The 60,948-nt window shown below is 38.8% G+C and overlaps 1 pseudogene; it reads right to left on the bottom strand.

The window, feature by feature from the left end:
* Positions 1–3,086: 3,086 nt before the first annotated feature.
* LOC114285524 (putative sugar phosphate/phosphate translocator At3g14410) lies at positions 3,087–42,515 on the bottom strand (annotated as a pseudogene).
* Between the last annotated feature and the right edge of the window lie 18,433 nt (positions 42,516–60,948).

The raw sequence follows: 60,948 nt of genomic DNA, 5'->3' as shown, positions 1-60,948 counted from the left end.
ATGCAAGCATCATACCCAATTGATGAGCAACTAACCAAAACATAATAAAACAACTACAAATAAACATAGAAAGGAACAAAACCAATATACACCCCCTAAGCTGCCATCCCTTGAACTAGCATACATTCCATTCATATTGTGAGTTTCCAAACCAAAAGTCTCGTGCTTATACTATGTGTTTCTACAAGTCACTTTTGTCCTTAATAAGGAGTTCAAACCAATTCCTAGGCATTTTTCATGATTATTACACTGTTTTCCATATTTTAAAGCTAAAGAGTTCAATAAATGCAAGTTTGATACTCACCCAAAAAAAAAAAAAATGCAAGTTTGAGCTAAATTTTCAAATCGGGAGTCTAGTGCTTGTTCTGTGAGTTTGTATAAGTCACTTTGGTCCTTACTAAGGTGTTTGAACTGATCATTGGGTATTTCTATGGCTAATTCAAAATTTTCCCTCTGGATGCCAATTTTCAACCTCAAGTGTTCAAAAAATGTACCCAAAAAAAAAAAAAAAAAGGTGTTCAAAAAATGCAGATTTGAGCTTAATTTTAAATAGGGAATCCTATGATTGTTCCATGAGTTTCTACAAGTTAGTTTAATCCTTACTAAGTTGTTAGTATTGATTCTTGGGCATTTTCCGTGACTATTTCATGATTTTTCCCTCTAAATGCTTATTTTGAAGCATAAATACTAAAAAATATATTTTGTTCTTACTTCTATGCTTACTTTTGGTTGGCATGAAGTCAACTACAACAACAAAAGACAATCAAAACAACAAACACTAACAGAACCTTGCTTCCCCTATTTCAAAGTCGAGCTAAAAGCAACAAACAATACTTAAGACTTAAACTAACAACATCAAACCTACCATATAAGCACCACAAATCAGCACCCAAACACAACAATCAAACCAGACCCAATACAGTAGCAATCATGCCACAAAGTGTTTAATGCTACATGGATTTTTTGGTACTGTTGCTGGTAACATCAAGCATTTGGTTTTGTTTATTCCCAACTAGGTTGCGTCCATACTAAAGGCTGATATGGACTGCACAAGAATAAGGTTAGAGTGCCATCTGTTAGGCCATTTGTTAGAGGTGGCTGCTTATGTGTTGTGTCTTTATACACAGTTCTAACTTGGATTCTATTAATTTCCTTTTAGTTTCTTCATTTCTTATTTCTCTTAATTTTTTTTCTTATTTTAATTAACCGTATACATAAGCGATTATGAGATTTTATTAGCAAAAATCAAGATTAATATTGAACTTGATGTTAGCATAATCTCAATGTCATTGCCCTTAAAGCAGTACTAAAACTAATTTTATTTTAATTTTTTGGTTATTTTCTTCACAAAGTGGATAATATATTGATTCCAAATAATAAAGCTGTAATAGTGGAAAACAAAAGGACTAAAAGTGAAGTCAAAGATATAAGATTTGCAAATATGAAAATTTGACCACCATCTACAATTTAAACTACCAGTAAGCAAATATAATGCTAAAGACATAACTGACAGATTTTAATGGGTTCTAGCAATTGATGGGGCTTGCTTTGGGGGTTGTATTTAAGTGGTGTGAGCCTTGTCGTAATCTAGATTTGTGTCCTATTTTCAAACCTAAAGTGTTATGTTTTACATTGTTATAGAAATTGTTGGGTATGTATGCAAACAACCTTCCTTGTGGAGGGATTCAAATATATGGTGGACACTGCAGCTGATTTAAAAAAGAAGATAAGAAGTCCAAGAAAATAAACATGATAGTTTTAAGCCAAGTAACTACAAGGAAAATTGTGTACATAAAACACAATAACATACGTGAAAAGAGAGAAGATTCTAAAGCATACACTACTACAAAAACAGTTAAAGATCACACTTTTTTTATGTGATGTAAGTTATTTAGGATGCTTTGATCTCTAATGAGGTCTTTCATATACCTCATTGCATAAAACCCACATTCCACGTTTGTGGGTTGTTGCGGGGACTACATGAAAGCATTTTCATTATTATTAGAAACTACATATAAAGTGTTATGATCAAGCTGAACAACCATTAGCATAAATATAAGAGTGATAAAATTAGAGAAAAGCATCTTTTAACGACACTCAAAACTAAAATATATACAAACTAAAACAAGAAAAGCATCCACTTTCTATAACATATGTATAACCAGCCGCTTGCATCAAAATGAAGAACATTGTGAACCTAAAAGGAAATGAACAATCAATAATTTTCAATTCAAACAATGTCAATGATTTAATTTAACAAATGAGACCAGAAGAGTGTAACAATCAACATAAAGAAGCAAAGAACATACAAAATGAGCCTTATCAAATCAAAATTCTGCATACCCGATGGCTTCTCAGGGTCAAAGAATGTGTACCACAAATCTTACTTCAAACTCCTTATACTTTGAGGGCAAAGTCAGATTGAACAATTTTTACAACTAAACTTGCATCCCTCGGACTAAACTGTGAGACCACTTTCTATTTATCTACCTTCAGTAATTGAGGATGAAGTTAATGGCGTAGATTCAGCTTGTTGAGACTCATCAGAGGAGCCTCGAGAAGCTTCCTTTTTCAACTTGTGGTGCTACACCTGTAATGGCTGCATAAAAAAACATATTTCTTCACTAGGTCAATAGGTATCTAAGAAACACAGATGTAAAAACAAGATGCAGATGCAACATAATACGGACATACTAAAACTATAATTTTCAAAAAATGGAGACAAAAAAATTGAAAATATAACAGAGAACACCCTAAAGTATATTTTAAGAAGGCATAAGGATTCACAAACAAATTGGAAAGTATTAGTCTTTATGGTTTGATAAATTAAAAAGCCTGATGGAGTAATTAGTTGGTATAAAAAACTTCTTTTCATTTGACTCTATTTTTTCCCAAACTTGAACCAAGGCCACAAATGTGCCTCACACATGCTAGCATGTCTGTTTTTTAAAAAATAAAAATAAAAAAAGGGCTTAATTGGACACATGTCAGACATAGACATGCTGACCTAGGAGGCATGTCCATGCTTCCTAGATAGGTAATCTCTATTTCATGAAATCACATGTCTAATCAAAAACAAAGTTAAATCACATATCTTCTTGTCCTGCACAAATAGTATTAAAGACAGCAGAAACATTATTGCAGTACATTAAAATTGAAATTTCTTTTCTGAGTGATCAACAGGGTACTCATCCAGATCCTAAGCACAGTCACTATTTGAAATGCAGATGAAATAAACAATAGTATTTTTTTTTATCAAAGAATGGGAAAAAAAATAATACATTAAAAAGCAGAAGAAAAAGAGAAAACCAAATGCAAGACACAATATGCTAAGCATTGCCCCAGTGGAAATATGAAAAAAAGGCATATCTCAATGGTTAGATAAGCAACAGTACCCACATCAAGAAAATGTGAATTCCATAACATTGAAAATGCAAATTTTTTATAAAGCTCTGAGAAAAATAAATTTTTATGGATAATACAAAGGATAACCACCTATACAATGCCCTTTTTAAAGTATAACAGACTGCAGTTTTTTGTTCTACTTTCTTGGAATTGATTTCCAATGTGAACAATCTATAATACTAGAATATAAACAGTACAACATTGAGAATATACAAAGGATATACTGAATATATAAATAAATATCATAATACTAATGTCAAATTTTGAGACAATAGACTACAGTGAAAACCCAAGACAAAAGTACTTGTTATCGAAAAATTACCAATGCCATAACCAAACAGATTTATCATTGTCAGCATTGTATCGACAAACAGAAGGGTTGATAGTAACCACCCAATCCTTGACAACTCCAGTAACACGAATTGCCAAAGCACTTGTATGCGAGATCACAAGAAAAACTGATAGATTGAGAGCAAAAGTACAGAGAGAGTTGAGTGTCAGGATAACAGGTTGAAAGCTCCATGTCCCTTAGGCATCCATCTTTGGCTTCTCTAGAAAAATCCACAGATGAACAAGCAAAGAGCACTATATAAGAACTATGATTCCGTTCACATGGTAAAAAGGTTCTGTATACAAACATCAAATGGTGAAAGAAATAATGATAACAATTGAACTTTGGCAGATGAAAATACATGCCTGTAGGGACTAACGTAGTATATGACAGAAATAGAGTTTAGTTTGAGACCCTTCCTTTTAACAAAAATCTCCATGAATATAAGCCTCAAAGCTTCCCCGACAACACCTCCCATTTGGTAAATCACACCAATCCAGTTAATATCAATCTCCTCATATGAAACCACTAGAACACCAAAACTTATCACTGACATTATTAAAAGCATTCTACAGCTCATCATTTCAAGTCCAGTTGCAACTCCAAGAATGAAAATAGCTACTGGCACTGCAGATCTCAGTCAGAAATCAAACGTACTATCACTAACAGAGGTAACAACAATAGTTATATGAATACTCGAGTCAACAATCATTCCTAAGGAGAATGATTAATTAAAAAAGAGGGATAATCAATACTTACTAATTGCTTTCAACATTTGAGCAAAGGCAACAGATATATAGAGATAAGCAGTGTTTCCCAACAAAATTATATTTATTTTATTGTACATTGAAGGAGGAGGGGTTGTTGAAGAAAATATTAAATATTAAATTCAATTTTTTTAATAAAATAATAACATATTTAAAACTAACTAGCCAATGAATAAAATAATAAAACAAGGGTAAGATTTATTTAAAATAATAAAATATTAAATTCAATTTTTTTAATAAAATAATAACATATTTAGAACTAACATAGATAAGATTTATTTAATTTTAAATTTGATTTTTTTTCCTTTAGAAATAATTGTAACTGGTATAATTAATCATAGTCTATGTACAATTCATAAATTTGGCAAACAACCATCCATTAATTTCAAATAACTCGTCAAATAAATAGGCTTTTCGAGTTTTTGAGGTAAAAACAATCATCTATTAGTTTAAATAATTCACCACATCAACCATTCACTTGTTTTGAATCTTTATCAAATTTTGTCGAGTCCTTTTAAATTTAGGTGGAGTTTTTTGTGGACTAGTATAATAGCTAAAAATATTTTGGAGCCTTTTTTTTTATAATCAATTTTCGGCACCGGCGACCCTATATTCTTCATATATAGAATAGCAATTTTGGGCATTTAAAACCCTAGAAATCATTGTCATCTTATATCCTTTTCAATTTACTACATTCTTTTTAATTTTTGTATGATATACAACAAGTTAATCTATTTCCTAAACAGAGGGCCATTAATCCATCTTCATGGGTGATCTCATGCTTAAGGATAAGATTGCACCAAGTCAGTTCCATACAAATTCTTATCAAATCTAGAACTAGACAAACCTGAATCAATACTAGAATTCCAACCCAAAACTGAGTGGAGGAACAATGTATTAATATAAATAAAACCAAACCAAAATTCCTTGGGTGGGATACAGAGCAAAGAGGGACCACCTACCGAAGCAGAATGAAGTAGTGAGGTGTAGCACAATGACCGCAACGGCAAACGGCAGAAACCGTGAGAGAGGAAGAACTTCCAATCGTGAGAGAACGAGTGAAAATCATGGAGAGAGATGAGGGGTTTTTACCTACCAGCAAAAACAAGAGAGGGGAATTTGGGAGGGATTATAAAAAAGGTCCCTGTTTGGTTTGAGTTTTGTTTTCTAATTTTTTTTCTTATTTCATTTTTAAATGTTTAAGAATTATTCATATCCTTTCTAAAATTATGAAACAAAATTTTACATATTATTTTTATTTTTTTATTATATGTGACAAAATTTTATAATTTGTCACGAATTATTCTTATTTAGTGATGAAATTTATTTTCTTCACTACTTTTCGTCACCATAGGTTTCTCAGAAAGCTAATTAACTTGTGTTTTGTCTTGAGAGAGAGAGAGAGTGAGAGAGAGGGGAGAGGAAAACTAATTAAAAAAAAAGGGGGGATGAAAAGTAGTCTATTTTTTTTCATTACCACCTAACATGTCAAAATTTTTCCTCCAAAATTAGTGACAAAATAATTTCCTCACTAAAAAGCCTCAAAATATTAAAAATTATTAGTGACAAAAATATATTTCTCACCAAATGGTCTTAAAAAATTTAAAATCAAGTTTCACAAAAAATATATATATACAATTATTGGTAACGAAAATATATTTCTCACTAATAATTTTATAATTGGTGACAAAAAATTTTCTCACTGAAAGTCGCAAAAATTTGGCGCCGCAAAAAAAAAAAAAAATTAGCAAGAAAATCTTCGGTGACGAAACTTAATTTTTCCTCACCTAAAAAGAAGTATTTGTTGACAAAAATAAATTGTCACCTATTATTTTTATTTTTTATTTTATGTGACAAAATTTTATAATTCGTCACGGATTATTCTTATTTAGTGACGAAATTTATTTTCTTCACTACTTTTCGTCACCATAGGTTACTTAGAGAGCTAATTAACTTATGTTTTGTTTTGAAAGAGAGAGGGGGGGGGGAGAGGAAAACTGATAAACAAAAATAAATAGGGGAAAATAGTTAGTAGTCTAATTTTTTCTATTACCGTCCAATATGTCAAAATTTTTCCTCCAAAATTAGTGAAAAAATAATTTCCTAACTAAAAAGTCTCAAAATATTAAAAATTATTAGTGACAAAAATATATTTCTCACCAAATGGTCTTAAAATATTTAAAATCAAGTTTCTCAAAAAAAATATATACAAAATTATTGGTGACGAAAATATATTCCTCATTAATAATTTTATAATTGGTGACAAATTTTTTTCTCACTAAAAGTCTCAAAATTTTGGCGCCACCAAAAAAAAAAATAGTGGAAAACCTTTGGTGACAAAACTTAATTTTTCCTCACCTAAAAAGAAAATTTTGTTGACAAAAATAAATTTCGTCACCTATTATTTTTATTTTTTTATTATATGTGACAAAATTTTATAATTCGTCACAAATTATTTTTATTTAGTGACGAAATTTATTTTCTTCACTACTTTTCGTCACCATAGGTTACTTTTGTTGTAGTGAATGTTTCTACGATATTTTGAGGCTCACATTTCATTTAAAACATTGCACTTTTTGGTAAATCGAGTAAGGACAAAGTGGAGATACATGGAAGGGAGGTGAACTCTTTGGAAAATATTTAAAAACACCTTATTTATAGGTTTGGAGTTGAAATAAATAGGAGGGGATACAAGAAAACAAGTTGGGGAAGAGGTTGAGTAACAAACTGTTAAGAAAGAATGAACAGCTTTCACTAAATTAGGCATATCGCTTTGTACACTTAGAATTTAGATGTGAGGCTGCCACCATTAGAAAGTAGACTTCCGAATCTTCAATTTAGACTCAAGAATCACCTAAAATTGAGTCTGGATGAGGGAGATATGCCCATTTGAAGTCGAGCCTGAAATCTAGGCTTTTGGACTCGGCCGTGTCCATTTAGAACCGGCCGTGCCCCATTTAGACTCGACCGTGTCTCAATGAAATCTTTTTAGACTTTCTTTTTAGGGTCCGGCGTGTGTTTTTGGGGCTCGGCCGGGTCTCAATAGCGAGAAACAGGACAGTTGGGGGAAATTCGCCAGCTGTTGTTTTTTGAAGATATTTTTGACCAAATTGGCTCAAATTCAATAAATAGACCCTCTGCATTTAGATTTTGAGATTAGCAAATTTTCCAAAAGCTTTGAAGAGCTAAAAAGACCTCCTTCCATCTTCTTTCCTCCTTTGACCTTCAAACCTTCTTTAGCTATACATACGCCATTAAAGTTTGTTCTTGGAGCTTTTTGTTGAGATTTCAAACTAAATTTCAGAACTTTGAGGGTGTTTTGAATCAAGTTTGTTAACTAAGAAGCATCCTCTCTTTCAAGAGGTATAAGCTTGTCACCTTTTCCCTTGCTTTGATTCCAATCTTTTTCTTGCGTTTCCCTATTGTTTTGGATCCATTCTAAGTGTTGGAATTTGGGGTTGAATAGCTACCAAAGGTAGAAAGGTTTAACACCCTTTCTTGCACCTTATTTCATAGCTCATACCTTTTGTTCTTGCACTCTTTTCTTTGTTTTATACACTGATTTTCAGAGTTTAAAAAGGCTGAAAAATGTGGTTTAGAAGTCCTAAAAGTGGAGGGATTAGCCATCCCTCCTTGGTCTTGCTTACTAGTGTTGTATCTCTTTGTTCTTACCTATCTTTTGTGCTCTTTAAACATCATTTTGGCTATTTTTTTTTGCTTGGTAGGGGCTATTTTAGGACTATTTTAATCCATCTAATTAGCTTATGCTTTGAATGCTTAGCTTGTTGTGTTATAAGTCCTCATGACTTCGGTTGTTTAAGCCTTAGACACCGAGTCATTCGAGTTGATAGCTGTTTATTATTACTTAGTTTTCATGCAAGAGTCTCATTTTAATAATCAATCTCGCATAATCATTTCTGTGTTCTCCCCCATTTCTTCTTTTCTTTTGTTTGAGAACTATTTGTTATTCAAGGTATGAGAAAGAGACCTATGCTCAATGGCTTAATCTTTACGAAGGTTCATCGTCAAGGCATAACCTCTCTTTCATGCTAAGGGTCACTTCTTGTTTAATATTTCTTCTCATTTAGTTGACTTAAATATCACTTTGGACAAAATGATTAAGTAATGGACAGGTAAGTCAAAAGGGATTAATAAAATTGGCTTAAAATTAATGAAATTAACCTAAAGAAAATGTTTAGAATTGGTTGGATTCGGCCGGACATTATGCCGAGTCCATCGTTTCGAGAATTGTCACTTATCAGTCCATGATATTTTGACCAAACTTGAGGCATGTCTATCTCCCTCTTTGAGTGTCCATGATGAGAGGGAGGGGTGGTCGTCTCCATTGCATTTATTAATTGTTTTGTCCAAATTGTGTTCGAAATCGTCAAGCCATCAACTTGTGCCTATTGACGGTTTCAGACTCAAATTCACTTTTCTCTTGAGTTTCATGATAGAGGCGAGCAGAAGGGACAAAAATGGTTTAAAGTTGCTCTGTCTATATTGTTTTCACCCCAAAGCACAAAAACAGATTTTTGTAAGGAACTAGGGCACGACCGGCCGCATTTGAACCCAGTCGGGCCTTATTAGGGGCCGGCTGGGCTCCAACGTTTGGTAAACAGAATGCTTTTTGCAAAAACAGAGGGCAATGGCTGAGGGTGAAATACAGCAGTCTGGGCAGACAGAGCAGTCTCTAAACACTATCTTCATTAACGCGGATACGATCTTCGTGCATTTTTATTGTTATTTATCTTTAAAAATAATTGTTGTAATTATGCATGTTGTTGTTGTAATATTATTGGTGTAATAAGTTAGATATCTAGTTAGTTATTCATTTGAATTTGTAATAATTAGTTTAATTTGGATACTTAGACATTCATTCGAACCCTCTTGAATGAAGGTAAATATGTAATAAGTGTGTATGTCTTCCAACCTCAACTTCTTTCTCCCTTTTATTTACCCGCTCATGATGGTAGAATAAAGCATCATGTTTAATTAGCATTCTCATGTTCATATACACTTGTTTCATGAAACATTCGGGTTCGGCTCATCATACTAACCGATGTCAATCTCAATTTCATTGCTTGAAAACGTGATTTATCACATGTCTTCAATTGGATCATATACCACGCTCATAGCTGAGCCTATAAAATTGCATGAATGTGTGCGTTGCATTAGTCATATTGCATTATTTAGGAACATGCATGTTTTCTAATTATTTTACTTTGTTTGGCTTGCCTTGGAGTACTAGGTGAGCGTTTTGTGTTTTAGCATATCGCATTGTATGTCTATGTTACCATATCAAGCATGCTTTCCATGAGACTAAGTGCTTAAGTGATATATTTTTTTGAATGCCGGTGGATGAAGGCTAATTGCTTGAAATGGAATAAATTGATTTATGTACATACAAACTCACCTTTTTAAGTCACGCGTATTCAAAACACTTTTTTTTTTTTTTTTTTTTTTTCAAACAAACATGAAATCAAATGTTCCAACTTTTGCAATTTAGTTTATACTTGTGTGCAACACCTAGTAATGTTAGCCTAAATAATCGGAATAAAAGCATATAATGTAAATAAAAATCACATCATGATTAGTAGAGACCGATCTTTGATCGGGTGAGTAGGGTGCTCAATTCATGACCTTTCCCTCTCATACCTAAGTTCTCGAGCCAAGATACTTTGGTGATGACGGATAAGTGGCCTTTGGCATGAGTCTCGGGTTTCCTAAATTTCTCAAAAATATATAGGTGGCGACTCTGAAATCTGGCAAAGCAGTCCATTTTTGGCATTTGATTCAAACATCGATTTTCCAAAAGAATTGCCGGATTTGGACTCTTTTTGCGTTTTCACTGTTTCACATTGCACTTGTGAAATCAGATTCAGAACCACGGGAGTCCAAACTATAGGGCTAGTCGTATCGGAAAGGAGCACAAAAAGCAAGCTACACCTATTCTGCCGGTCCTGGTTCTTGGGAGAGCGATTTTTTTGCTAGACCTTGGGCTTTTCTGCCCCAGTTGTTCCTATGACGCTCCCATCATCCATAAGGATAGCTGATAACCTCCCAGTTGAGGTGATTATATAGTATATGGTGGGGCTGGACGCCAACTACTTCCGAGGGGACGGAGATTACACAACCTTCATCCAAACTCATCTTATGCCGCCCCTGACTAGAGTTTGCACGGGTGATGCAGCAGATGCTCCTTTGACTTGTAAGGTTGCTCAAGAGGCTGAGGTCGGTATTAGAGGGGCCCCTCCCGTTGTGTGGGCTGTCGGCTGGCCTACGATTCTTACTGTGCTTACATGTTGGCGGTTGACCGGGACAACCTATCAGATTCCGATAAAGCCACCAGAGGCAGGGCAGAGATATGTCAGAGCCCTAGGCGCACCTCAGGTATGAACCATGCTTTACAACTTGCATCCCGTACTTTCCCCCTTTTAGATACTGATTATTCAAATTCACTTGCAGGAGTCCACGAAGTACACAGAGGGCCTCTTCTAGTTGGTCGATTCTCTGGTCGGCATGGTACAGAGGAGGGAGACACTACATGGTCTCCACAGTATTTAGGTATATTTCCCTTTCTTTCATGCATCACATTGTTTTCCCTACTACATTGACATGCTATACTCCCACTGGGGGACTGACACGCATTCACACCACTCCACACTGCATTGACACGCTACATTGACACACTATACTCATACTGTATCTGCTTTCTATATCATACTCATACTGCATACTTCATTCTGCAACAATACACTATATTTGATATGTTATGCTTGTTTTTCAGATTCCACCTGCACCGAGGGCACCAGCGGTAGCGGCAGCACCGGTGGTACCTCCTTTAGCGGCAGGAAAGAGAGGTAGATAGGCCCCAGCACACGGTTGAGATGAGCACCAAGGTCGAGGCAGTGATGCTCGCGGTCGATCCCAGACAAAGAAGACTTCTTCTTCCTCAAAGCCAATTTTGAGTGGCGACGATGTTGTGACCAGCGATACTGAGGAGGCTGTGACCCGACCTTCTGAGTCTACTAAGAGTGGGGACGATGATGCTGGTTTAGGGCTTGAGAGCGAGGAGGGCGCCAAGACCGGTTTTGAGTCAGGGAGTGGAGATGAAGATACTGGCTCTCGCTCAAAGTTTGATTCTGATTGCGGCGCTGACGGAGACAGTGTCCTTGAGTCCCCTCTAAGTAAGAGGACGAAGAGGGCATCTCGAGCCTGAGGCGACTAGCGTAGATTTTTGTACTCTTTGCTTAGTTTATTTTATTTTGTAGCTTAGCACCTGTATAGCTTTAGTTAGTTTTACTTTTGCTTTTGAAAAGATTTGTACTCTTTTTTGTAAAAAAACTATGAACGGGGAAAAACCTTGCAGTTTTATGAAAAGAGTTATTGTTTTTGCATCACAAGTACCACATTTGCATAGAATGAAAATGGAGTTGGCTTTGAAACTGAGAATGATTGTATTGGAACGATGTTCTTGATTGGATAATGAGCCGACCAATGACCAAAATACAAAATATAACTTGATAATGGAAAACAAAGTAAAAACAGTCAAAACACAGCTATTTACATTTGCTAAAACCAAAAGACTCAAAACAAGACCTTAGAACATGAAGACCAGAACCAAAACTGCCAGGTCCACAAGTGGATGGCCGGTCACAAATAGTGTACGGCCGGCCACTTCTGGTGAGCCACCAGCTGGCTGATAGGTGGCTTCCACTCACAGCCCTATCTTCTACAAAAGGTCTTCCCTTGCAAATTGCTCAACAGAACTTCATTTTTGCTACTGTTTTCTCTCACAAATGGAGATTTTCCTTGGCGAGAAGCTCACGGATTGGATAGCCACTTTGGATGGCACGAAAAAGGTGAATTTCCTAGGTTTCATCATAAACGCGCTTTTCCCGTTAAGCCATACTCCTCTTTGTTTTCCGTTCCTCCATGCTGCGGTCTGATGTTGGGACCCAATTACACATGTATTTAGCTTTGGAGCACAAGAAATGTGCCCGACTCTTGAAGAGTATCAAGCATTGATAGAATCCCGGCACGACGAAGAAATTATGCCTCAGCCCCGTTTTGGCCATGCCCAAGCTTTGGGACTGATGTGCGGGCTTACTTTGCATGAAGCTCGATCTTTGGCTCATGATGGGGAGCTAAATATACCCAACTTGATTCATCGATTTTCCGACATCAGAAATAGGGGCGACCCTCTCTGGCGAGGCTTTCGGAAACATCATCTTCGTTTATGTATGCTTGTGCATTTTCTCCTTGCCTCTAGTCACGGCGGAGCCAACATCAAGCTAATCGAAGTAGCCCAATGCCTAAAAGAGGGTAAAAGTTGCCTTAGTTTAACACTAGCTAAGACCCTGATGGGTCTGGATGCCTTTCATCGACCAGAGACCACCAGGTTTGCGAGGAGTCCACAATTGCTCTAGGTATCATTTTCCACTATTTCTTATATATGTGATTCTTACATCACTCGACACTCACGCTCTATTTTCCTCTCAAAGCCCTTTTCTTACTTTTCTCTTAACGTACACTTCTCTATTCTTTAATCTCTCTTTTCTTTTCATCCCTTCCTAGGTATGGCTCATGGATAAGCTGAAAATGGTGGATCTTTGCCTCGAATATTCAGCCTGAGGTTATTTTTTCCGCCAACGACTAGTGGATTTTCCTAGTGAGGGCTGGTGGTGCACCTGGATGTGCAACAAAACGACATCTAACATAGCTTGGCATTACCCCAGGCTTGACTTGGTTAAGATGAGCTATAGCATGACCCGACAACTGGGCATTCAGTTGATTGGCCTTACGCATGGCATGTTTTACTTCCCTTTCTGATTTAAATGCCAGTGTGGACATGATCAGACCCGTTCAAATGAAGGGGTAGAATACTCGGCCCCATTTCCCATTCATGGTTCATACTTGCTTGCGGTACCTCACTACTTGGAGGACGAGAGAGCTTTCGGTCCCTGCCCCTAGTTTCAGTTATGCCCTGTCTAGGGAGTGCTTGGCTTGGTTCGAGGACAAGGCACAGGTTGGGCCAACTTTGGCTGCAGAGATTGCCGTGAGCATGAGCAGAGGACGTAGGAACACCTGACTCATCTATGCACGTAGTTTATTGCTTTGACTTTTCTTTTTCAGTTTTATGATGTAAAAGAAACTTTGATTTAAATCAGATAATTAAAGATTGTACTTGTGTTGAAATCAATAGAATTAAAGTTGTGAACACTGAAAATTTTCCTTTTGGTCCCAAAATGGTCAAAGTTGTAAAGGGTAAAATTTTAAACAAAAAGCAACTTTTATTAAAAATTTTCAAAACAATTTTTGGGAATAATCATTGCCTGACACACACGGAATCAATCCTCAAGATGTACAACCCTAAATCAAAAGATTCTAACTACCTACAACAGCATTCATCATCATCGCTCCGTCTTGCAACTGGCCCTTCTGCTAAAATAGAGGTATCATAACCAAGCTAGACAACGATGGACCTAGATGGCCTGATCAAATGGATTGGATAGTTGAGTTGGAATAGGTTGTGGTTGAACTTCAAGATGAAGTTGTCTACGTATCTCAAAGACGGGAATCAGGCCTTACGTAGTTTGGTTCAGGTTCATTCAAGTATTAATGTTTTCCTTTTATGCTCTAACTTTTGCCAAAGTCGCCCTTTAGGGTTTTCAACCTTGCGAGCTCAGTTTTTCTTTATTTGTAATTTTTCATACTCTAATTTTTGCCTAGGTCGCCTTTCCAGGTTTTCAACCTAGCGAGTCTCTCAGGGGTATTATTTCTTCAGTTTGTCCATATTGATCGGCTATGAAAATTCCAAGCCATCTAGGTCCATAAGGATGATCGCCTCTCCTGACCAAATAGATTTGATAATGTAAGGACCAGTCCAATTAAGTCTACACTTGACCTTAGGGTCATGGATGAGAGCTTAGTTGTCTTTCAGTACCATGTCCCCTTCTTTGAGATTTCTGGACTAGACCTTCTCGTCAAAAGCCCTAGCAATCCTGCGTTGGTAGCCTTGAACACGATACAATGCCTTCAGCCTCCTTTCATCAAACAACATCAACTCCTCAAACCTGCTCTGTTGCCAATCCACCTATGCTATCTGACACTCAGCCATAATTCACAATGACGGTATTTCAATTTCAATTGGCAGAATGACCTTCATCCCATACATTAATGAATAGGGGGTTTCCCCTGTGGATGTTCGGATTGATGTTCTGTATTCCCAAAGCGCAAATGGAAATTTATTCGGCCAGTTCCTGTATGTTTCCACTACCTTCCGCAAGATATTCTTAACATTCTTGTTAGCGGCCTCAGTGACTCTGTTGGTCTGTGGTCTATAAGTGGATGACTTGTGAAAGGCCACATTGTATTTTTCAAGCAAATCCACCACCTCTTTCTTGAAGTGTAAGCCGTTATCTAAGATGATTTCATTCGGAACCCCATACCGGCAGAAGATTTTGTTTCTGATAAACTTGGATACATGTGATGCCTTCAGCATGGCATATGATTGAGCTTCACCCACTTTGTAAAATAGTCAATCGCCACTAGAATGAACTCATGCCCATTTCACCATTTTGGCGTGACTGTGCTGATAACATCAATTCCTTAGACTGAGAAAGGTCATGGCAAAGTCATGTTGTAGAGCTTTGACGGCGGGATATTCATGCGATTGGCATGGATTTGACATTTGTGGCATCGCCGTACAAAACCAATGCAATCCTCCTCCATAGTTGACTAGTAATAACCTTGTCTGAGTATCTTCCGGGCTAACATCACATCGTTTATATACGCTCTACACTCTCCTCCGTGGATGGCTTCCATAAGGTGCTTTGATTCCTCTTCTTCAACGCATAGCTTGTGCATTCCCAAATGGCCTCTTTTATACAGTTTACCCCCGTAGATGATGAACTGGATGGCCAGACACCATATTCCTTGTTTGTCTTTGGCATTTGCGCTTGGTGGATATGCCTTCTTTTCCAGGAAATTCCAAATATCATAATACTAAGGGTTTTGGTCTTGAATCTCATCTATCACGACGATGGTTTCATAGGCCAGCGTGTATTTCTGCTTAATAATGATCGAACACATTTTGACTTCATGTGGGACGTCTACCATGGAAGATAAAGTTTCTAAAGCATCAGTGAATCGGTTGTTCTCTCTAAGTAGGTGTGTGAATGTCAATTTTTCAAACCTTGAAATTAGCATATCCAGGGCCTAATGGTAAACCTTCATCCTCTCTTCTTTGACTTTGCAGTTTCCGTTTGCTTGAGAAAGAAACAAGTTCGAGTCCCCGATGACATCCAACCTCATTGCCCAAAGTTCTAGGGCAGCTTCCAAACTAGCAATACACGCTTCATATTTTGCTTCGTTGTTGGACACTTTAAATCGAAATTTGAAAGCTAAGGGTATATGGGAGTCGTCGGGTTCTATCAGCAACACACCAGTCCCATAACCGCACTGATTAGACACTCAGTTAAAATACACCGTCCACGTTTCCTTTTCCACTTGTAGCACATCTTTATTTGGGAACAAGTATTCCACTGCCTCATCCCCTTCTACTGGATGATCTGCCAAGAATTCCACTACCACTCTCCCCTTAACTGATTTGTGTGTAACATATTTGAGATCAAATTTGGAGAGAAGAAGCAGCCAACGAGCCAACCAACCCCGTAAGCTCTGGTATCTTAAAGAGATAATTGATGGGATCTAATCTCGAGACCAGGATTACAGGGTGAGCTAACAAGTAGTGCCTCAACTTCCTGGTAGCCCATACCAAGGCTAAGTAAGCTTTCTCTAAGGGAGTGTAGTGGGTCTCATAGTCTAGCATCTTCTTGCTCAAGTAGTAGATGGCCTTCTCCACCTTATCTTTAGATTCATGGGTGAGCATGCATCCCATAGTCGAATCTGTCACTATCAAGTACAAAATCAAAGGCTTTCCCAGCTCTGGTGGCGACAACACAGGTGGGTTATGGAGGTACTGCTTGACCCGCTCAAAGGCAAATTGACATCGATCATCCCATCAGAATTTCTTCCCTTTCTTAAGGAGACCAAATAATGGTTCACAAGTCAAGGTTAATTTTGAAATAAACCATCTTATTGATTATCACTGAATAGCCCTTGATGAGAATATGGAGTATAAAGAGAAACCAATTCGGATTATTGACCGATAAGTGAAACAATTACGAAATAAAGAAATCCCTATGGTAAAAGTAGAATGGAAGGAACACTATGGCGCGGAAACGACTTGGGAAAAGAAGACGAAATGAAGCAAAGGTACCCCGAGTTGTTTCCGACTCAAGGTAACACAAGTTTGGAGGACCAAACTTTTTAAAGGGGTGAAGACAACAACAACCCTGTCATGTATTATGCTTTTAATTCTTTAATTATGCATGTGCTTATGTGCTTGGTGTGGATTTGAATATTAATTATGTGATTAATGTGGTTTTTGATTTCATATATGTTGATCATAGGAATATCTGTTATGATTTCCGTTATAATATGAAATTGAAGGCCTTAATAGCGTCAGAAATTGAAATTGGTTAAATTATTGTGAATGGCATATTTTTTAGAGCCTAACGAAGAGTTTGATTAAAATTTGATTCAATTCAAAAATACTAAGTTTTGATTAAATTACCTTAAACATAATTAATTAACTTAAACCTTAATTAAGGCCTTAAGCTAATCACAAGTATATATACGTTAAGAGATGAGAGAAATAGCTCATTTGAGCTCCAGAAATCTGCTGGAAACACACTAGTGAGAGAGTGAGAACAACTGAGAGAAAGAGAGAGAAGGCTCTACCTTGGAGATTTGGCTAAGAGGCTTCTGAATTGGGAAGAAGTACTCAATATTCTTGCTAAATTAAGTTTAATTGCAGACCCTAGGTAAGCTTTTGAACCCTAATTCATGAAATTAAGTCATTTAATATGTGAATTCAAGAAGATATGTAACGCCCTTAAAATAATAACATTAAACCCATCAATATAAACATACATTTATATACCAAAGAATCCATATTTTTTTCAATTCATCAGAGTACTTCATTACAAAAGTATTACATGTTAACAACAAAAGCAAATGCCCTACGGGCTTACAGCTTTCCAAGTTAACACTTGGTTACAAAAGAGAGTACTAACTCAATTACATATTAAGCCCTTGGCTTGAATTTACATGTAATACATCAAAAAGAATTAAGACAACCAAAGTGTGTCCGCCTCTAGCCTCCCAGGCTATGTCCTTGGAGGTGGCATGCTACCTGTACCTGAAAATGATGTTCCCATATAGGGTGAGCCACTGCCCAGTAGAAATACACTAAACCAAAAATGAACAGTGACTAAAAGATTAGCAGTTGATAGATGGCTAACAGTGATACTTTCACTCATAACACTTTACAGTTTCGTGACATACAAGTCCATGTTACGGTCCATTTTCCAATTCTTTCAATTCTCAATTTATAACCATGGCTCAGAACCTGGCCAAACAACTTATATGAGACAGTAACTCATATTAAACACTTTCCCATTTCACAATAGATAAGCATACTAGCTATATCACACACACCAACAGATAAGCATACAAGCTATATCATCACTTCCATAGATATGCATAAGAGCACTATCACACTTCCAAGGACAAACATATGAGCTGTGTCAACACATTACTAGATAAGCATATGAGCTCTATCTATGGAGTCCATCCCCTATCTTCTCCCAACAACATCCGGTTTAGAGGTCCATCCCCTATCTTCCCCTAAACCGTGGAGTACATCCCCTATCTCCTCCAACACGACACAATGCATATAAACAATAATTATACACATCATCACACAATACATAAATTTAATGTATTCTTTTAACCGTCATACTCAATGACACATTCCAGTGATTAGTTTCAGTTTGCCTAATCATCATGCATTGTCTACAACAATCAAGACTATCCTCCACCGATAGCCCAAAGCAGTTATTTCTATACAGAAAATAAATGCAACAATGGATATATAATCAACATTTCAACTAGGTGAGCGATAAATAATCCAACCACACCCTTTAATCCCATACCTTTCCAAATCAATTCCTCAATTCTCATAATTAATTATACGAATTAATTAACCAATGTAATTTGGGCATTTTCCATAATTAACGTTACAACCCTTAGGTTCCATTTTCATTAATGTTTTAACATTAATTTCACTTTTCTATGCCAAACATGCATTTAAGTTTTATATAAATAAAAACCCCAACTTTGGTAAAATTACACAAAGGCCCAAACTCTCTCAAAATTACGCAACAACCCCCAACATATCGAAATGCAAAAATTTAAAGACAAAGCTCATAGAGAGGAGTAGGATATCCCTACCTCGAAGTTAGAGCTCGGATGGAGAAGAGACCAAAATCAAAGTGCTCCAAAGACCAAGATTTTCGGATCAAAACGACGCCCTCTACGATCAACACAACTTTTACAAAGGCCGAAGAGAAGGAGGACACTCTAACTAGATCAAACCCTAGAGAGAAGGGAGTTTCTAGAGAGAGGGGCTCTCAAAATGGGTTTTAGAAAAAGTAGGAGAGAGAAAGAAAAGCAAAAAGTGATTTAAAATCACCCAGCGGATAACTCATATACGCATAACCCGCTCGAGCGGAGAACACAACGCTCGAGCGCCAAGAACAAAAATCTGGACACGCTCGAACGCAATAAGGCCCGCTCGAGCTCCAAGACACAAGAATAAAGCACTTCCGCTCGAGCGCGAAAACCAGTCCGCTCGAGCATAGATTTCCCCCTCCCAGAACTTATACTCAAAAAGTACTACCCGCTCGAGCGCCAACAAACCCGCTCGAGCGCTACCGCTCGAGCGCTACCGCTCGAGCGTAAACAAACCTGCTCGAGCGTAAAAATCACATCTGCAGAAGTTTTGCAGGAACACGAAATACTGGAGGTGTGCGATCCCCGCTCGAGCGCAAGAAGACCCGCTCGAGCGGATCGCCTAAAAAATGGACAACAAGGAATTGAAACCAAGGCCTAACCAGCCTGTAACAACCCTACTCAAAACATCCTAAAACTCAATCAAGTGGAATTAAAGGACGACAACAAGATAGATACCACTACCAACTTCACGGAACCGAGTCCGGAATACAACAAAACAGTTAAGGGACAACTGGGATCGCTATAAGATATGTGATTAAATGCAAGAATTGAGCGTGGGATGAAGAAATTGAAGCTGACCCATACATGCATGCATGATTTTGTTGAGGTTCATAATTTTGAGCATGATTCATATCTTCTATGTTGAAATTAGAGGATATATCATACATTGATTCATAATTCATAAGGTTTTGAAGTTGAATTTCATGTTTTGAGAGCTTTGGAAAAATAATTTCAAATTAAAGTCAACATGCATGAAGATTTGGGTTTCATTTTGAAGAATTCTTAAAAGTTTTGAGCTAAGGGTTTGAAATTGGGTGCGTGATTTTGTTTTTGAAAGAGTTTCTAAGTGTACTTTGAAGTTGTGAATGAGCCATGCACAATTATCATTTGAAACTATGAGTTTTAAGCTTAACTCTGTCATGGAAATTCTTGAATTCTGCCTCATTGCTTGAGTGAACGATCTATCGCTTGGGCACACATTTCATGCATCCAAAAGTTTTGTAGAGATTTGCAGTTGGCTCGAGCAACCAAGTCACTGTTCAAGAGACCACCTTTATTTTGCACATTGGCTTGAGCGAACATCGAGCCTAGATTCGGACCATCTAGTACTTTTGCAGATCACGTGGTCCGCTCAAGCAACCAATGTTGCTCTCAAGCGAACTGTCTTGTTTCAACATCTTTTGAAAAGTCATGTTTTACTCATTTTGGCATTCTCATTCCTTTCTGAGCATTCTTAGGAATGAATTGAACATCCTAAATGAATTAAAGAGCTAGAATGAAGCCTAAAAGAATTGGATAAGTTAGAGAACTACTTGCTTAAGCAATATGATTCAATGTGTGCACGTTTCTAAATAGTGTACGATCATCCACGAGGATGAGTCAACAACCGAATCACTGTGAGTAATATCTTAGTAAATATATTTTCTTATTTTCTCTATTTTCTGAATGTCCTAATTTGGTAAGCTTTCTGAAACTTTGATTTTACAAGTATGAATGAGTTTCTATCTATCTAAACAACATGATGTTTGCGTTTGATGAAATATGAATGTATATGATGGTGTAGCTTGCCTTTTCACACTCCTTTCGGAAGATGAATAATCCCTACAGTTCAGACTCCACCTATGGTTCTAAATCTGATTTCACAAGTGCAATGCGAAATAGATAAACACCAAAGAGTCCAAATCCGGTAATACTTTTTGGAAAATCGATGTTTTGAATAAAATGCCAAAAATGGACTGCTTTGCTAGATTTTAGAGTCGCCATCTAAATATTTTTGAGAAATTTAGGAAGCCCAAGACTCGTGCCAAAGGCCATTAGTCCGTCATCACCAAAGTTGTCTCGGCTCGAGAATTTAGGTACGAGAGGGAAGGTCATGAATTGAGCACCCCCCTTGCTCGATCAAAGATCGGCCTCTACTAATCATGATATGATTTTTATTTACATTATATGCTCTTGTCCCGATTATTAGGCTAACTTACTAAATGATGTGCACATAAGGTATAGACTAATTATAGCGACCCCGGTCTTTTCCCATTTGATTATTGTATCCGGACTTAGGTTCCGTAGATTCTGTCATTGTATAATGGTTGTTGTTGTTGTTCCTTATTTTTCTCTTTTGGAATTATAGGATGTGTTAGGCAGGTTTGTTCAGGTTGGTTGGGTTTAGAAACCAAGTGTTGCTGTCCAGGTTTTTGGTTCTTCGCTCGAGCGAGGAGTTGTTCGCTCGAGCGAGAGGTAGTGTTTGATTTGGACCTGTAGCTGTGCATTCTTGGCTCGAGCAAGCTTTTCTTCGCTCGAGCGAGTTAGTTCATCCTTCGCTCGAGCTATAGTTCCTTCGCTCGAGTATGTGTCTGGGTTCTGACCTGAGGGTTTGAGTTCTTCGCTCGATCGAGCTTTCTTTCGCTCGAGCGAGCTTTTGGGTTGTTGGCTCGAGCAAGGCTTCCTTGGCTCGAGCGTAGTTTCTCTGTGTCTGGTCGCTCGAGCGACCAAGTCTTCGCTGGAGCGAGCCTGTCCAGTTTATATACACAGCAGCGGGATTTGATCAGTCTTTTTCATTTTCTTTTGATTCCAAACCCTAGGTCCGACTTCTCTCTCTCCCTACTCACCTTCTTTCTTAGATTTGATCCACTTAGGGTGTGTGTCTACCCTAGATTCTTCATTAAAAAGATAGAGTGAGGCAAGGGCTACCATTTAATCTGAGCATTTGGCGATTTGGAGCACTTTGGTATTTGGGCACTCATCTCTTTCTTCACCTTTTGGGTTGTTTTCTTTGAGGTAGGGATTTTCCTACTCCATTTTATAGGTTTTGTTCTAAGTTTTGGTATTTTAACATGTTGGGGATACTTTGGTAAATTTTGGGAAAAACCCTAGTTGTATTATTGAATTAATTTGTATAAGTAATTCATGGAATTGGGAAAATAGGGTTAAATTCATGGAATTCATTGATTAAATGGCGTATTGGGTAATTGGTATCATTTGTCTATTGAATTGTTGACATAGTTATTTTCAGTTTAGAAATAACTGTTTTGGGCTATCGGTGGAGGATAGTCGTGATTGTTGTAGACATTGCATGTGGATTAGGAATAACTGAAACTAATCACATTGGTTAAGTCATTAATTTTGACTATGGCATTGATACAGAAAATACGTGTATTGATTGAGCATTGCATTTGCATACATTGTTTTGTGTGTGGGAGGAGATAGGGGATGTACTCCACGGTTTAGGGGAAGATAGGGGATGGACCTCTAAACCGGATTTTGTTTGGGAGGAGATAGGGGATGGACTCCATTAGCATCACTTTTATGTGTGCTTATTTATATAGAACTGTTTTATTGATACAGCACTAAAATGTGTATCAATCTGGAAGTATGAAGTGTTTGATTTGAGCTTGAGTCTCATTTGTTGTTAATATTGGAAGGATGTGAATATGATATATGTGATTTCACTGTTATAAGTTTGGCCAGGTTCTGAGCCATGTTGATAAAACTGGAAAGTAAAACGTATCTTTGGCAATAATGTCATGAGTCTGTAAAATGAAGTAATTGATTATTTTTTGTTAACCATCTGTTGAATGCTATTGCTTTATTCATTGCTTATATGTGGTTTAGTATATTTCTACTGGGCTGTGGCTCACCCTTTATGGGAACATCATTTTCAGGTTCAGGTGATAAACTACCTCCAAGGACTTAGCCTGGGAGGGTTTGGCTTCTGGATTGGAGAGGACTACCTTTAGTTAATTGTCTTTAATTATTATTACATGTAAACATTCAAGCCTAGGGCTTCCCTTGTATTGAGTTAGAACTCATATTTTTGTATCCAAGTGTTGGCTTGGAAAGATGTAAGCCTGTAGGGCGTTTTATTCGATATTACATGTAATGCTTTATTTAGTATTACTCTGATGAATGAATTCATAAATTGTCTTCTTTAAATAATGCATGTCAATGTTATATAATGGGTTAATTTGAGGGCGTGACAACTTGGTATCAAAGCGTACCGGGTTTGAATACTTTGGGTACGTGGGAAGTGATTAGTATCACATTGGGTTCGTCTCGTTTGATAGAGACTTAGTGTAATGTTATATGCTTATGTGATAACATGTTTATGTGATTATGTGGGTATGGAATGTAGTTTCTAGGATGTTGATTGGACCCTTGAGTTTCTAGTAGTCTTGTTGGAAAGGCACTTGATCACTGCTGCTTCCAACCGGAACTATAGTAACCCTTTGGGACTATCATTATCCGGGAATGAAATTCGTAGGTGCTTATGTGATTATGTGCTTACGTGGAATGAATTATTGTTGTCCATTGCATTAGGACGCGAGTGTTTAGCTTCGGCACATTTATTAATGTGCTAATGTCTTTGTTTCCTTTATTAGGATGTCAGGACGAGGACGAGGACGCAGTAGGCGTGGTAGGCCGGGTAGGCAGGAGGTGCCTGTGCCAGAAGAGATTCCGGCAGTTCAGGAGGGAATTGGCCAGGCCAATGTGGCCGAGCCAGTAGGCCAGCAGGCTATGGACGCTCTAGCCCGAGAGATAGCAGGGGCATTCAGGGAGTCAGTAGGCATTCTTAGAGCTGAGAATCAAGCTCAGGCTGGTATTGCGGATGCAGGACCTTCCTTTCTGAAGAGGGAGTTCTTCCGGTCCAATCCGGATGAATTTGTGGGTGATCCTAAAGAGCCACTTAAGGCAGATGAATGGCTCGAACAGACAACGAAGACGTTTGAGATGCTTGGCATCGAAGATGAGGGATTGAAAGTGACCTTGGCATCTTTCCAGTTGAAGGGGGATGCAGGTCAGTGGTGGAAGTTTACTAAGGGGCGTATAGGAGGTACATGGGAGGCTTTTGTGAATGCTTTCCAGGAGAAGTTCTTATCTCCAGCAGTCAGGGAGAAGCTGCGAGACCAGTTTTGTCAGCTTAAGCAGGCGAGTTCTTCAGTGGCCGAATTTGAGGCTGCATTTACTAGTTTGTCCAGGTTTGCACCTGAGTTGGTGGCGTCTGAGGAACGTCGTTGTATTGAGTTTGAGAAGAAGTTGAGGCGTGGCCTCAAGCTGAGAGTTGGGGGAACTATGATTCGGGAGTATGGGCGTATGGTTGATGCTGCAGCCCACATGGAAATCATGATGCAGGAGGAGGAGGAAGGGCAGAAGGGCTCCAAGAGGAGTCAGGATGGTCAGAATGATGGTAGGAGACAGAAGGGTTTTAATCCCCAGCAGTCTCAGGGTAGCTTTTCTCGATCGACTTTTCCTGTACCGAGTGTTAGTTCGGGGAAAGGCAGCCAGGGAGACATTACTTGTTTCAAGTGTGGCCAGCTGGGCCACAAGTCTCCAGTTTGTCCTCAGAGGGGAGGAGTTCAGAGAGCAGCATCTTCTTCGGCTTGATCTCAGAGCCAGAGTCAGGGTAGAGGTCAGCCACTCTCGTGTTATCAGTGTGGTCAGCCAGGGCATATGAAGAGGTATTGCCCGCAGTTGGGTGGCACATCTGGTGCATCTGGTTTGAGGCCGATTCAGGGTCAGCAGCCAGCTCAGTCGGGTCAGGCCTCAAAGGCCAATCAGGGGGCTTCATCGTCTCAGTCGGTGCAGCAATCTTATGCTCCTAGGGTTGAGCAGGTTGATCAGAGGTCGTCTGGGCGCGTGTATGCTGTTACCGCGCCGGATCTTGTGCCAGCACCATCAGTTGTGAGAGGTACCTTCTTGTTTTGCAACTCGGTTGCTAATGTTTTGATTGATACGGGTGCATCTCATTCCTTTGTGTCTGCTGCATTTGCATCTGTTTTGGAGTTGGAGTTAGCACAGCTAGCATCTCCTATTTGTGTAGTGTCACCTCTTGGGGGTGAATTGATTTTGAAACAAGGCGTTAGGGGTTGTGATATAGAGGTTGATTATCATAGAATCCCATTTTCCTTTGTAGTTATGCCTATGAGGGGTTTCGATGTTATTTTGGGTATGGACTGGTTATCGTCATACCGGGCAGTTATTGATTGCTACCGCCAGAGGGTCACTTGTTGTACCGTGAGCGGAGAGTATTTTCATTTTCTGGGGGACCGGGTTGGTGATGTGTTGCCACCGGGGTATGTTCGGCGAGGAAGGAGTGAGCTTAGTGGGCTACTAGCTAACCTTTTGATTAGTGAGGATAATGAGACTCAGATTGTGTTGCCAAGGGTGGTTTGTGAGTACTCGGATGTCTTTCCCGAGGATCTTGTTGGTTTGCCACCGCATCGGGAGATTGAGTTCTCTATTGACCTAGTGCCCGGCACGGCGCCGATTTCCATGGCACCTTATCGTTTTGCCCCAGCCGAGTTAGTTGAGTTGAAGATCCAACTCCAGGAGTTGCTAGATAAGGGCTTTATACGTCCTAGTGTTTCACCGTGGGGAGCACCGGCCCTCTTTGTTAAAAAGAAAGGTGGTGCTTTGAGACTTTGTATAGATTATCGGAAATTGAATCGGGCTACGGTTAAGAATAAGTACCCTATGCCTCGTATCGGTGATTTGTTTGACCAGTTGAAGGGTTCCCGTTGTTTCTCTAAGATAGACTTGAGATCGGGTTACCACCAGTTGAGGGTCATGGAAGAGGATATTCCGAAGACGGCATTCCGTACGCGGTATGGCCATTATGAGTTTTTGGTGATGCCATTCGGGCTCACCAATGCACCGGCAGTTTTTATGGATTTGATGAACCGGATCTTCCAGGAATTCTTGGATCGGTTTGTAGTCGTTTTTGTGGACGACATCCTTATCTATTCACCTTCTGAGGAGGAGCACGAGGCACATTTGAGGATGGTGCTTGAGTTACTTAGAGCCCATAGGCTGTATGCCAAGTTTGGGAAGTGTGAGTTCTGGCTGAAAGAAGTCAAATTCTTAGGCCATGTGGTATCCGGTGAAGGAGTGTCTGTTGATACATCTAAGGTAGAGGCAGTGCAGGATTGGGCACAGCCTAAGAGTGTATTTGAGATCCGCAGTTTTCTGGGGTTAGCTGGGTATTACCGTCGGTTTGTGAAAGATTTCTCCAGGTTAGCATCACCGTTGACTAAACTGACTCGGAAGGGAGTCAAATTTGTATGGAGTGAGACTTGTGAAAAGTCGTTTCAGGAGTTGAAAGTTAGACTGACTACCGCTCCAGTATTGATTATTCCAGAGAGGGGGTTGGGTTATACGGTCTATTGTGACGCCTCACGAGAGGGTCTGGGTTGTGTATTAATGCAAGAAGGGAAAGTAATTGCCTATGGCTCTCGTCAGTTGAAAATTCACGAGCAGAATTACCCTACACATGATCTAGAGTTAGCAGCTGTGATATTTGCCTTGAAGATTTGGAGGCATTATCTTTATGGTGAGAAATTCGAGGTGTTCTCGGATCATAAGAGTTTGAAGTATTTATTTACACAGAAAGACTTAAACTTGAGGCAGAGGAGGTGGATGGAGTTCATAGAGGATTATGACTTTGAGTTGCATTATCATCCGGGAAAGGCCAATGTGGTGGCCGATGCCCTTAGCAGGAAACCTGTTGGTGACATAGCTAGCATAGCCATCCGAGAGTGGGAGATGTTGGGTGCACTTGGAGAGTTTGATTTACTTATGGGCGAATCCGTTGAGGCTGCGGCCTTGTTTTCTGTTGTTGCACAGCCTACACTTGTGACTCGAGTGTTAGAGGCTCAGAGAGGTGACCTTGAGGTAGAATCTCTCCGTGAGAAGATTTCCAGTGGAAAGGTTGAGAAAGGTTTGACGGTGTATTCCGACCTGAGTGTGAGATACCGAGACCGTCCGTTTGTGCCAGAGTCTTGCCGAGAGGAGGTACTCCGAGAGTTTCATCATTCACGCCTTGCAGTGCATCCGGGAGGCACTAAGATGTATCGGGATTTGGGTCGTCAGTTCTGGTGGCGGGGTATGAAGAGAGATGTGGCAGCTTTCGTATCTAAGTGTCTTACTTGTCAGCAAGTGAAGGCCGAACATCAGAGGCCAGCGGGTTTGTTGCAACCCTTGCCTATTGCCGAGTGGAAGTGGGAGCATGTCACTATGGACTTCGTTGTAGGTCTTCCGAGGACTCAGCGGGGTAGTGATGCTATTTGGGTGGTTGTAGACCGGTTGACTAAGTCGGCGCACTTTATTTCTATGCACGTGAGAGATTCGGTAGATCATCTTGCCGACTTGTATATTCGGGACATAGTGAGATTGCACGGGGTCCCAGTGACGATCGTCTCAGATAGAGATCCTCGTTTTACTGCCAGGTTGTGGCAGAGTTTGCAGAGTGCCTTAGGCACTAAGTTGACCTTTAGCACGGCTTATCATCCTCAGACTGACGGACAGTCCGAGCGTACTATTCAGATACTTGAGGATATGCTTCGGGGTTGTGTTCTAGACTTTAGTGGGTCGTGGGAGATGCACTTTCCGTTGGTGGAGTTTGCCTACAACAACAGTTTCCAGTCTAGTATCGGTATGGCACCATTTGAGGCCTTGTATGGCCGACCGTGTAGATCTCCTGTGTGTTGGGCCGAGGTGGGTGTTGCACCTCTGTTGGGTCCAGAGTTGGTGAGGGAAACTACGGAGAAAGTTGAGCTTATCCGTAAGAGGCTTGTTACAGCACAGAGTCGTCAGAAATCGTATGCCGACCGTAGGAGGAGACCTTTGGTGTTTGAGGTGGGTGATCATGTCTTTCTGAAGATATCACCTAGACGGGGTTTGATGAGGTTTGGGAAGAGTGGGAAGTTGTCCCCTCGATTCATTGGTCCGTTTGAGATCCTTGAGAGGATTGGCGAGGTTGCTTATCGTTTAGCTTTGCCGCCGCAGTTGTCTGGAGTACATGACGTGTTTCATGTGAGTATGCTTCGGAAGTATGAGCCGGATCCATCACATGTGTTGGATTGGACCGATTTAGTGGTTGATGTGGATGTCTCATATGAGGAGAGACCGGTTCGGGTATTGGATAGGCGGGATCAAGTTTTGCGAGGCAAGACCATCCCTTTGGTAAAAGTTTTGTGGAAACATCATGGAGTGGAGGAAGCCACTTGGGAGCGTGAATTGGAAGTCCGTGAAAAATACCCGGACATGTTTATTCAGTTGTAATCTTATATTTAGATTTTGTAATATTGTTGAACTTAAGAGCTTTGCATATGTCTTAGGTTGTAAAACGTTGAGTATGTTTTGGAAAAGGGGTGTATCTTGAAACTTGCTTCATTATAGAAGTTTAGTATAGTATTGCATATGTTGATTACATTGCTTAGTGTGTTATGTATATCATGTAATTAAATATGATATGGGATTGTTAGCATTGAAAGGAATAATGCATAATAATGATACAGATTGAAATATATGTTGTGTTATATATTTGGTATGAGATGCCTCTTGATAAAGAGATGAAATGACCAGTTTTGGGTCAAGATGTTTACTAATGAATTGTTTAAAAAAAAAAAAATCTGTTATAAAAAAAACTTATGCTTAATTTCGAGGACGAAATTCTTTGAAGGGGGGGAGGTTATAGCGACCCCGGTCTTTTCCCATTTGATTATTGTATCCGGACTTAGGTTCCGTAGATTCTGTCATTGTATAATGGTTGTTGTTGTTGTTCCTTATTTTTCTCTTTTGGAATTATAGGATGTGTTAGGCAGGTTTGTTCAGGTTGGTTGGGTTTAGAAACCAAGTGTTGCTGTCCAGGTTTTTGGTTCTTCGCTCGAGCGAGGAGTTGTTCGCTCGAGCGAGAGGTAGTGTTTGATTTGGACCTGTAGCTGTGCATTCTTGGCTCGAGCAAGCTTTTCTTCGCTCGAGCGAGTTAGTTCATCCTTCGCTCGAGCTATAGTTCCTTCGCTCGAGCGTGTGTCTGGGTTCTGACCTGAGGGTTTGAGTTCTTCGCTCGATCGAGCTTTCTTTCGCTCGAGCGAGCTTTTGGGTTGTTGGCTCGAGCAAGGCTTCCTTGGCTCGAGCGTAGTTTCTCTGTGTCTGGTCGCTCGAGCGACCAAGTCTTCGCTCGAGCGAGCCTGTCCAGTTTATATACACAGCAGCGGGATTTGATCAGTCTTTTTCATTTTCTTTTGATTCCAAACCCTAGGTCCGACTTCTCTCTCTCCCTACTCACCTTCTTTCTTAGATTTGATCCACTTAGGGTGTGTGTCTACCCTAGATTCTTCATTAAAAAGATAGAGTGAGGCAAGGGCTACCATTTAATCTGAGCATTTGGCGATTTGGAGCACTTTGGTATTTGGGCACTCATCTCTTTCTTCACCTTTTGGGTTGTTTTCTTTGAGGTAGGGATTTTCCTACTCCATTTTATAGGTTTTGTTCTAAGTTTTGGTATTTTAACATGTTGGGGATACTTTGGTAAATTTTGGGAAAAACCCTAGTTGTATTATTGAATTAATTTGTATAAGTAATTCATGGAATTGGGAAAAGAGGGTTAAATTCATGGAATTCATTGATTAAATGGCGTATTGGGTAATTGGTATCATTTGTCTATTGAATTGTTGACATAGTTATTTTCAGTTTAGAAATAACTGTTTTGGGCTATCGGTGGAGGATAGTCGTGATTGTTGTAGACATTGCATGTGGATTAGGAATAACTGAAACTAATCACATTGGTTAAGTCATTAATTTTGACTATGGCATTGATACAGAAAATACGTGTATTGATTGAGCATTGCATTTGCATACATTGTTTTGTGTGTGGGAGGAGATAGGGGATGTACTCCACGGTTTAGGGGAAGATAGGGGATGGACCTCTAAATCGGATTTTGTTTGGGAGGAGATAGGGGATGGACTCCATTAGCATCACTTTTATGTGTGCTTATTTATATAGAACTGTTTTATTGATACAGCACTAAAATGTGTATCAATCTGGAAGTATGAAGTGTTTGATTTGAGCTTGAGTCTCATTTGTTGTTAATATTGGAAGGATGTGAATATGATATATGTGATTTCACTGTTATAAGTTTGGCCAGGTTCTGAGCCATGTTGATAAAACTGGAAAGTAAAACGTATCTTTGGCAATAATGTCATGAGTCTGTAAAATGAAGTAATTGATTATTTTGGTTAACCATCTGTTGAATGCTATTGCTTTATTCATTGCTTATATGTGGTTTAGTATATTTCTACTGGGCTGTGGCTCACCCTTTATGGGAACATCATTTTCAGGTTCAGGTGATAAACTACCTCCAAGGACTTAGCCTGGGAGGGTTTGGCTTCTGGATTGGAGAGGACTACCTTTAGTTAATTGTCTTTAATTATTATTACATGTAAACATTCAAGCCTAGGGCTTCCCTTGTATTGAGTTAGAACTCATATTTTTGTATCCAAGTGTTGGCTTGGAAAGATGTAAGCCTGTAGGGCGTTTTATTCGATATTACATGTAATGCTTTATTTAGTATTACTCTGATGAATGAATTCATAAATTGTCTTCTTTAAATAATGCATGTCAATGTTATAAAATGGGTTAATTTGAGGGCGTGACACTAATATTTGCAATAATTGGAACATTGGATTTCATGTTTTGTTTCGAAATTGTTTCGAATATGTACCACTTGAAAAAGTGATATCATATATACATTACTCAAATCATTCCAATTCAAACAACTAACCTTCATCCACAGGCATTCAAGCAGATATATCATTTAAGCACTTAGCCTCATGGTATTTACGCGTATCATGGGAACAATCACACGCATGTGGTTATGCTAAAGTAATAAGTGCTCACCTCGTACTCCAAGGAAAGCCAAAAGAAATAAAAGAGTTAGAAAAAATGCATGATCCTATGGATGCAAAATGACTAATGCAACACATGCAATATGCAATTTTAAATAGGCTCGGCTATTAACATGACATGTGAATCAATTTGATAGCACGCAGTAACACATGTATTCAATGAAGTAACAAACAACAATGCTTGTTAGAATGATGAACTGAGCCTCGATGCATGCAAGACAAGTGTATGCAAACATGGAAAACGCTAAGAGAAACATGATGTTCTAAACCAACCATCGTAAGCAAATAAGTAAAAGGGAGAAAGACGTGGGGTTGGAAGACATACAACTTATTATAACATTGCCCTCGTGCAAGAGGGTGCGAATCAAAGTCCGAAAGTCCAAATTAAACTACTTATTACAAAATCGAATGAATAAATTAAAGAAGCAACTAGCTAACTATGCTATTACAACAAGGATAACCATCATAAGTAAACCAGCTATTTAAACTAACTAGTTATAACAATTACAAATAAACAATATTAATTATAACAAGACTAATAAATAAATTAATTACAACAATGCATAAAGCATTAATACACAATCGTTGTATTCACAAGGTCCCAGAACAACACTGTCTGCCTTGGCTTGCTCTGTTTTACCTTCAGCTACTGCTCTCTTTTTTCTACAAAAATAAACTGCTGACCAAACATTGATGACTGGCCGGCCCTCAATAAAGCCCGGTCGGGCCTAAAGAAGGTTGCTCGTGCCTCAATGTCATGTAAAATTCTATTATGTGCTTTGAAGTGAAAACAGTGCAGACAAAGTGTTCTGAACTCTATTTGTCCCTCCTACACTTCTCTGTTATGGAGAAGCCTCGAGAGAAGGCTAGAATTGTTTCCAAAACCATCAATAAGCAAATTGATTGCTTAATGATTTCGATTACAATTTGGACAAAAAATCAATAAATGAAAGGAACTATAACCACCCCTCCCTCCAATCATAGAGTGAACTCAAAGAGGGAGGTAGAGACGCTTCAAGGTTCATCAAAACATTATGAATTGATGTAAGACAACTCTTAACATAATGGATTCGGCATAACGTACGATCGAATCCCAAGCAATTTAACTCATTTTCTTTATGTGGGTTGGTTCATTTCAAGCCAATTTTCTTAGTCTTTTCCATTCTTTAGTCTATAAGTCCAAGGTGATGATTTTGTCCACTAAATGAGAAGCATATCAAACGGGAAGTGATTCTCAACATGAAAGGGAGGCTATGCCGTTGGTGATGAACCTCTGTAGAGATTAAGCCATTAAGCATAGATCTCTAACTTATGTTTTGAACAATCATCAACCGATTGAAACAACTCTCAAATTAAAAAAATGGATGATAGGTTGATTATTAAAATGAGGCTCATAACATGGAAATTAAACACAAAAAAAAAAAAAAAAAGAAAAAGGCTAGGACAACATGCAACAAGCTATATATACGAACTTATGAGACAACAAACAAACTAATCAAAACATGAACTAATTAAATAAATTAAAACAGACCTAAAATAGCCCCTAAAGTGTAAAAAACAGTAGCTAAAACCTTGTTAAAAGAGCACAAAAAGATAGGCAAAAACAAAGAGATACAAAGCTAGTAAGCAAAGCTAAGGAGGGGTGGCTAACCCCTCCACTTTTGGGACTTCTAAACCATATTTTAGCCTCTGAAAATAGTCCAAAAATAGTCTAAAAACTGCCCCAAAATAGTGGCTAAAATCAGAGAAATAAGTGGGAAACACGAGGATATAAGCTTGGAATAAGGTTCAAGGAAGGGTGGTTAACCCCTTCACCTTTGGTAGCTCTTAAATCACAAGTTTCAGCCCACAAAAATAGTCCAAAAAATAGTGTATAAAGAGAGGAAAAGAGTAAAAGAGGAATAAGGAAGAAGATGGAAAAGTTATACCTCTTGAAAGAGTGAATGCTTGTAGTTAAACAAACTTGATTCCAACACTGTCAAGTTTTATGAAATATGGTTTGAAACTTCCAGAAAAGCTTTAAGAACAAGCTCTAATGGTGTATGTATAGCTAAAGAAGGTTTGAAGGTCAAGAAAGCTTTTGTAAGGAACTTATGTCTAACCTTCTACAAATATCTCCTAGAACAATTCTCTAACCTCTAGGTTTTAAAAATATGCCTTGAATTCTCTACAAGAAAGCTTTAAATCCAAGCTTTAATGGTGTATGGAAGGTGAAAGTTGATTTGAAGAACAAAAGAAGCTTGAAGGTTCAAGAGCTCTCATCAATGTCTAAGCCTTTTGGAAAGTTTTTCTAACCTTAAAATCTAAAGTGGGAGGCCCCATTTATAGAGTTTGAGCCAAAAAGATCATAAATATCTTCAAACAAAGATATTTGTTCAATTCCTGCCAGCTGTCTGTCTGGCGCCATTGAGGGCCGGCCTAGCCTAAAAACACACTGTCGGGCCTAAAAAGCAACCCATGAAAAGTTTTCATTGAGGCCTGGCCAGTTCCAAATGGACCCGGGCCTTAAAAATTTGCATTCAGACTTGACTTCAAACGGGCATATCTCCCTCATCCGGACTCGGTTTTAAGTGATTCTTGAGTCTAAATTGAAACCCCAGAAGTCTAATTTCCAATGGTAGTGGCCTCACATCTAAATTATAAGTGTGCAAAGAGATATTCCTATTTTAGTAAAGGTTTCTCATTTCTATCTTAATCGGATTGATGCCTAACTTATCCGAACTAGTTTTCTTCCCTCCCCTCCTATTTTCTTCAACTTCAAACCTATAAATGAGATGTTTTATAGATTTTTTAAAGAGTTCACCTCCCTTCCATTTATTTCCACTTTGTCCTTACTTGGTTTACCGAAAAATGTAATGTTTTAAGCGAAATGTGAGCCTTGGAATATCGTAGAAGCATTTGGAAATGTATTTTGAAATGAGGGTTTTAAGGTGCAAAATAATTTGGCCAAAATGGGGTGCAAGGTTTGGGATTAGAGCTTGAATCCAAATTTCTTCGCTGAAGATTCGAACGATTGCATAGTGTAACTTTCATTATCGGGTGTTCGGAATAAAGCGCCCAATTTTTAAGGGCGGTCCAAAATGGGGTGTCAATAGATGGACCTAAGGTCGTTTTACATATCTGAAATGGACAGACGGTCATTCCATATATTTGACAGGATGGACCCAAGGTCGTTCTGATTATCTAATCCTCTGTACATCTGTAGACACCCCATTGTGACCGGCCCTAAGACTTGGGCGCTTTCTTTTGTTTACCTGATGATAAAAATCAGAATGTGTTTCTTACACAATCCTCAGTAAAAAAGATGGAATTTGAGTTTTACTCTCCACCATAGGCTTATTTTGGCCAAGTGTTTAGGTCCCATTGGGCACTGGAGCAAAGTTAGACTGAACTAGAGCAGACCGAGAAAATTTCTCTCCGGCCGATCAACCTCTTGGTCGTCTGGCCGGTCAATTACCCTATAAATAGTTTGCCCTGTTTTTTGTGTTGGTTCGAGTGGACACTTCTCAAACCCATTTTTTGACCCATTTACGCATTGAATGGATGCATACTCATCCTCTATTACTTAGTGCTTGATCCATTGGAGCTAATGCTCCGCTTTTGTCTTCCATTAGCTCCATTAGTGCTCCATTTGCTCCATTATTTTCCCTAATGCTCCATTAATCTTCTACTTTGTCTTCCACCATTTCTCCACTTACATGGCCTATATGAATACATCAGATTGTTGAGAGGAGAATGAGGATAGATTGAGGAGAGAAGGTTAGAGATGGAGGAAAAGAGAGTTTAAGATTTGAATTTAAGAGTTAGCCAAAATTGAGTGTTAATTGTGACCTTTCATTTCTCAAGTTGTACACTATATCTCATCTTCTATTACAAAAATTCATCCAAGTCATGTTATTGTAGTAAATTCTAGAGCTTTGATCAAAGAGAGAGTAGTCCTTGTGAAGTTCCAAGTGATCATTCCTACACTTGTCTAAAGCTACCATTGAAACTCAAATTCCAAGCTCTTGAATTGAGGATTATGAACACAATTCATAACCTTGAGGGTGATCAAGAGGAGGTTTGAAAATCAAGAAGTTCAATCTTTCTTCGGAAGGTAAATTTTCAATTCTTTCATTTTCTTGTACTTTCTATCTTATATTTGTTTTTCTTGTTTTATTTTCAATTCTTTTATTTTCTTACGCTTTCTATCTTATATTTGTTTTTCTTGTTTTAGTTTCATTTGTTGTAATCTTGCACTTTCCATCTTATATTTATTTTTCTTGTTTTAGTTTCATATTAGTTTTGTTGTAATCTTGCACTTTCTATTTTTTATTCGTTTTTCTTGTTTTAGTTTCATATTAGTTTTTTTTATTTGTAATCTAACCGGGAGTGGTTAGTTGAGCACCTACATATTCCTTATTTGTTCTTTTCTCAGTGTTACAACAAGACAAGCTTTGCTAGGCCTAGTTGGCCGGCTGGCTTATTTGGCCGGCTTGCTAACTTCTTTTGGATGGAATAGAGTAGCCTTCCGGTGTTGAGCATAACATGTTCGTATGGTCTTAAAAGCTCATGAAGTTTTTATTTTATTTTGTTTTGAGTGTTTTGTGAGGATTTTTTTTATATTTTTTATTATTATTTATTTTTGTTGTAATATACTCTCTGTCTCATTTGGTTTGTAATTATTCTGTCATAACCCGAACCCACCCAATGGATTATAGTCATAATCGGTCAGTAATCATGGGATTACCTACAACCTTAGTCAGAAATCAAATCATATTTAATAATAGGAGGCCAAATTGCAAAAGTAGAATTTGCAAGGACTGTCCAATGAGCTGTGCATACATCGCTTAACCAAAAAAATTTCTTATATATGTAACAACTCACACTATACAAACATCCATAACATGTATTACATAAGTCCAGGATCCTTGAAAAGTCAGTATTAAAAAAAAAACTAAGGCTATACACAAATTTCTTCACACATTACCACAAAAGAACAAAAGGAAAAGTAAAACAAAAGTAAGGCCTCTTGTGTGAGGCAACCTTGGTTGACTCCTCAAAACTCCGTTTCTCATAGCTCACTAGGGCTGGTGTTGGACATCTCGCTACTCACCTACATATATATAAATAATGAGTGAGCTAACGCCCAGTGAATAATACCAAAGTAAAGGAGTTTATGAATGAGATTCATTAAATCAAAATTCATAACAAAACTTGTTGCTCAATATCAACGCAAAACGACCTCAGGTCCAACATATCATATATCGTATCCATATACAAAACGACCTCAGGTCCAATTCGTATTTACAAAATGACCTTTGGTACATTATATGCAAAAGGACCTCAAGTCCAATTCTTAGACAAAACGACCTTCGGTCCATTATATGCGAAACGACCTTCGGTGCATTATATGTGAAGCGACTGTAGACTGTCCCCGAGAACTCCGCTCTCCGCACTGCGAGGGCGCGAATTGTTTTGTTCTGAGCCACTACAGTTCGGACTCAATGTCATGGTTCTGAATCTAATCTCACAAAGTGCAATCTGAGACCGATAAATCACCAAAGAGTCCAAATCCGGCAAATCGTTTTGGAAAATTAATTTTTATAAAGAAGTGCCAAACATGGACTACTTTGCCAGATATAGAGTCGCCACCTAAATGTTTTATTTTGGGAAAATTTAGGAAACCCTGACTCGTGCCTAAGGCCACATGTCCGTCATCACCAAAGTTGCCTCGGCTTGGGAACTTGGGTACGAGAGGGGAAGGTCATACAGCGAGCACCTCTGCTCGCCCGATCGAAAGATTGGCCTTTACTAAGCATGATATTTTGTTTTTGAAAACGCATGTGTTCTTATTCCGGTTATTTAACCTAGAATTACTATGTGATGTGCACATCATACAATTATAGACTAGATCGCCTAATTTGGAACAAAACATTGCATGTTCGTTTGTGAAAATGATTTGAAGTTTGCTACTCGCAAGTAGGCTAATTCGGGAATTTCAATGAATTGTTCCAATTCAAGCAACCCAACCTTCACCCACAGGCATTCAGACAGTTAAACACTTAAGCAGTTAGCCTTATGGCAAGCATGCTAAATATGGAAGCATTAACACACATGCAGTATGCTAAAGCGTAAACACTCACAGTGTACTCTGAGCCAAAACAGAGAACTAGTTAGAATTCATGCATGATCCTAGTTCATGTTAAGATAGCTAATGCAACACTTGCAAAATGCAACTAAGATAGGCTCGGCTATTCTAAGATGGCATATGAAATACAACTTGATACATGTATTCAAATTGGAATTGAAATACAATGCAATTAGTATGATGCGTTGAGCCCGGTGCATGCAAAACAGATGAATGATGCATGAATGCAAGCATAAGGATGCTAATCGAAACATGCCCTAAAACTAACCATCGTAAGCGGTTAAGTAAAAGGGAGAAAGAAATGGGGGTTGGAAGACATGCGTCGCACACACGCACGCTTATTACAACAGTTGGCCCTCTCGACAGAGGGTCTGAATAAGAAGCTAACTAGCTAATCTAAGCTAATTAAACTAATTGTTACATCACAAAATTTGAATAACTAGCTACAACTAATTATTACAAATCAAGCTAATCAAATACAAATAAGCAGCTAAACACATTAACTACTTAAGTACAAGATCAAAATACTAACTAGCTAAGCAAATTAGCTAAGTAAAGCAGTAAAGCAATGTCCGCAGAGGGAGAAGAATGCATGCATGCTCGGTCACCTCGTTCGGAAATCCAACGCGATGCCCCAACTTGCCTCTGTTTTCAATTTTTCTCAGAACCTTGCACCAAGCTCCACAAAGCTTCTAACTCACCTTGGGGACCGGTGGGAGGGCTGCCGACCACCTAGGGGTGTTTCCAGCCACTGGCCGACTATTTTCTATTGCTGCAGACTAGAAAAAGTGGTTGGCCAGCTAGTTTTTCTGGTTGGCCGACCAGTTTTTGCTGCACTTCTCCAATTTGCTGCAATAGAGAGCAAGAAAGGGCATGGCGATGTATTTGCAAGATATGTGTGCACAACTATCCTCCCTATCATTTCATAAGCTCAAGGGAGTGTGGTTCTCGACCTTCGGGCCACTAATCGCGCATTTCAATGCATGATGGCCGAGAAACCAAATTGCATAATTCACTGTAAAATGAATGCACACATAAACACATAAAGCCTAGAACTCTATCATGTATGATCAAGAGCGTCGGCGACCGAGAATTGGGGCACATTTCATCACTTCAAGTATGAAATGTCCCTCGTTTCTCGTGTTTGGACTAATACCCTATCCAAACAACAATGCAACAACAACATGCAAACATACAATGCAACTACATGGCATACACAATGCAAAGAATAACATGGCATACGCAATGCAATGTGACATGATCAACTTTAACAAAGCTAATGACATGCAAACAATGCTAATGCATGCATACACAATGCAAGGTAACATAAGCATGCAACAACCTAATGCAATGTAACAATATTCACATAACATGCTTGATGGACTTAAACCAAAATGGACAGACCTCAGTCAAGCCCAAATCAGTGGCTATAATGCTAAACTAAGGCAGGAAGTACAAAGTAAATGCATGCGCAATGCAAAGGCCCATTGACTAGGCATAACAGCACAACTCTCAAGAGTGCTCAAAGAGTGGCAAATGCAAGTGCATGAACATGAAACATGGACTGAAATCACATTACAAATGATGTCAAATCATTCAAATAGGCCAAGCAATACATGCTAGTGGACTTGATACACAAAGCTAACAACCTAGAATGCATTATAGCTATACAAAGCATGGCATGCATGACCAAAATAACACAAATCAGAGCTAGAGCATGCTAAAACATGGACAAAAGCTTCTCAGAGTCAAGCCAAAAGCATGCTAGAATGATAGTCTAAAGCATGGTACACATTAGGCTAATTCATGGAATTGCACTACAAGTGCATGGAGCATGCATGGGGCTATCAAACCAAACCTTAACAGAGGTATATCATGGCAAGACAACACCAAGAACATGCTGAGATGGACTCAAAACAAGCTAGAATGACATGTTACTTCATGAAGCATAAAAGACTAGTTTATGAAATTTACACTATAAGTGTATAAGGCATGCAAGGGATGACAAAACCAAGGCAAAACAGTGGTATTCCATACTGAAATAACCCCAAATACATGCTAAGATATGGCCAACATAAGCTTAACAAACATACTTACACATGAGGCATTCAAAGCAAGCATGCAAGACATAAGGAGAGGGGATGATCCTCTCCTATTTGGGACCTTAAAACACCATTTCTACCACTAAATTCCTCTGCGTTTCAGTGGTTAGAAGGCCAAAACAAGGTGATCCCAATAGATTAAGAAGATGGCACAAGAACAAGACCAAACAAGGCCTAAGAGGGGGTAGACTACCCCCAACACAAAAGTGACCTTAAACGAACATGCTAATGACTAAAAAATAGAACTTTTTTCAGTTTAAAGTCAAGGCAAAAACAGCATACAAATAGGTTCAAAAGCTTAAACCAAAACAAGGGTTAAAGGGCTAGTTGACTCACCCTTGAAGAACACCTTTGAAGCTACAACTCCAGCAGCTTTTCCTAACCAAAATCAGTCCAAAAACTCCAAAACAAACCTCAAGAAGCCTCAACAAGTGTGTGTTTGTGTGTTAAAGTGTGATAAAACTACACTTTTAAAGCACAAATATGAAGCAAAGAGCAAGATAGAGACAAATGTATATATCTATCTCTCCAACACAAAAATCTGAACCTGGAGGAGGAGGGGTGAGGTTCTCTTATATAGACAACCAAGGCTCAAGCTTGTTGGAAAAGCTTTAGGCTTGAAGCCATCCCTGTGTATGAAGGATGGCTTTTGTGCCCTCCAGCTGGCACAACTGGCTCTAAAATATCTCCAAAAAGGTGATGAAAAGCTGCCGACCACTTGAAGTGGTTGGCCAGCTACTTCTACTGGTCGGCCGACCAGTGGAAGTGGTCTCCCAGGGGAGAAAGTGGTCGGCCATGGTGGGAGATGGTCAGCAACATGAAAGTAAGGCAATGGTGTGGTGGCCGACCAGAAAAGGTGGCCCAAAGACCAAAAACACTAGTTGGCCGACTAGAAAACTGGCTTGCGGGGAAAGTAGTCTCCAAGGGGAAGAATTGGTCTCCCACCCTTGTACCACATTCCAAACAAGGAAAACAAGGTTTGTACCAAAAACAAACCAAAAGGGATGCAAGATGAGAGTCCGGGAGGCAAGGCGCGCGGTCGGGAGCCTTGAAAACTAGTCTACGAGCATCAAAAGTGGTCTACGACCACAAAAGTTGTCTCCCGGACCACAGTGTCCCTCTAGGCAGAGGCATCAAGGCATGGTCCAAAAACCAAGCCAAACGGAGAACGTTAAGCGGTCCCGAGACAAGGGGCGCGGCCGAAGGCTCCGAAAATCGAAAACTAGTCTCCAAGCAGGAAAAGTGGTCTACGACCACAAAGAGGTGGTCTACAAGACCTCTCCCTCCCTCCAGGGAAGAGAAACAAGGCTTGGTCCACAAACCGAGCCAAAGCACAAAGAGTTCAGAGGCTCGGAGGCAAGGCACTTAGCCAAAAACTCCGGAAACTCGAATGAGCACAACATGCACTATCACCGCGCACTCAATCGATGACGTTTGAGTCTTAAGGTCGGTCAAAAATAGGGTGTCTACAGCAACCTTGGGTCCAATTCATATACAAAATGACCTTGGGTCCAATCAATTCATATTCACATTTGTGCGCACTTTTAGATCCATGATCATGTTCACATTCGCCTTCGTATTGAAAACGACCTTAGGTCCAATCAATTCCTTATTCAAAACGGCCTTTGGCCCATGTAACAGTTATACAAAGCGGCCTTAGGCCCAATTTATATCCTCTTCAAGTAAACCGAACGGCCTTGTGCCCATTTCATATTCATACATTAATCACTTCACATGCTTCATTGCAAATCAAGTGAATAGAATACTCATTCATAGTGTCAATTCAGAAGTCTAGAAACTTACCACATAGGTAACATTTAGAAAATAATGCACACACAAAAATATCTTTACTAAGATATTACTCATTGTGTTCTGGTAATTGATTCGTCTTTGCACTTGACCCTACATAATTCATAACACATTGGGTCATAATACAATTCAGTCCGTTCTTTCGCTTTCTTAATTCTCTTAGGCTTCTTTTATATCCTTTAATTCATTTAGGATGCTTAATGTATGCCTAAGAATACTCAAAAATGAAAGAGAACGGAAATTGGAACATAAAACAGCTTTTCAAAAGTTTCTGAAACAAGGCGCTCTGCTCGAGCGCAGCTTTGGTCGCTTGAGTGGTTTGTAAACCTCTATAAAAGTATTGGTTGCATGATTTTTACGCTTGAGCGAGATGTTCTTCGCTCGAGCAATGAGTCTTGCAAAATAGGGTCTACTCGAGCGCAAAGTTTGTTGCTTGAGCCACCGTGCAATTCTCTGTAAAACTTCTGGAAGCTGAATTTTTACGCTCGAGCGAGACTCTCTTCGCTCGAGCGGACATGCCGAACTCTCGAATTTCTAGAATTTCGTTTGAAGCTCAAAACACCTTTCTAAAGGCTCAAAGCTTGCAAGTTGACAATAAAAACTTGGAAGAACATTATATAACATGAAAATATAAGTAGTTTGAAACCAATTGTCCAAAAGCATGGTCTATCTCCCAAATCATCTCAATTTCTTCTTGACAATTTCAAAACTCATGCAACCAAGCTTCATAACTTCATGGATTATGCATGCATGTAAATTATAGACTCTAACTCCATTTCAAATGGTACAAATGATGTTCAAAATCATGAGGGTCAACAAAATTATGCATGCATGTGTAATTTGGAACCCAATTCTTCATATTAAGTTTGTATTCTACATCAATTCACCAATTCTTCTTGAATACACATAATTATGGACTTAAGCTCATGAATTAAAGTTCAAATACTTACTTGGAGCCTTCAATCCTTCTAACTCTAGTAAATTCTTGAGCCTAGTTTCCTAAATCTTCAACTTCTAAGTCAATTCTTCAAGAATTTGGCCTCTCTCTCTAAATCAAGTGTTCTCTCACTAAAACTCTCTCTTGATAGATTTTTGAGCTCAAAGATATGAGCTAAGCCCCTAATTAGCACATATATAGGTTCCACAAATCATATTGGCTAATCAAAGCTTAGGCCTAATTAGATGCTCTTAAGTAAATCAAATTAATCTAATTATTTTGATATGAATGAATTTTTAATTAAGTTTCACCATAGGCTCTAAAAATTATGCTAATCACAATGATACAGTCAATTTTGGTTTTTGTTACCTCTACGACTCTCAATTTGAAATCATAATAGGACATAGAACATATTTCTTTAAGGTGAACAGATATAACTTCAATGTCACATATAATAACATGATTAGCATTCAAATTCACATCAAGCACATAATCACAAGTACAATTAACGATTAACAATGTATCACAGAGCAGGGTTGTCACATTTTTTTCTCCTTTAGGAAGTTTGGTCCCCCAAACTTATGTTACCTTCCGTCGGAAACAAATGTAGGTAGTGTTGTTGCATCTCTTCTTCTTTCTCCGACGTGGAATCCCTTCCATAATGTTCTTTCCATTCCACTTTCATCGTTAGAATGGATTTGTTCCTCATTGCTATACTTGTCGGTCAATGATCCGTTCTGGCCATTCTGTGTACTCCATATTTTCGTCAAGTGCTGTTCGGTGAAAATTAATTACGTAGAACGAATCTTGGAGATAGCCCCTCAACATTGGTACGTGGAATACGTTGTGCATTTGTTCCATTCCCATCGGTAACACAACTTTATAAGCAATTGGACCAAGCCTTTCTAGAATTTGAAACGGTCTAATGTAACGAGGTGATAATTTACCCTTTTTACCGAACCTTAATTGGCCTTTCATTGGATTCACATGAATAAACACATGATCACCAACCTCATACTCAAGGGCTTTCTTCTAACATCCGCATAACTCTTTTGTCGGTTTTGTGCTGTCTGAAGTCTTTGTTGAACAACTTTAATTTTATCGGTAGTTGTCTGCACAAGTTCAAGTCCAAGCAAGACCCTATCCCCAACTTCAGTCCAACATATCAAAGATCTACATTTTCGGCGATACAAAGCTTCATAAAGTGTCATACCAATACTGGAGTGGACACTATTATTATACGCAAATTCAGCCAATGCTAGGTAAGTCTCCCAACTCACTTGAAAATCGAAAGCACACATCCTGAGCATATCTTCTAGAGTATGTATAGTCTGTTCCGATTGTCCATCAGTTTGTGAATGAAATGTTGTACTAAATCTTAGTTCTGTTCCCGTTGTTGCTTGAAGACTTTTCCAGAATCTAAATACAAATTCCGGATCTTTATCCAACACGATAGACACTAGAACTTCATGTAAACAAACAATTTCATCAACATAAATAATGGCTAATCTATATGCATCATACATGGTTTTCATAGGTAGAAAATACGTAGATTTAGTCAGTCTATCAACTATAATCCAAATAGAAACCATACCTCTAGGTGTCCGAGGTAGGCCAACAACAAAGTCCATGGTTATGTGCTCCCACTTCCATTCTGGAATAGGGAGAGGTTGAAGTAGACCTGCTAGTTCTGGTGTTCAACTTTAACTTGTTGACACTAAAGACATTTAGACACATATTTTTCAATTTCACGTTTCATATTTGGCCACCAGTAAGTCTGTTTTATGTCCTAATACATCTTATTGTTACCCGGATGCATAGTAAACATTGATTTATGAGATCCATCAAGAATTCTCCTCTTTAACTCAGGGATATTCGGGACACACAATCTATCTTGGAATTTCAACACCTCATTTACAACACTATATCCCAGTTTCAAATTTGCCTAAAATTCATCAACTATCTTCTTGAGGAATTCATCCTCTTTTTGTCTCTACTTAATCTCATCAATGATTGATGGTTCAAGCCACCTTCTTTGCCACATATTCAATTCTTTTTGAGTAAAGAAATACTTCAAACTTTTGTGATCCATGTAGACTTCACATTTTGCCCCATACAAGTAATGTTGCCAATTTTTCAAAGCAAATACAACTGTGGCCAGTTCCAGGTCATGTGTTGGGTAGTTCTTCTCATGTGGTCTTAATTGTCGGGAAGCATTAGCAGTTACCCGTCCTTCCTACATTAACACACAACCTAAACCCTTATAAGATGCAACACTATAAATCACAAAGTTTCCTGTACCTGTGTGCAATGTTAACACTGGTGCAGTAGCCAATCTCGTTTTCAGTTCTTGAAAGGAAGATTCTCTTTTATCATTCCATTCAAATGGTTGTTCTTTGCGTGTAAGTTAGGTACGAGGTACAGTTATTTTTGAAAAATCTTTCACAAACCTGCTGTAGTACCCAGCTAAGCCCATAAAATTGCAGACTTCTGTTACATTTGTTGGAGTAGACCAGTTCACAATACTCTTTATCTTTTGTGGGTCTACTGAAATCCCCTCTTTGTTAATGACATGCCCTAAGAAAACAACCCCATCCAACCAAAATTCACATTTCTTTAGTTTAGTAAATAGTTTCTTTTCTCTAAGAATTTGCAAGATGGTTCTCAAATGTTGTTCATGTTCAAGTCTACTCTTTGAATATATCAAAATATCTTCAATAAAAACCACAACAAATTCATCAAGATAAGTCTTGAAAATTCGGTTCATAAGGTTCATAAATGTTGCAGGTGCATTAGTCACTCCAAATGGCATAACAAGAAATTTGTAATGACCATACCTTGTTCTGAATGCGATTTTCTCAATGTCTTTTGACTTCACCTTCAACTGATGGTATCCGGATCTCAAATCGATTTTTGAAAAGACTTGTGAACCATGTAACTGATCAAATAAATCATCAATTTGGAGCAATGGATATTTGTTCTTGAGAGTTACCTTGTTTAGTTCCCGGTAGTCAATGCACAAACGTAAAGTCCCGTCTTTCTTCTTCACAAATAACACTGATGCACCCCACGATGAAGTACTTGGTTGGATAAACCCTTTGTTAAACAAATCTTGCAATTGTTCTTTCAGTTCTTTCATCCTAGCAGTAGACATACTGTAGGGGGTTTTTTAGATAGGCTGGGTGCCTGGGGCAACATTAATGGTAAACTCTATTTCTCTGTCGACCAATCCCCCTAGCAGTTCATCAGGAAATACATCCGAAAATTCTCTAACAACAGAGATACTATCCATTTCAACATTCACAGATTGTTCAGTCAAGACACTATATAAATAACCTTGACACCCTTTCCTAAGAAGTTTACATGCTTTCATTTTTGAATTAGATAAGGCAGAGGCACTACCCCATTATCCACAAATTCAAATTCACCATGCCCTGGTGGTTTAAACACAGCCCATTTTGTTACATAGTTGATAGTGGCGTAGTATTTGGACAACCAATCCATACCCAGAATTACATTAAAGTGTCTAATGTCCAAGGATAAAAAATCCACATACAAGATAGCACTGTTAACTCTTATATCACAAACACTATACACAGATGTGCACAATATAGATTCCGTAGAAGAAACAGATACATAAAACAAATATAGCAATGACTCTAGGGGTCTAGTCAATCTAAATGCAAATATAGTAGACACAAAGGAATGCGTTGAGCTAGAATCAATTAACACAAAAGTATCTTAATTGCATATAGAGATAGTATCTGAGACAACAGCTTCAGTATTCTGTGTGTCACCTGGGACAAGTACAAAGACTCTCCCTTATCTCATTGTATATCTGGTAGTAGCAGGCCTCGTAGTATTGCTCAGTTTTGGGATGGATCTGGTCGAACTAACAACCAGTTTCCCACCTTTTTGTTGTTTAGGTTGGGTGCAATCCTTTTCCATACGTCCTATTTCACCACATCTATAGCATGCCCTGAAAATACGATAACAAACCCTACGATGCTTCTTATCACATTGAGTACAAGTTGGTGCCTTATCTCGGGTGGAGCCCGAAGTGCTGGTGGACCCCGTATTTTGTTTCTTTGACAATTTCTTGGAATAAAATCTAAAACTCATTGGGAAGAAAGAATTCAAAATAAAAATAAAAATAAATAAATCTCAAAGTAGAATTTTGGAAATTATGTAAAATTTTCAATTAGATGAAATCTTTAAGTTATTGACTTTAGAGGGAATTTTTATTTTATGGAAAAATGTTAGATAAGGAGGTAATGACCAAATCTTAAACTTTGAAATAAAATTTTGAAATTTTTTAGAAAGCATTTGACTAAAAGATAATTGTTTAATTGATTTCTTGGAATAAAATCTAAAATTCCTTAGGAATTTTTTGGGAATAAAATTTGAGTAGGTTGGAAATTACGAAAAGTTCTTTTCATGAAGTAAAAATCTTTGGGCTACTAACTTTGAACGAATCTTAATTTTATGGAAAAATGTTAGAGAATGAAGTGATGACCAAGTCTTCCATTTTGAATAAAATTTTGGTTCTTCTATAAGATATTTGGCTAAAGGATGATTGTTTGATTAATTCATTGGAATGAAATCTGAACTCCACAAAACTTTTGAAAAAAAAAAAAGAAAGAAAAACTTTGAAATTTGAATAGGAAAAAAAAAGAGGACTTTGTTTTGAAAAATGATTTTGAAAAAAAAAATGAAAGTTGTAATCTAATCATATGTTTTTAAAAATAAATTGGGGCACTTTTTGATAAAACAATGGAAAAGCAATTGTTTAGGTTGATCACTCTGGTAGGAATTTTTAAAATTCCTCAAAATTTCCTTGATCGGGCAACTATCACCTAAGAGCATCTCCAATGGAGTTGCTATTTAACCTTCCAAAGCTATAATTTGACAAGAGTGACAAAAAGAGGGTCTCCAATGGCCTGCTATTCTATTTGTCAAAGATAGCAGATGCCATTTCTGCTCTCAAATTTGGAGTGTTGAATAGTAGCTGCCAAACTTGCCACATCAGCAAATATCAAACAGATTTTTGGCACCAAATTCAGTTAAAAAAACAGAATTGAAATAGTAGAAAACCTTCCGAATTTCAGAATCAAACCCAAATTTGAGAATCAGGTATTATCCTACTTATGTGCAAAATGTTTATGTGGCAAATAGTATGAGAATTGTACACCTCTTGATTTGATATGACTTGTGAACATGCTGTTTGAATTTGTTGAATGAGTGGAATTATGAACCTATGCCTTATATTTGGGTTTCTAATGGGTTATATTTGACTTACTTGTTTTGAACATAAATCCTTGAAGGGGTACGAGTGCACAACGAAACATGATAGGTTGAATTATAGTTAATGAATGCTCTTAAGACTTACAAACTAGTGTATAGTATATGAGATGTTGAAATGCCATGAATTTGACAAATTACCTATGCTATGGAAAGTGTTGAAACTTGTGAATATTGAGAATTTGCTGATTGGTCCCTCATACAGTATTTAGATGACTTAATATGAACCATTTTGTATGATAACTTGAACTGATGGGCTAATGACATGATTCCTGTTCATGTGATTTGATATAGCTTGAGATGATAGGAACCAATATGCTTTGACTTGATATAACTGTGAGAGTTGTTGCACTTGTATCTTATTTGAGTTGGTTTACGGGGAAAACCATGACTTGCTTATAAACGAATGATCGGGTTATATTTGCTAAGGGCATTGGTAGATTAAGAACTTAAGTCTGATGTTAACATTTACGCTACTTTGCAGACTATTTATGAACTATTAATAGCAGACTATTTGATTATGAATAGTATGTAGACTTATACTGCCGACCGATTTGGAATATATGTGTTATGTGAAAGAATGATTAGTATTACCTTTATTGCCATGGGATTGATTGTTTAGAGCATGGTTACTTCCGTGTTATTGCAATTCAAATTCGATGCTATGAGAATTGTTGGTAGTGAACTATTTTGCTTGTAACTACCGACTACATAGAAGTATATAATTTTGTTAAAAACCAATAACTATCCTATGAATAACTACTTTAGTACGATTGTATTATGCCATTGAACCTATGGGAAAGGCAAATTGTGAACACCAGGTGATTGATTACTTTAGCATTGCATTGACTATCCTGGGATTAATATATGGATTTGCTTTAGAGTTGTGAATGACTTACTATGGAAATGTGCTGCCTCATGTTATTACAATTTTGGGAAGGACCGAGAAACGTTACTTGTTCACTTGTCGGTTTATTGTGCTCATGGGTTTTGACTATGGGAATGTGATCGACCTATGATATTACCAAATAAGAAGAGAAATTAGTGGTGCAACAAAAAAATGAAACGACAAACGGGACCCAAATTTAGTTTGTGACGTAATAAGACAAGTTTGGAGGACCAAAGTTTCTAAGGTGGGGATAATGTATTGACCCGGACATGCATCTGATTAATTAGGCATCTAATTGCATTGTTATGTGCTAATTGATTATGTGTTTGATAAGAAATTGTATGTGAACTAGAAAGATTTGCTTATATATCTGTTGATTGAAGAAAAACCTATTGAACTTACAACTACAAACTAAAATTGAAGGTCTTAGAGGCACCAAAAACCAAAATTGAGTGCATACTTGCGATCAACTTGATTTTTAGGACTTAATGAGAAGTTTTGTAAAAATTTGATTCATAATGAATTAAATTTGTTTAATTACATTGAAGCCATTGTTATATATAAGTATAGAGAGATATGGATGAGCCTTAGTGAGCCTTAGACTCAACAACTAAAAACTTGAAGAGAGAGAGAGAGAGAGAGAGAGAGAGAGAGAGAGAGAGAGAGAGAGAGACTCAAGGAGAAAGCAAGAGATGGAAGAAGAAAAGAGAGAGAAAAGAAGAATAATGAAAACCTGAAGCCAATCTCCACAAATTATCCATCTAAGGTAAGATTTATCTTCTAATTTGTTGACTTTGAGTCATCTACACTCCAAATCTATTGTCTTCAAACTTGATTAGTTGGAGACCATACATAATTACGAGTTTGGAGGTGTAACTCCTTGGTGTTCACTTATAAGTACATAAAAATGTGGATTGTAAGAATTAGCTCAAGATTTGGAACATGCATGGCATAATCTCATGTAAGTCATGATCGCAACCTTGTTTTCTTGCATGGCCTCTCATGATTTCAAAGGAATTGCTTTAGAGCTTGAGTTCAAGTTTTATATGTTATGATTTTATAATTTCCTCAAAGAAGTTGATCTTTAATTGAACATGTGAGTTGTTTTTAAAGTTATGATTTGTGTTTGTATTGGAAATATGAAATTCAAGATGTTTTTGAAGAGTTTTGGGTCTTGAAATGAAGAAAATTAAGGTTTAAAAGTGCAAAACTCAGCTCAAGCTTTACAACAAAATTTCAGACTACGATTGAACCTAGACCTCACATGTGGCCTAAGGCTCTGCACGTGCGGCCCAACTGCCTTGTTCCAAATTGTGTTCTGCAAAATTTCAAACTACGATTGAACCTAGACCTCACATTTTTGCACATGTGATTTTCAGGGCGGCCTCGAATTCGCTCTCTTTCTGTTTTTCCAACTTCTGGGCCTCCATTTGCATGGTTTTCAAGTGTTTTTCACATGCATTTCCCTTCCATGAACACGAAGGAAATTAAAAAATAAAAGAAACAAGATAGCAAATAAGTAATGGATGAAATGAATTAGTTTTGAACCGCTTGCATATTAAAAATGTTATGAAATGTATGCTTGGATATGTTTCTGCAAGTTGAGCCATTGAGGTGTACCACCGACCAAGCACTGTGAGTAACATTTCTGTAAAGATATGTTCATATGAATTATATTTGATATGCTATGAGATAAGTTATGTTTTGGAATGATATTTGTTTTCGTGAACGGATGTCCCATTTTCAAATCTATTATGGCATCCAAAGAATGGTCCCAAGCCATGGGGTATAGCGATCCCGGTTTTTCCTCCATTGTTTATTGTATTCCAGACTCGGTTCCATGGATGTTTTTTGTTGTCTAAATCGCATTTCCGTCCTTTAAGTCTTTGTTTTTGAGTTTTGGGATGTGTTGGGTGAGTTTGGAACAAGTTGGGTGCGTTTTGAAACAAATGGTTGTTGTCCAGGTTTTGGTTGCTTCGGTCGAGTGAGGCTTTTGTCGCTCGAACGAGCCTTGTGTTTTAGTTCCTTTGCTCGAGCCAGGATTCCTTCACTCGAGCGAGCTTTGGGTGGTGTGTCTCTTGGCTTGAGCGAGAACTCTTGCGCTTGAGCGTGTGTCTGCGTCTAGATTGGACCTGAAGGTTGGTATTCTTCGCTTGAGCGAGGCTTTTGTCGCTCGAGCGAGCGAGCTCTATGTTTTGTGTTTCTTTGCTCGAGTGAGAACTCCTCCGCTTGAACGTGCTTCTGGGTTGCAGACCTAAAGCTTCGCTTTGCCCGCTCGAGCAACGCTTCTTGCGCTCGAGCGAGGTTCTTTTGTGTCTGGTCGCTCGAGTGACCACTCATTCGCTCGAGTGAGCCCTGTATTTATCAGTTCGCAGCAGCGTCTTTCTTCTTCACTTTTTGATCTCTTTTTACCTCCAAACCCTAGATCCAACTCTCTCTCTCTCTATACACTCCTTCTCTCTACATATACACTTGATCTAGGGGGTTTCTACCCTACTCCCTTTGTTAAAAAGCTAAAGTATTGCGTGGGCTATCTTTTGATCCGAAAATGGTTGGATTTGGAGCACTTTGAGTTTCTTCCTTCTTCTCCTTTGAGCTCCGAAATTTGAGGTAGGAATAGACTACTTGTCTTCATGAGTTTTAACATAAATTTTAGTCATTTTGTATAAATGGTGAATATGGAGATTGTGGAAGGTTAGGGTTTGAATTTGAGATTATAAAAAGGGGGTTTTCTATTGTTAAGCTCCATGTCTATGTGAGACCCTGGAAAATGGGATTATTGGTGTAAAATTGAGGTAATTGAGCCTTAGGGCTAAAGTTGAGAAAAGGGGGAAAAGTGCCATAATTAAATGTAATTGATTAATTTGTATAATTAATTTGGTAATTGTGAGAATATGAAATTGAGTTGAAAATCACGAAATTGGTAAATTATGAGATTGAATGGTGTAGTTGGATTGATTAATCACTCACCTATGGAAATGTTGATAATTTATCTGTTTGATAAATTTATTATTTGTTTACAAATAACTATTTTGGGCTATCGGTGGAGGATAGTCTTGATTGTTGTAGACATTGCATGATGATTAGGTGAATTGAAACTAATCATTTGAATTATGTCATTGCATATGATGGTTGAATTATTAACATTGAATATGTGCCTGAATTGATCATTGTATATGATAAAGCGTTTAAATACATTGCATATGTATCTTGTTTGGGAGGAGATAGGGGATGGACTCCATTGATAACTAAGTTGGCCAGAGTGTCCAGGGTGAAAATCCCGAAATCTTAATTACGTTTGCATAACGTAGATGAATTGAAGTATTGAAGCGTTAATAATATGAGTTATAGTCTCATTTTGAATCGAAGTATTGAAGTGTTAATAATATGAGTTGTAGTCTCATTTTAAGTTGATTATGATTGAAGTGTTGATAGTATGAGTTGTAATCTCATTTGAACTATTCGGATAAACAATGAACCATATCTATGAGTTGGATTGGATAATGAAACAGAAAGGGATTGAAATATGGTTGTGACTATGGATTGGTTATGGAAGAGATGTACGTTGATTTATATGAGTTAAACATTGATCGAATGCTAATATTTTAGTTAATTCTCATATTACGTTTAGCATATCTCTACTAGGCTTTGGCTCACCCTATATGGGGCATCATTTTCAGGTAGAGGTGATATGCCGCCTCCAAGGTCTTAGCTGGGAAGGTTTTGGGAGTTGAAGACCCTTTTGGTTATTTTGTTTTTGTTCGATGTTAAATGTAAATTCAAGCCAAGGGCTTAATGTGTTAGAGTTAGAACTCTTTTTTGTTGTAACCAAGTGTTGACTTGGAAAGTTGTAAGCTCGTGGGACATTTACTTTTGTTGTCAACATGTAATACTTTTTGTAAGGAATACTCTGATAAGTGAATATATATTTATTTCTCTTATATCTATAGATATCATGAATGATTGGTTTTTGTACTTAAATTTGAGGGCATTACAACTTGGTATCATAGCGTATCGAGTTTGAATACTTTGGGTACGTGGGAAGTGGTTAGTACCACAATGGGTTTGTCTCGCTCGTTAGGGACTTAAGTATAATGTTATGTACTTATGTGATAACATGTTTGTGTGACTAAATGGGTATGGAATTTAGTTTCTAGGATGTTGATTGGATCCTTGGGTTTCCGGGAGTCCTATTGGGAAGGCACTTGATCACTGTCGTTTCTCACCGGAACTCTAGCAACGCCACGTGACGGTCATTATTCGGAAATCAAATTCGTAATTGTTTATGCGATTATGTACTTAAGTGGAGTGACTTACAATTGTCCATTATATTAGGACGTGAGTGAAATAGCTTCAGCACATTTGTGAATATGCCAATCCTTTTGTTACCTTAATTAGGATGCAAGACGAGGACGTAGTGGTTGGCGTGGTAGGCGTGGTAGGCTTAAGAGGCAGGAAATGCCTATATCGGACGAAATTCTGGCGCAGGAGGAGGGTGTTGGTCAGGCCAATGTGGCCGAGCCAGTAGATTAGCAGGCCATTGGCGTCTTAGCCCGCGAGATGACAGGAGCGTTGAGGGAATCCATGGACATTCTCAGGGCTGAGAATCAAGTCCAGGCCCATGTAGCTGAGGCAGGGTGGTCTTTTCTAAAGAGGGAGTTTTTTCGGTCGAATTCGGACGAGTTTTTGGGTGATCCAACAGAGCCATTGAAGGCTGATGAGTGGCTTGAACAGATGACGAAGACGTTTGAGATGCTAGGCATCGAAGACGGAGGCTTGAGAGTGACCTTAGCGTCCTTCCAGTTGAAGGGAAACGCGGGTCTGTGCTAGAAGTTTGTCCGGGGGCGTATTGGAGGGACTTGGGAGGCATTCCTGGATGCCTTTCAGGAGAAGTTTTGCCTCCCACTGTTAGGGAGAAGTTGAGGGACCAGTTCTGTCAGCTCAAGCAGCTGAATACACTAGTGGCAGAGTTTGCGGCCACCTTTTCCAGCTTATCTATGTTCACACCCGAGTTGGTGGCGACCGAAGAGCGTTGGTGTTTGGAGTTTGAGAAGAAATTGAGGACCAGACTCATGTTTCGAGTGGCCAGGTCCATGATCAGAGAGTATGGGCGCCTTGTGCAGGCTGCAGCCCATCTTGAGACCATTATGCATGCGGAGGAGGAGAGGATGAGGGGCTCCACAAGGATAGCCAGCGGGACAGTAAGAGGCAGAGGGGTTCTAACCTTCAGTAGTCCTAGGGAGCACATTCTAGATCTACCTTTCCAATACCGAGTTCGGGTTCTGGGAGAGGCGGTCAGGGAGACGTTACTTGTTACAAATGTGGTCAGTTAGGCCACAAGTCTCCAGCTTGCCTGCAAAAGGGAGGAGGGCAGAGGGCAGTTTCTTCTTCGGCTCGTTTTTAGAGCCAGAGCCAGGGTAGAGGCCAACCGCTCGCTTGTTATCAGTGTGGGCAGGCGGGGCACCTAAAGAGGTTTTACCCGCAGTTGAGTGCACATCTGGTGCATCTGGCTTGAGGCAGACACAAAGTCATCAGCCAACTCAGTCAGTTCAGGCCTCGAGGGCTAATCAGGGAGCCTCTTCGGCTCAGTCTGTGCAACAGTCATAAGCTCTGAGGGGTGAGCAGGTAGACCAGAGACCTACGGGATGCGTGTATGCTGTTACCGCGCCGGATCTTATACCGGCTCCATCTGTTATGAGAGGTACCTTTTTGTTTTGCAACTCGGTTGTTAATGTGTTGATTGATACGGGTGCATCACATTCATTTATATCTTCTGCTTTTGCATCTGTTTTGGGATTGGAGTTGGCGTAGTTAGCATCTCCTATTTGTGTTGTGTCACCCATTGGGGGTGAGTTGATTTTGAAACAAGGGTGTCGAGGCTATGATATAGAGGTTGCTGATCGTCGGCTTTCATTTTCTTTTGTATTGATGGATATGTCTGGGTTTGATGTGATTTTGGGTATGGATTGACTATCGTCATACTGGGTTGTTATAGACTGTTACCAACATAGGGTTACTATATATACCTTGAGCGGGGATTGCTTTCATTTCTTGGGAGATCGAGTTGGTAGGGTGTTACCACCGGTGTATGATCCGCGAGGGCGGAGTGAGCTTAGTTGTCTTCTCGCAAGTTCTATGAGTAGTGAGTGTGATGAGACCCAGACTGAGTTACCCAGAGTGGTTTGTGAGTACTCGGATGTCTTTCCCGAGGATCTTGTTAGTTTACCACCCCATCGAGAGATTGAGTTCTCTATTGACTTAGTGCCTGGCACGACATCGATTTCTATGGCACCGTGTCGTTTTGCCCTAGCCAAGTTGAGTGAGTTGAAGATTCAACTCCAGGAGTTATTAGATAAGGGCTTTATCCGCCTTAGTACTTCACCTTGGGGAGCACCGACCCTCTTTGCTAAAAAGAAAGATGGGGCTTTGAGACTTTGCATTGATTATCGAAAATTGAATCAGGCTACGATTAACAACAAGTACCCTATGCCTTGTATAGATGAACTGTTTGACCAGTTGAAAGGATCCCATTGTTTCTATAAGATAGACTTGAGATTGGGTTACCATCAGTTGAGGGTTAGGGAGGAGGATATCCTGAAGACGGCATTTTGTACGCGGTATGGCCATTATGAGTTTCTGGTAATACCTTTTGGGCTCACCAATGCACCGACTGTGCTTATGGACTTGATGAACTAGATCTTCCAGGAGTTCTTAGATCACTTTGTGGTCGTCTTTGTGGACGACATTCTAATTTATTCACCTTCTGAGGAGGAGCACAAGGAACACTTGAGTGGTGCTCGAGTTATTTAGAGCCCATAGGCTGTATGCTAAGTTTGGGAAGTGTGAGTTCTGGCTAAGAGAGATTAAATTCTTAGGCCACGTGGTATCCGAGGAATGGGTGTTTGTTGATTCATCGAAGATTGAGGCAGTGCAAGATTGGGCATAGCCTATGAGTGTTTTTGAGATCCGCAATTTTCTGGGATTGGCCGGGTATTACCGTCGGTTTGTGAAAGATTTCTCCAGGCTAGTTTCACCGTTGACTAGATTGACGTGGAAAGGGGTCAAGTTTGTGTGGAGTGAGACTTGTGAAAGGTCGTTCCAAGAGCTTAAAGTTAGACTTACCACTGCTCTAGTTTTTATTATTCCGGAGAGGGATTTGGGTTATGTAGTGTATTGTGATGCCTCATTAGAGGGTTTGGGGTGTGTATTGATGCAGGAGGGGAAAGTAGTAGCCTATGGCTCGCGTCAGTTGAAAACACACTTGAGAAACTACCCTACACATAACCTAGAGCTGGCAGCTGTGATATTTTCCTTGAAGATATGGAGGCACTATCTTTATGGCGAGAGATTCGAGTGTTCTCGGATCATAAGACTCTGAAGTATCTATTTACACAGAAAGACTTGAATCTGAGGCAGAGGAGGTGGATGGAGTTCATTGAGGCTTACGACTTTGAGTTGCACTATCATCCGGGGAAGGCCAATGTTGTGGCCGATGCCCTTAGTAGGAAGTCCATTAGTGATGTAACTTGTATTGCCATCCGGGAATGGGAGATGTTAGGTGCACTTGGTGAGTTTGACTTGTATCTGGGCAAGTCTGTTGAGTCTGCAGCCTTGTTTTCTGTGGTTGCACAGCCTACACTTGTGAATCGAGTGTTAGAGGCACAGAGAGGTGACCTTGAGATGGAATCCCTTCGGGAGAAAATCTCTAGTGGGAAAGTAGAGAAGGGCTTGACTGTGTATCCTAACCTGAGTGTGAGGTACCGAGATCGTTTGTTTGTGTTGGAGTCTTGCCAAGAGAAAGTACTCCAAGAGTTTCACCATTCATGCCTTGCGGTACATCCGGGAGGAACTAAGTTGTATCATGATCTGAGTCGCCAGTTTTGGTGGAGAGGGATGAAGAAAGATGTGGCAGTTTTTGTATCTAAGTGCCTTACTTGTCATCAAGTGAAGGCCGAGCATTAGAGGCCAGCGGGTTTGTTACAACCCTTGCCTATTGCCGAGTGGTAATGGGAGCATGTCATAATGGATTTTGTCGTGGGTCTTCCGAGGGCTCAACGGGGTAGTGATGCCATTTGGGTGGTAGTTGACCGGTTGACTAAGTCGGCGCACTTTATTCCTATGCGTGTGAGAGATTCGGTAGATCATCTTGCCGACTTGTATATTCAGGACATAGTGAGGTTGTACGGGGTCCCAGTGTCGATTGTCTCAGATAGAGATCCATGTTTTACTGCTAGGTTGTGGCAGAGTTTGCAGAGTGCCTTAGGCACTAAGTTGACCTTTAGCACAGCTTACTATCCTCAGACTGACGGGCAGCCCGAGCGTACTATTCAGATCCTTGAGGATATGCTTCGAGGTTGTGTCCTTGACTTTAGGGGGTCATGGGAGAGGAACTTGCCCTTTGTGGATTTGCCTATAACAATAGTTTCCAATCGAGCATTGGCATGGCACCGTTTGAGGCTTTGTATGGCTGATCGTGTAGATCTCTAGTGTGTTGGGCCGACGTGGGTGATGCACCGTTGTTGGGCTCGGAGTTGGTGTGATAAACGACGAAAAAAGTTGGACTTATCCGTAAGCGACTAGTTACAGCCCAGAGTCGACAAAAGAGTTATGCCGACCGTAGGAGTAGACCTTTGTCATTTGAGGTGGGTGATCACGTCTTTTTGAAAATATCACCTAGGCGGGGTTTGATGAGGTTCGGGAAGAGTGGGAAGTTGTGCCCTTGGTTTATTGGCCCTTTTGAGATCCTTGAGCGGATTGGGAAGGTTGCATACTGTTCAGCTTTACCGCTGCAGTTTTCCAGAGTGCATGACGTATTTCATGTTAGTATGTTTCGGAAGTACGAGCCGGATTCATCGCATGTATTGGATTGGACCGACTTAGAGGTAGATGAGGACGCGTCGTATGAGGAGAGGCCAGTGAGGGTCTTGGATAGACGGGACTAAGGCTTGCGAGGCAAGACGATACCCTTGGTAAAAGTTTTGTGGAAACATCATGGGGTTGAGGAAGCCACTTGGGAATGTGAGTTGGATGTCCGTGAGAAATATGCGGACCTGTTTGTTAATATTTGAGCATATGTTGGAAAAATTTTGTTTTGTAATCTAAGAACATTGTATATGTTTAGTTTGTAAAACATTGTCTATGTTTTGAGGACATGAGAGTTATGAGAATGATGCAAGTTTAGTATAACATTGTATATGTTGAATGTGTTTTAGAAATGCAAATATGTTATTAACATTGAATATGTTATAGAATTATGGGATATATGTGTTGAAGTTAATGAATTTCAAAGGGATGCATGTTGATAATGCATAATGAGCTATATTTTGTAATGATGTTCTCTTGAAAAGAGATGGAATGACCGGTGAATGGGTCATGGTGGTGGATGTTGAATTATAATGTTGTTGAGAATGGAAAAATCACAATTTTGAAACTTATATCTAATTTCAGGGATGAAATTCTTTAAGGGGGGGAGGTTATAGTGATCCCGATTTTCCCTCCATTGTTTATTGTATTCCGGACTCGGTTTCATGGATGTTTGTTGTTGTCTTTATCGCATTTCCGTCATTTAATTCTTTGTATTTGAGTTTTGGGATGTGTTGGGTGAGTTTGGAATAGGTTGGGTGTGTTTTGAAACAAATGGTTGTTGTCCAGGTTTTGGTTGCTTCGCTCGAGCGAGCCTTGTGTTTTAGTTCCTTCGCTTGAGCCAGGGTTCCTTCGCTTGATCGAGCTTTGGGTGGTGTGTCTCTTGGCTCGAGCGAGAACTCTTGAGCTCGAGCGTGCGTCTGCATCTAGATTGGACCTGAAGGTTGGTATTCTTCGCTCGAGCGAGGCTTTTGTCGCTCGAGCGAGCGAGCTCTACGTTTTCTGTTTCTTTGCTCAAGCGAGAACTCTTCCGCTCGAGCGTGCTTCTGGGTTGCAGACCTGAAGCTTCGCTTTGTCTGCTTGAGCGACGCTTCTTGCGCTCGAGCGAGGTTCTTTTGTGTCTGGTCGCTTAAGCGACCACTCCTTCACTCGAGCGAGCCCTGTATATATCAGTTCGCAGCAGCGGCTTTCTTCTTCACTTTTTGATCTCTTTTTACCTCCAAACCCTAGATCTGACTCTCTCTCTATACACTCCTTCTCTCTGCACATACACTTGATCTAGGAGGTTTCTATCCTACTCCCTTTGTTAAAAAGCTAGAGTATTGCATGGGTTATCTTTTGATCCGAAAAAGGTTGGATTTGGAGCATTTTGAGTTTCTTCCTTCTTCTCCTTTGAGCTCCGAAATTTGAGGTAGGGATAAACTACTCGTCTTCATGAGTTTTAACATAAATTTTAATCATTTTGTATAAATGGTAAAATACGGAGATTGTGGAAGGTTAGGGTTTGAATTTAAAATTATAGAAAAGAGGGTTTTCAACTGTTGAGCTCCATATCTATGTGAGACCCTGGAAAATGGGATTATTGGTATAAAATTGAGGTAATTGAGCCTTAGGGCTAAAGTTGAGAAAAGGGGGAAAGTGCCCTAATTAAATGTAATTGATTAATTTGTATAATTAATTTGGTAATTATGGGAATATGAAATTGAGTTGAAAATCATGAAATTGGGAAATTATGAGATTGAATGGTGTAGTTGGATTGATTAATCACTCACTTACGAAAATGTTGATAAGTTATCTGCTTGATAAATTTATTATTTGTTTACAAATAACTATTTTGTGCTATCAGTGGAGGATAGTCTTGATTGTTGTAGACATTGCATAATGATTAGGTGAATTGAAACTAATCACTTGAATTATGTCATTGCATATGACGGTTGAATTATTAACATTGAATATGTGCCTGAATTGATCATTGTATATGATAAAGCGTTTAAATACATTACATATGTATCTTGTTTGAGAGGAGATAGGGGATGTACTCTATGGTTTGGGAGGAGATAGGGGATGAACTCCCAAACCTATTTGGGAGGAGATAGGGGATGGACTCCATTAATAACTAAGTTGGCCGGAGTGTCCAGGGTGAAAGTCCCGAAATCTTAATTACGTTTGCATAACATAGATGAATTGAAGTATTGAAGCGTTAATAATATGAGTTGTAGCCTCATTTTGAATCGAAGTATTGAAGTGTTAATAATATGAGTTGTAGTCTCATTTTAAATTGATTATGATTAAAGTGCTGATAGTATGAGTTGTAATCTCATTTGAACTGTTCGGATAAACAATGAACCATATCTACGAATTGGATTGGATAATGAAACGAAAAGGGATTGAAATATGGTTGTGACTATGGGTTGGTTATGGAAGAGATGTACGCTGATTTATATGAGTTAAACATTTATCAAATGCTAATGTTTTAGTTAATTCTCATATTACGTTTAGCGTATCTCTACTGGGCTTTGGCTCACCCTATATGGGACATCATTTTCAGGTACATGTGATATGCCGCCTCCAAGGTCTTAGCTTGGAAGGTTTTGGGAGTTGAAAACCCTTTTGGTTATTTTGTTTTTGTTCAATGTTAAATGTAAATTCAAGCCAAGGACTTAATGTGTTAGAGCTAGAACTCTCTTTTGTTGTAACCAAGTGTTGACTTGGAAAGTTTTAAGCTCGTGGGGCATTTATTTTTTTTGTCAACATGTAATACTTTTTGTAAGGAATACTCTGATAAGTGAATATGTGTTTATTTCTCCTATGTCTATAGATATCATGAATGATTGGTTTATGTACTTAAATTTGAGGGCATTACATGGGGGACAACATGTTAATGCAGGTCCGTGACATATATGTGATTACGAGATCTCGTTAGCCACTTGCCGAAGTGATGATATGTTTAATCGGTATCCAGAACCGATTACTCTAGTCAAAAGTTGATACGTTCTGTTCTATTGCATGTACCATCAGTATGTTTAGATATGAGAATGATTGTGATTTGATCTGTTTTACGGATATGATGTATTTGGAATTCGTTCACTAACCTCTTTACTTTAATGTTACTTACAGGGCTTTAGCTCACTGTTTGTATATATATATATATGTATAGGTGAGCGTCCTTGAGATCAAGCCTAGAAGGGTTTCTTTGGCTAAGCTACCCGTTGAAGCCCTACTAAGTTTTTGGTGCCTCTAAGTTGGGGCTAGGTCGAGAAGACTGTTGTATAGTTTATGATCATATTGTCGGGCTTTTGTTCTATGAATATATATACATGAATAATGCTTTTGTATACGATATTACGTATGTATTGTACAGTGGGTAAATTAATGATTATATACATCTGACTTGTGCATATAGATACACAACTTAACAAACTATTTGTTGTCTTTATGTTATAAGCTTTCGCTAGCCACAACTATTTTGATTTGTATAGGAAGGCCTTTGGTAATCTCGGATTACTGGCCGATTACAATGTTGAACCTATAGAGGTGGGTTTGGGTCATGACATGTTGAGCCTGAGATTCTGAATGAAGATGTTGTGATTTCTACTTACTTCTTTGTGCCTATAGTTCATAGCATTGACCAGGATTTTCAGAATTTTGATGAAAATGAAAAGGAAGAAATTCCTTGGGCTTTGAAAACTTTGATCAACTCGTAGGAAAAAAGGCATGCTAAGTCGTTGGTTGATAAAATTGTTTTCATAAATGTGGGTACTGAGAAAGATCCTTCCCTAGTCCAGGTTGGTTGCACTTTATCTTTAGAGGAACATGAGCAATTAGTTGCTTTATTAAAGGAATTCAAAGATATTTTTGCATGGTCCTACGAAGATATGCTTAGAATTGATCCTGAGATTGTGTAACATTGGATCCTTCTTAATCCTGATGCTCGACCTGTCAAATAGAAACTTTGCAGAATTCGTCCGGATTGGGTATTGAAAATCAAAGAAGAGGTTACTAAACAAATCAATGTCGGGTTCTTGCTTGTATCTGAGTATCCGACTTGGTTAGCCAACATTATGCTAGCCCTGAAGAAAGATGGCAGAAT

This window comes from Camellia sinensis, chromosome 6, assembly GCF_055761805.1.
Source record: "Camellia sinensis isolate YWXY chromosome 6, ASM5576180v1, whole genome shotgun sequence".
In the NCBI taxonomy this organism is placed as follows: domain Eukaryota; kingdom Viridiplantae; phylum Streptophyta; class Magnoliopsida; order Ericales; family Theaceae; genus Camellia; species Camellia sinensis.
The sequence above is the reverse complement of the archived record's forward strand: the minus strand, read 5'-3'. Positions and strand labels throughout refer to the sequence as shown.